The 61,140-nt window shown below is 39.5% G+C and overlaps 1 protein-coding gene across 4 annotated transcripts; it reads right to left on the bottom strand.

Annotated features, from left to right (window-relative positions):
* Positions 1-4,868: 4,868 nt before the first annotated feature.
* Positions 4,869-55,669, bottom strand: SCAF11 (SR-related CTD associated factor 11). Of its 4 annotated transcripts, none has more exons than XM_037388022.1 (15): positions 55,445-55,667; positions 39,022-39,102; positions 38,050-38,204; positions 28,944-29,021; positions 27,140-27,237; positions 25,993-26,060; positions 25,275-25,354; positions 23,079-23,185; positions 22,081-22,170; positions 20,661-20,767; positions 13,741-16,227; positions 11,398-11,744; positions 8,663-8,881; positions 8,109-8,228; positions 4,869-7,742 (listed from the first exon to the last, which is right to left on the bottom strand). In XM_037388022.1, exons 2-15 carry the CDS (start codon positions 39,080-39,082, stop codon positions 7,614-7,616), a joined length of 4,146 nt encoding a protein of 1,381 aa, XP_037243919.1. In that variant the 5' UTR covers positions 39,083-39,102; positions 55,445-55,667; the 3' UTR covers positions 4,869-7,613. The 4 variants fall into 4 exon arrangements, with proteins under 4 accessions (XP_037243919.1, XP_037243922.1, XP_037243921.1 ...); XM_037388025.1 differs by having other exon boundaries at positions 25,299-25,354; XM_037388024.1 differs by lacking the exon at positions 55,445-55,667 and adding an exon at positions 54,665-55,009.
* Positions 55,670-61,140: the final 5,471 nt, after the last annotated feature.

Here is a 61,140-nt window from a genome sequence, read left to right as displayed (position 1 = left end):
CCTTTCCTAGCAGGTAGTTATTAGGCTGTCAGGCGCTGCTCGCATGGGCGGCTGCAGAGAGCTTTGTGGCTGACGCCCTTTTGCTTGCTGGGCAAGGTGCTGCGCACGCAGACTGCAGAGCCCGGCCTGGGCAGTGAGTTGGAAGCTGTGAAGCCGAAAGGTTGCTGTGTCCTTCGTGTCACAGGGCGCACCTGTGGCAGGTGGGGCTGCAGCTTGAGGGGGTGGGTGGATCTGTCGGGTGAGGGGGGTTTCACACAGAGCGGTATGAGTTTGTGAATTGTTTTCAAGTGGCCGAGAATTCAAGGCTGATTATCATGAATTATAATTTATATTATAACTTATATTATAAAGTTATCCTCCGTTTGTTTGTGGCAAGATTGCAATGTGTTCTTAAGTTACTGCAACTTCAAAACCATCTTTGGTGGGTTTTAGTAGCCTGCTGGTCTTCCTGTGGTTGTATCGCAGCTTGCTGTTTCTCATGGCATCGTTGCCATTTGTGTCTTGGCTTTTCCCTATCTGTCAAAACCAGGGAGTAATCTGAGCAGATAGCTTTAGAAAAGGCTGATTGCTTTGTACCTTGGGTGAAAAGAAATGCAATATTAGAGTAACAAAAATCTCATGAAGATGAATCATGGTGAAGTTCATCTTCTGCTGTTATGTTGGATGGCTTTTGAACAGCTGTTTTGAGGCAGCCTTTGAATATCTTATAGGTGGATTTGCTGCAGACTGTTCTGGAAGGATTTGCTGGGTTTGGTGTTTGGGGGTTTTAAGGCTGCGTGTCCACAGGTAATTTGCTGTCCTGGCTAAGAGTAGATTTCTCTTTTTACCTGAATGTCTGCTTGTTCCTTACCTTCGGGCAGGGCTCTCGGTGTTTACATTGAGACGGAGTTACATAGTGAATTAATTGTAAAGTATGGAAAAGACCCTCCAGGACAGGGGCTTGTCCCTCATCCCGGTTCTGCTGCTGGCCTCGGCGGGCTCCTGGCTGGCGCTGGGGGAGGTTAGCCGGAGCCCAGCCGCTTTGCCAGTCGCCAGCGAGGGGAGCAGTAAGGGAGGAAGAAGGGCTCGTACTTCTTGCTTTTTCCTTTGGAGTAAGATCCATGGAACAGGGAGCCTGCACCATTACACAAGTTAGTAAGATTACATCGTTCCATTAGATGTCATTGGGGTAATGAAGAAATGGGGTGGGTGCTGTCCTGGGCGCATCTCCCTGCGTTGCTCCGGGGGGACGTGACCTGCACAACCCCAGTGAGTGTGCTGGCAGGGCTGTCCTACCTGCATCTCCTGGGGTCAGTAGGGTTTAGAAGGATCGCAACTTCAGACCTCTCCTCTGTTGTAACCCTCTGTGAAGTCCTGGCCAGCTGACCTACGGCTAACCCCCGGTGAAGCCCACAGTGCATCAGAAGTGTAATCCGCCTGCCACAACCCATGTAACACAAGGTGCCTACGCCGTGAGGGGGTGCGTGTGTGTTCTGTGTTTCCCCCAGTACCAAGTGTCGCTGGATGTTTATTAGAACTCTTTAAATAGTCGTTGAATTTCTCTCTGGGAACTGCCCTGGGATGCCAGGCTGGAGCTTAGGGCTTGACACATGGCCATGGATGTCCATCCTCTTGTGCCCTCTTTGGCTTGATGATGTGTCAGGGAGAGGGAGGTGGAGGCTGAACCCCCTGGTGAGGAGGGTCTCCCACACCCTGACATGGTTACTTAATCCCTTGGGGTTTGGGGATGCTGCGGTTACGTAGCAAAGCCACATGCTTTTGCACAGGGAGCAGCAGCTCTGTAGTGTATTGGCATTAGACAATTAAATCGGAGGCAGATCTTGTGCCTCCAAGATACATCATCATGTTTCAGGGGGCGTATCGCAAGAGTTCATCAGTCTGATACGGTCATTTATCGGGTACCATGCGGAGGTAGGTAATGACGATGGAGCAAGCCGAGCGTGTGACAGCCTTTTCTCCTAGATGCTCTCTAGTGACAGGTTTCCTTCTGGATGCATGTGTGCCCTGGGTCCCCGGTTCTCCTGCTGCCCACGGGGAGGAGCAGCTCTGCTCCCTCTCGGCTTTGGGCAGGGTGAGTCAGTGGCTGTGCTTCGGCCCTTCGTGTTCCTGACAGACCTCTGCACTGCAGATACCTGCACCTGAGGTACCCCTGTGTGACTCGCCGAGAGGAAAAAAAGGCAGCAATGTTCCCGTCCCATGTGAGAGGAGACTACCCGCCACGTGTAAGCTACCTTCCGGCTCCATGAGAGTCCTGAATTTCTGTAAAAGGCTCTGGAATTTATAGGTAGACTCTGACTTCCAAGTGTTACTTTCTTTCATCCCACCTGCTATTGCACTGAAGCATCTAGGCATCCTTGGCTATTTTTGATTGATGCTCCTCATTTAAAATTCAGTGGGTTTAGATTTAATTTCTGCAACACTTTAAGAGTAATTATATGACAACCTGCTGCCAAAATTCCTTGGGTTTGGCTTCTGCAGTAATTTTTCTCTGTGTTGGATTCCACTCTGGGCTTGTTTACTGTGTATAATGAGCATCTACTGCATTGCTGTAATCGCTGTATTTATTGCATGGTCTATGAAAATGAAGATCAGTTTGAAAGCTGACTGTTGGTGGGCGAGTCTCTGGGAGTTGTGATTGAATAACAATGGAAAAGTAAGAGTCAAGTTTAAGTTCCATATCCCAGCCTGTGCCTTCCCACAGCTTCCTCTTGTTATACACGGTTGTGCTTTTATTTTTTTAATCTCTCTGTTAGTGATTTTTTTAATTTAACCTTCATAGATGCTTCATTATTTTGAAAGGTGCTGCATCTGTTAAGTACTCTTTAATTACTGAAATTGGCTGTCTGTCTACTTTATTGTCCTTACTCTGGTCTCTGCTTTTTTATAAAGTATTGATTAATGTGACTGTTGTAGTAGTTAGTAGTAATAGTAATTAGTAGTAATAATAATAGAAATAATAATAGTAATGAAAAATGGGGCCAGCATAGTCTCATAACCATTTCAAAAGGTGTAAGTCCACCTTTGGAATCAACCTATTTGTTTTACACACTGGTGTGTTATGATGCTCGAGACATGGATTTTGGGGAAAAACCAGCCCTGTTTTCAGCAGGAGACTCCAGCACAGTGACCTCTACAGCAAAACTGAGTTAAGATTTCAAGACACTACCTGTAGAGGTGGGAGCCCGAAAGGCTTCAGCTGCATAAAGCAGACTGCGGTGACACTTGCTTAGCAGAAATTACAAGTCCTGACTAATGAGCCGCTCCTGCCCCTGCCGTCCGCCCCATGTGCCTCTCCTCTCTGTACGTTTGGGGCCTGCTCGTGCTCAGAAATGTTTCTGTCCTAGTGGTGTGGACACTGCTCCGACCCAGACCAAGGTATCCTTCCTGCCACCAGCTTGCCTGATGCAGTGATCGCCCCTTGAGGAGACCAGGCAGATGGTTCTCCTGAGGCACAGGCCATTTGAGTTTTAAATGCATGAAACCTAAGCTTGCTTAAGCTTGACTGCACATATTTGCAGGACGCAGATCAAGACCTTTGCATGTACAAAAAATCAACATCTGGGATGCCTGTGTGCAGCGTGCAGCAAACTGCAGGTGGAGGCTGAGGTGGGGGTGGTGGACACAGTCTACCGACTGTGGCGAAAAGCTCTTTGCAGCTGTAGATGAAGTGGCGATTTGTGCTGTTGGGATGCTTGAAAAGGTCCGTGCCCCCAAGCAGGTGTGTAGAAGCAAGACTGGCGTACAATTTAGGCAATAAATTATTAATTAACTGTGATCAGTTTGTTTAAATTACTTTCCTCTTCAGGACTCTCCCTTCTTCGAAATTACGTTTTTCAGCACGTCTTCCGTCAGCCTCCAACGCAGTGGTCTTAACTGTATCTCTGCCCGCTTGAGGTCACGAATTTGTCAAGACTGACAAATCCCTCCTTGGCTCGGTCTCGCTCGCCCAGCTGCACTAGATGGTCACAGCTGCCGGACGTGCCTCCGAGTGCTGCTCTTCCTGCTGGAGACTTGGCCTCAAGGAACGGACATCTCTGAGCCTGCCTCTCCCTGGTGAACACCCTCACCGAGCCCCTCAAGCCTTGACCTTAGTATGTACCCTCGCCCTTCAAAGCGCCGTGCTCTTTCCTGAGCCCACATGCCGATCGATCAGTAAATTTAGTAAACGCAGAGCCAGGAACACCACCCGGACAGTACCAGGATAGGAGCGATCCTTTCCCCCCTTGGATTTTACCACCCTGCCAAACCAACCCAAATTTAACAAAGCTTCTTCGCACGTCACCGAGCAGCCAGGCAGCCACCCCGAAGGACAGGGCCGCGCGGCTTGTGCCTGCGTTACTCTCCTCACAGTAAGTGGCAGCGGCACCTCCTCACAGTAGGTGGGGTTAACCCTGGGCAGTGAAGCGACGCCTGGCAGACAGCCCCCGGCCCGCAGGCTAGCACATGCTGAACTGCCACCGGCCTATTTTGTTGCAGCGCGCGCAGGACACAGCCTGGCTGGTTTGAGCTGTGCCCTTTTGGTCCACAGAGCAGGTTGTAGAACACACGCTGAGCCCCACAACTCTTGGCAGGAGGAGCCAGTCCCTGGAGTCACCAAGGCAGCGCCTGCAGTAAATGGACATACCGCTACACCCATTTGTTTTGTTTTGGGGGTCTTGGTTTTTTTAAGCCTAGAGCATCTGCAAACAGGCAAGGCAGGGTGAAGACACGCCAGGTGAATGCAAACACGATGTGCAGGAGTGGGAGCCCAGACAACACGGAACAAGATTAAATATGCAAATGCATAGAAGTCACAGCAATAACATTGCTGTCTGAATTAAACCACTTGAGCCATAATCATTTAAGACCAAACACGGACTACTGCCAGCTTAGTGAAAAGAATTTATTAGAAACTGTTAAGGACTACACAAAACTAGTTTTTAGAGTATTTTTCTCAGTAGATGGCACTCCAGCCTTTTGCTACAAACAGCGTATTGTGGACTTTGGACAGCCACTGTGCTCGTAAGAGACATCTTCAGGATGAGACATTCAAGCAGCATGCACAGTGAGACAGTGGAAGGAGTGCAAGGAAAACCCTCTTGATTTGCATAAGTTCACAGAAGGTATACAGTTTCGTAACTGTTTTCCTCAAGGCAATTTGGATCAAATGAATTACCAATATCCTAGAGGTACCAAGGGGGCTTGGCCTCCCCATCGCTTTGCCTTCAGTGCTAGCGCACGTTGGGACTTTCAGTACAAGGAGTTTCAATAAATAAAAATATAGCTTTCATACTATTTTAACAAAAACTTGACTATGAGGTTAAAGTACAGGCCTTCTGGGGCAGTCACCCCCACAGAGACCTTACTGCTTTTTGGGGAAAATAAGGAGGACAGTCTATGTTATTAAGGCAATTCATTTTTTTAATTCAACATAGAAATTGTAACAAACTGCATATTTTCTGGTAAGTTCTGAAGTAAAAAATCAAGTTACTGTTCACATGCTACTCTATCTGATATTCTTCATTATGTTTTGAAATACAGTGGAGCATCACTATAGTCACTGCCCCAACAACGTGGCAGCAAGTGACAGCTTATCTTCCAGCCAGGAGCTGCAAAACAAAAGATTAATGACCCCTCCCTCCCACCTTCCCAGTTTAAATCCTCCATTGTTCCTTCCCACCCAATTTCCACCTCTCCTCTAAAAGGGGAAAAAAACCCACAAAACATTTACCTGGCTCCTGAAAGGAGCTTTATAGCAAGGCTCAACTGTATAGAGTAAAAAGATATAAAAAGTTATTAAAATTCAGAGAAGGAAAATGTAATAAAAATAAGTACGCATGGCCTGATAGACATAGCAATTCGCTACAACGTTTTTCAAAAAGTGCTAACCAATTTTAGCTTAAAATAGTTCAAGAGAGCATACAAATGGCTACCACAGTGTAAAACTGAGTATTTACTTTGAAAAATCTAAAACCTGGCTTGAGTGTAGAAAATGTATTATATCTGTTTCTAATTTACATAGTCTTTTTATTTAGGCACACAAAAATAAATATAGACAGTCAAATGCTTCATTAAGTCTGAAGAAGGTTTAGTTAAACGAAGTGAGCATTTGTGACAAACACCACTTTTTTTTTTTTTTACCACATAACATCTCTATATATAATCATGTGTGTGTACAGGGGTGTACATCCCTGATTTCATCCACAAGCTTCTGCGAAAGTTACTTACAGGGTAAGACTGTTTTCTGCCAAGACCAGTTAATTTGAGAACTACTGGCTAGGAAGAGGTAATTGCTCAGAAAACTCGACTGATACTTCCTGTCAGAATGGTTTATTCATGCTTTTGGGCCAGGAGATTTTGGGCTGGAGCAGAAGCCAGGCTCAGCCAACACCAAAGGTTGTTACTGCAGGGCAGACCTGGAGGAGGAGTGCTTAAATTTTAACAGCGCTGAGAGTAAAGGAACAAATATTTCTATGTCAGAGCAAGGCTCCTTTTCCACTCACATCTGGAAGGATCCCAAGCTGTTCTTTCCGTAAGGAGCCCGTACATCCAGTAACCCTCTGTGCTGCAACCTCAGCGCTGTCCTAGTACAGCCACTGACCCCACATCTCGTTTTAAAATGCTTGTGGTACCTCTACTAACCTCTCCACATAGAAGTGCTCAGGGAAGTAGAAAAGCTTTTGCACGTGACTTCAGACTGCACACATTCAGTGACACCAGCCTGATGCTCCACGCTCCAGTCCCTAGTTAATGAAGTACTATGCAGCTCAGACTGGCACAACTGGTGGTCTCTGACCAACTGGGAGCCTACCAACCAATTCCAGCTTCCTTGATTTTACTTGAAGAATAAACTAGTTCATGTTTCTGAAGATCCAGCTCTAGCCTCTAACTCCATACTAGCTAAGGCAGGGTTAGACATGAACTGAGGTTGTCGGGTGTGTGGTGATTGAGGGCCTTCAGCACATAAAAATTATTCAAGTTCATCCCACTATCTTGAAACAAATTGAAAAACGTCACAAACAAACCCGAGCAGCATAATTTTTATTTGGTGTTACAACAGATGTGCAGCGCCCGTGGTTCTGAGCACTGCATTTTACTGTTTGTTTTTCTTTTTAAAAATCTAAACAGTTCTTCTGTTCAGACAAGTCCATGTGCTTTTTTTATATACACATTGTGACCCCTGCATTCAGCCTGTCCAGTTAACGCTAGAAATATTTGTCAATGCAATACTTTATCTTTGCTATAATTAGGGAGAAATCAAAAGAAAAAAAATTAATCTGGCTGATTACATGTACTGTACATACCTGTTCCAAAACCAATGTACTCAGAACTTTCTAATTTAACGCACTCTGTTATTCAAGTCAAAATGCTGTACATCTAAGTATCCACACAATCATACATTCCTAATGATTCTTCTTTACACCTTTATTTTTTTTAGACATCTGTTTTTAAAAAGGAATAAAGAAGTTGCCCTGTAGATCTATATTTCTTTAGAACAAAACATTATATACTACATTGAAAAATAATTTTATTAAACTCAGATTCAAATCACTGTCACGTACAATTTTCACTTAACTGGTCATGTTGAAATTGCACTTTGAAGATAGAATAAAATTAAAAACTGAAAACATATTCTACTTCTTTTCACAGGAGACTGCCTCTTCAGGATTTTTCTTCCGTGAATGTTTGTATTTGTCTACATACGCTTTCACTAGATTTGCCACTTTTGCAGAATTAACTTCTCCGCTCTTGCTATGACAAACCTACAGCAATTTTAAAGGAAAAAAAAAAGTGTTTGAAACATTTCTGTTGATTTGCCACTGTTTCACATTATTTATTTATTTTGCCAACACCCCCCCCCCAGGTTTCTCCATCTCGGGCAGAACAACTTTGGAAACTCCTAGTACTTCCCAATTGCTTACCAAATACTTCTGAATTCCAATTCAACTCTTTCAACAATGAGTTACGTTCTGAGGAGCTAAGAAGTCTCTTGTGGATGGATAAAGTTTTTTTATTTGTCCTGTTCCCCATTCCCAGCAGCTTCCAGTTGTTCCCACAAGATCAAGGAATCCACCCCAAACCCTACCGCAACTGCAATGTACGCATTTGAGATTACTAGATCAACTTACTTTATCTACAGCTTTCCGCACAATTTCTTTATATTCTTCCTTAGTGATGTCTTTATTTTGGTAGAAAGGTTTAATAGCCAGTTTGACCTCCTGTGCTGCTTTTTCTTGAATTAACAGTTTCTGATGAAAAAAAAACCAAACAAGTGTTATTTTTCACTGTCTGCATAGGTATCTTAATCAATCATAAATTAAAACTCTACAGAAAAAAGTCACTACAAAGACTAGAAAACAATAGTCCCCTCACATTTCAGCTCTCATGAGAGCTGTCTGTGTTTTACTAACAACAGAATGCTGTCCCACAGCAATTAAAGCAATATTCATCAGTGCTGCTTTAAAGACTACATTAAAAAAAGTCAGCTTGCTGTTCTGTCCTACAGCCGCCACGGAAGTATCACATACACATTGGTATCAACTATATTACACAGAAGGTGTACTGCCACAGTTTGCTATTTTTTAGTATATTGCATTTTATACGTATATAAAATGTATAAAAAAATTATATGTATTTTATATAAAAATATATGATAGTATATATAAATACACTTTGAACTTGCCTGGTCCTTCTTTGAGCTATCTGCACTGGCTTCCACTGTTACACTTGCTTTGTTTTCTCCCAATTTTACAGCTGCATTACAGCTCTTGACGTGACTTGATGACGTTGCATTACCCGAACTTGGTCCCTGAACTGTCCCCACACTTCCCAGGACTGCTGTTGAGGCAGGCAGGGCTGGAGCACTCATATTATTACTTACATGAGCAGCATTTGGAATACCCTGTTTTAAAAAGTTATCAGCAGTTAATACATTATCCTTCAGTATGACAGCGTGCCTTTCTAGAAGTCTCAGCAACTATAGAAAGAGCATGAACACCACATTCTTTGGTTCATTAGCTAATCTCCACGCTGGCAGTTATTATGGAAGGTACACACATTATATCAGATCTACTCAAAGGAGAAAAAAAACCACCCCCAAACCATAAAGCTCGAAAAGTAAAGCATCCTCCATGTCATCACTGTGGCTGCCAGATTCCTTCTCTGATCCCACTAACAAAGTAAACAAAGCACCCTGCTAATAGGCAGGGAGGGTGTTAGCACAAGGGGAAGGAAAGCGATGGCTGCAGAACACCTCTCTATTTGTCGCGGGAGTGTAGAGGAAGACCTGTTTTGTAAATCAGATTAACATTTTTTTTTACAAATCAGCGCCCAAGCAGACACGCATGAAGTTATTTTTAAACCACACTTGCATTCCTGCATCATAACAATATTGCTCTTAAAACATATATTTTCATGTTTCTTATCAGAAAATGTGAACTTGTGAATGAATTTCAAATGCAAACACAGCTACAAGTCTACTCGAGGCTAGAGGTGAAATGCTGGTTGAAGCACCAGGATCTGTTCTTCAGGAAAAGCCACGTTCTGTACATTTCCAAACACCACCAAAAGACCGCAGACACTGTTGATACTTTGGAATTGCGAAATTAAGTAGCTCTCAGACCCCAGATGGAGGTCATTTTTAGCAAAAGCCAAGAACGCATCCTCCCGGCATGCTTCTGGCAGGCTACCCTAAATGCTACTTTTTTTTGCAGGCCATCACCATTACTTTTTTCACATCTACATTTATCCAGATGGAAAATAATGAAACAGGAATTTGAATGTCTTGGAAATGACACGGATACTAAGCTGTTATAATCAGCATGCTAACCCTTGCCAATGCGCTCTCTTCCTTTCAATAGGAAGGACAGGTGGAGTCCTGCAGTATTCTGTCATTTCTGTTGTGCTGCCACCAAGGACTTGTTCAATGAAAGCTCAAAGAAAACGCAGCAGTAGCTCCAAAAAGCAGCTCCACAAAAGCAAGTAAGAAAACCAAATACACCAGGGGCTTTACTAATATGTAACTGTATTATTCAGCAATACACAGACTTCATAGGAACGTATTTACTGCTGCACTAGATACTGTACTTTACATAGGTTTTGTATCCCGTGTTCTGACTTTTTAGAGGTTAAACCCACTGACTTCCCAATTGCAAAAATATTTTATTACAGACAGCAGGCATTAATCAAATCAGCAAGCAATCTACCAGCATTTTACTTCCAATAGTACCTTACTGTTTTACCTTGCAGAGTATTCATATGGCCTGTAACCCCCCCCACAGTACCTAACTCCTTTTGTTCTAAGTTAACGAACATGAATGTGTAACAGCAGCTGAAAGTGAAAAGAATCTAGGCCGTTTATCACTTCAAATATTTAGAGATGATGCAAGAAAACAGTGTTAAAAATCATTGATGTTCTAGAACATCACTTTTTCAACCTGGAATGCAAGGGAAAGGTTTTTAGGTTAGAGCAGGCAGCCTGCAACAGAAGAAAAGCACAGACCTCAGTCAACCCCTAAAGAGCCCTTTCCGCCTCACAGAATGCAGTGTTACAGCTCCTTGCAGGATCATGCATCCTCCTGGAAGTTGTTCCTATTCCTTTTCCTGATATAAAAGCTCTTAATATTAACAGCTGGCTACAGGAGGAGCTTACGTACACAAAGATTATTTTAAAATATCATAAAACGCACAAAAAGATGGTCTGACCTGCCCCAAGCACAGCAAGTCTTTTTGAAACTGGAGAAATAAAGTGGGAGTTAGGTCTCAAACAGGGCATGCAAAAACAGGAAAATCACGCGAGGAGGAAGTAAAACACACCAAAGAAAGCTTGGAAATTATTAACAAAAAGGCTCAAAAGATTACACAGAATAGAAAAAAATGTGTGTGTGTGGGAAAGCGGCGAGATAGTGACAGCTGGAGAATGGAAGTATGGAACAAACAGGTGCCATGAAGTACTTGATAATTTTCCTCTGCTGATAACACCCCATGGGATGAGAACTGCAACAAGGACATTTAGGTCACTTCGTACACACTGCTGCAAGGGAATTCAAGCATTTCCTAATGCTTAAAAATCAGTTTTGAAGGGGAAACTTAGTTTTGGGAACAGGGCACTTCTACGGAGAAAAATGTAATGGGCAATATTGATAATTTTTCAGTGTTCCATTACCAGCTGGAACACCTCGTGACCACAAAAACCCAGTTACGGTATTGTGTATTATTATTTAAAAGCTATAGCCCCAGAACAACCCATATTGTCATGGATACTTCCACTCTAAATTTGGTGTGGCGTGGAAGACGACAGGCAAGAGAGAAAGAAACTGCAAGTATATATATTTATCAAGACGATGGTATTCAATGTAAGAGACCCTTAACTGATGTTACATCAATACTGCTCTTGCCACGGCTTCTGATAAAGCATACCTGCAATTGTTTTCCATCTTGCTGTGAAGCAATGTAGCTGACTTGTTGAGATGGTGGGGGTGGAGGTGGAGGCGGAGGTAATCCCTGAGACAAATTTGTGGGAGCAGCTACCTGTATGAGAGGCACTCCGGTAGGGAGGTGCATGGGCATCGGAGGGTGGATGTTGAAAGGATTTTGTGGCATATTCATCATGGGAGGATGGACACCCACTGGATACGGAAAGATATTCATAGGTTGGTGCTGTGCATTCACTTGTGGCATTACATTCATTTGTTGCTGCTGCATCATATTTTTTGGTAACTGAGAACCATTACTTTGCTGGTTGCCTTGGTCTTTGAGGTTTGGATCTATCAAAAGAAAAAGACAACAATATATTAAGTAGAAGATCCTTACTTCATAAAGCAGAAGTGAATCCACGTGTCTAAACCCTTCATGGACTATCAAAAAGCTTTCTATAATCAGAATATTTTAAAGCTATTGCATTACATTATTACACAGCACTCATCGCCAGACAGGTCATGGAGCCAAATGCTAGTTTCTGAGTTTAAGTAGTTCAGGTTACTATGGAAGCCTGCATTTTGAATTCCTATTTTCTTTACTTGTTCCCATAGCACAGCTAATAAATTATTTCATCACAATGAAACAGTAACTTTCCACCAAAGAACAGGAAGGCAACGTAACTTATCCAGCTTCTGCAATTGCAGAAGGTTAGTCGTGCATTATCACATATACAGTTCTCTGCTCCCCTTTGCCTGATTCACACATACTCATTGGAACATTTCTGTTAATTATAGAAATACTCTGCTGGTTTTTTTCCCCACTGAATATTAAAATCACCCTCAACCAATTTCACCAATGTTCATATTTGGAAAGAGTTGTTCAACAACCCTGTAATGGTACAACAGGTAAAGCCTAAAAGTAAAAATAACTTCTTGGGGTGGCACTTTAAAAAAATTACTTCAATATCTCATTCTATCGTCAACAGAAGCCAAAAAGTTAAAATCCAGATACAAGCAAAAGTCAAGAAACTCATTCTGAGAAATAGCTGTTGGGTTATAGTTCAGATGTCCTCCCTTAGAATTCCTTTCTTGAACAACCCTGTCACCTAATTCACAGTGATTGGTATTTAAACCCTTACGATTCACCCCAAATAACCTTTTATAAGATGACGGGATAACAGAATGACTGAGGTTGGAAGGGACCTACCAAGATGGCCCAGTCCAAACCCCCTGCTCAAGCAGGGTCAGCAAAAGCAGGTTACCCAGGAGGACCATGTGGCCCGGGACCATGTCATGGTGCCAACCTAGCCCATTTTATCCAGTTTTGAGAGATCGTTGTACTATTCTCAGCTGAATTCAGGTTCCAAAAGTAAATATAACAGCATGATTGCTCCTCAACAATGTGAAATAAAGCCTGCAAACACCACCATACCTTCAGTTAAAGGCTTGATAAATTTTGCCTGCAGCAGACTGAAGGTTGACAAAGTTGCCTCAAAAGACACTGATGCAGTTGTCTTTGAAAAAAGGGAGAAAACTGCTGGCACATAGGATGAAAATGGACAAAAATGAAAGACAGAACTAGGAGACAATGGTAAAGTACAAATGTGGTTGACTTCAGAACTGGATCTAATAGTTTTTAAATACAATTCGTGTCTGTCTTATAAGATTATTAATGTTTCAGGGCATTAATAGTCTGTATGACTTCTTAGCTACTCAGAATCAATCTCATCCATAGTTAACTCACTTTCTACCAAAAAGCTTACTTCTGTTAGGGCAGTTATCTTTTAGATATAAAATACTCAAAAAATATTAGACTTCTATTGAGGCACTAGAAGAATTTTAATGAAGTACAGTAAAAGTACCAATTTTGCATTTATGAATCTCCCTAGTTTTTGGGGTTTTTTTTAAGATTTAAAGAGGAAAATTCTTCTTTAGAAGCAAGATAAATGTCAACATAGTGATTTGTCATCTCTAGAATCTACCATGTGTCTTCACAGGCAAATGCAAGTCTCCTTGAAAAAAAAATAAAATTCATTTTAAAAGGTGTGCAGATGCTAAAGAGTATATGCTTTCTCTTCAGCCGAACAGATTCACTTGACTAGCACTTTTCAGATGCACAGTCCTTAAACCCTAACTTTGACTTCAAGCAAAACCAAAGAGCCATCAAAGCATAAGAAATTCCCGAACTCCACACTTAAACCCCTCCATATTCCAAAAAGAGTATGGATTCACCCCAAAAATCATTTTGAAGAACTAATCAGATTGAAGTAGGACAATGTGACTAGGATTTTACTCAGCTATTGCAGCCGTGACTAAGCTATTTATGTTTCAAAACTATAAATACCTTGTTCATGTGTCTCCTCTTCTTGTCTCATTCCCCATCCAGACTGTGGGCTTGATGAATTGCGTCCCCTCCTTGAATAATAATTCTGCACATCAGCAGGTAAAGTCTTTCTTACAGCCCAGCTGGATGCAGATGTCCACCCAGATCTGTCAGCAGGTGTATCAAAAGAATAATCTTGTTCATTCTTACGCTTGTATGGCTGATGTTCTGGGAACCTGGAAGTTTCATTCCCAGAACCATTTGAGTTCCCTGAGAGAGGTTTTCTATTTTGCCAGTGATTTTCACTCTGGTCTCTGTACATGAAACCACCTCTTCCACGCCCACCTCGGCCACGCTGACCTCTCCCTCGATTCGAAATCCAACCCGAACCAAAGTTTTTATTCCAAGAGTGTCCTGAATTATCATGCCTGCTGTCTTCCCAATGTGGTTTCTCTCTCTCTCTGATCCTGACTTCAGGAACGGAGTTTATCCTGTCCATTACCCAGTCTGGACAATCATTCCTGCGTTTCTCTGAAGAACACTGTTCATCATTGTTTTTTTCTGTATTGTCCTTTTCTTTTTTAAAACTTTCATTCTGTTTCTCTGGATCACTTCTTCTGTATCGATCATTTCCTCTGGGACTCCTCCAGCTGTCACTAGCCCACCTCTCTTTCCATCGAGGTGAGTGGCTGTCCCTCTCATTTCTAGAGAACGAAGAACCTTTATTTCTTGTCCTAGATCGTGATCTTGACCTAGATCGTGACCGTGACCTAGACCACCTCCTACTTCTTCTTTCTCTGTCACGATCTCTTCTTTGACTATCTCTATCACTGCTTCGAGATCTAGATTTTTGCCTTGGAGATGAATCCTTAGTTCTTGACTGAGAAGATGATCTCCTGCTTTCCCTGACAGTTTCCCTTTTGGGAGATCGAGATGGTGTTTTTTTCTCATCTTTGAGCGTGTCTCTCTTTGGAGAACGAGATAAGGATCTCCTTCCCTCCCTCACAGTTTCCTTTCTGGGTGATTGTAAGCTCCTGTCTCTGGCCATCTCCCTTTTAGGGGACGGTGACTGAGATTTCCTGCCCTCTCTCCTAGAAGGAGACCAAGTTGTCGACGGAGAGTGAAACCTAGATCTTCTAGTTCGAGTCTTTTTCTCTTTTTTGAGTTCTGACTGGCACTCTCTTTCTTGAAGAATAGTTTCACCTTTTTCATCAGAAAGTCCTGTAACTGGTGTACAGTTTCCCACATCACACTGTAAGTTCACTTCTCCTTGCTCTGTACTTTCAACTGGTGGTAACTGCTCAATCTGAGGCTCACTATGATCATTGCAAAATGAGTCACAATCCATCGGTATCATTTCATTGTTATCTTCACCAAAATGTTTATGCTCAGCATTCACCTGGGGTGACACTGAAGTTCTACCCTCTTCACTTTTTGGCATGGTGTTCTCGTTTAAAGATTGTTCTGATGTACTGTCCGTAGAAATACTGTGTATTAACGCATCTGGTTCTTCATCTTGAACAGTGTTTAAGTTTTGAATATTTGTACTTGCACAGTCTACCACTGTTTTTTCTTCAGCCTCTTCTGGATGCTCAGGCAATTCACTTCTGGGGCTTTCTAATGGCTGATCTTTTACCATAGTTTCTGGATATTCCAACGATTCATTTTCTAGACCAGATTGATCTATTTTTGTCAAAGTTTCTACATTCTCCATTAATTCATTTTGAGGACTACACAATGTCTGATCTACTTTTTCAAAAGTTGTGCGGTCACATACTTCATCTTTGGGACTAGCTACTGTTTCAATTTGTTCAACAGTATTTTCACAGATGTCCTGACCCTTAAGTTCCACATTTTTTTCAGTAACACCTTTGGCTTCGAATTCCTGACTTTCACCTCCTAAAGTTAGGCTTGGAGGTTCTTGGACAGGAAAACTTACATCCGCATTGCCTAGAGCATCTTCATCTTTGTCACGTTCTCCTCTAGTTTCCTCAGTTTCTACATGTTCGCTACAGCTTTCCAATCCATTAGCAGATTCTGTTCCTGTGTTATTCTTTTGTGGAAGGCTCGTGTTATTGCTTTCGTTATCTGACTGATGGTCTTTATCTAATGTTAGAACTGCTTCAGACTCAGCAATGTCATCATCTTCCACTGAATCACTGGGCGATTTTTCAGAACGTGCAGAACTTCTCAGTTTCTTTTTAACCACAGGTGTTTGTTGTTTAAGTGTTCTTTTAGACTTCCGTTTTGGAGGAGCCTTCTCTGATTCTGAAGACTTATTCAGAGATAGGTTATTGCCATCAGGGGCACCACATACAGAACTGCTTGATCGCGGTGAGCTCCGAGATTGACCCAGAGTCTCATTTTTGCTGTTTCGTGCAGATCTTCTTCTAGGAGTAGTATTAACTGATTTCCTTCTAGTTCCTCTAGTGCCCGATGAACCAGAAGCTTGCTTTTTCTCTTCTCCTTCTTGGGTACACGCAACCACGTATCCTTTGCCTAAAGATTCTTAATAAAAGCAAAACACATTAAAGTTTGATAACAACCATTTATCCAAACACAGTGAAGAACATTAAGATGACCTTCTCCCATTTAACAGATATCCTCAAATAATGCAACTTAAAATTTAGTATAAAATGCTGCTACAACATAATTTTTTTAATGCAGACTTTCTTTTTTATAAAAAAAAGAACAGCATCAAGCTCACAAGTGACTCATTTGACATCTGAACACACGTTTTGGCAGCACAGATATGGCTACCTGGCCAGTAATGGCATTCACAATTAAACTGCTATTGATATTGCTCTTCAAAGACAGTCAGCATTTAAGCTGTTAGAAAACAAGTAAGTTAACCACACAACACTGCTAACATATAGCAGATCCTGCCATTCTATAATGCAGGTCTACTGGCAGTGAAGCCTCAATACTACAGACGTGAGCCTCAATACTACAGAAAGTGACATTTTTGAACAGCCATCAGTGGATGACCACACGGGAATCAGGTGATCAGAAGCGGCAATGACAGCATACTTCTCTACAAAATTGAATTTCAGACAGTGCAAACTCATTCACCAGTTATAAGACAGATGCTGCATGTTCCATGGCAAGCTGGACTTAAACATTGTCACAATGCAGGAACCCAACCCACGGTGCCTGCAGCATCTAAGAAACTGAACAAGGACTGCAAGTTTTGGGGCAGCCTAGGATACATCAAAAACCTGAAGCTATAAGTATAATATACTAATTCATACATAGCAGCACAGGAGTTCTTGTGTTGATACTGCATTAATTTATTTCATGCTAGCCACAATCTGACAAAGTTTTTGTAGGGAAGCCAAGGATTATATTCGCTACAAAGGGAACAGACTGTACTCTTAATACCTATGAAAGCTTAAGAAGGACAACTCAGGAATTAAAGATTAATGATAATTAAGTAAACATACTTGAATGCAATGCTCACTTCAGACTAAAGTAATTTCTTGAGTTGTCCATTAATTTGTTTCATACTTTGTGTAGATTTCAGAAAGCATAAAAAAATGGGGTGTTTAAATAAATTCTTTTTACAGCTTCAATTTCATACACGAATAGTGGAAACTTGCTAAGAAAGATTAGTTGCTATGGATTTAACAATGGTTTTATCATATCACACTTAACACTTGATTCTAACTCTCTGTGCAGTGTTATTATTTCCCATGCTTTTACTGCACTAAAATATGTGTTTAATGTATTCTCAAACAAATCATATGAAAGTAAGATATGAATAAGACAAGTAACAGCACAAAAGCCTCTTTCTACCACTTGCTGCTTTGTTAGCAGAATGAGATACTATTAAATGCAAACATATAATCTGATAACCTTAGAGAATTAACTCTGCAAGCACCTTGCTAGCCTTAAAAAAAGCCAGAACAGAGCACAGAACTATAATCACATCCTCTGACCACTTTTGTAAACACACAATAATTTGCTTGAACATGAAAAAGATGTAGCTGTGGTGTTTGGGTGTCCACTGATCAAATTACCACTTAAGATAATGAAAACCAACAGTATCAGTTATAGAAGGTACCACATATTTAACAGAAAACAATGTGCATGGTGAAGAACTTCCAAAGAAGTTTTAGGTGACTAGCACTACTTAAGGTATCTACTGTTAACAGTCGCACCAATAATTGTGTTAGAAAGTGACTTCACAGTGCTTAATCAGCAGTTACTCAACCATATGTGGCTGTCCCAGACTACCTATGTCTTCAAACCTATTACAATAGCCAGAAAACCAAGTCAGATGCTACACATCATTACAGATTTTTAATATCCATGATTATTTTCCTCAAGTGGGAAGAAATCACTTTCCAATAAAAAAAAATAAATAAATCAGGATACCTGTGGAATGTGGAAATCCTGGCAGAATTAAAAGGCAAGTTATTTTTGTACAACTTTCAAAGTCTATTTGCAAAACACAAACCCCTTTTTAGCATTCTTTACTACCTGTAAAATATTAACAGACAAGCTTCACAAGCTTTGGACTTGAACCAAATACAAGGCATTTCAGCTCACTGAATCTTTATTTTAAAATATTTTAATGCCAGCCTAAATCATAATAGTACTGGTAGGTTCACTAATGCATTTTCAGGTCAAATTAGTAAAAAGACTGTTTAATGGTAAGAGAATCTAAAAAAACTGCAGCAGTTACAGGGAAGATTCAGGCAGTACAGTTACATGACTGTCACTGATATTCGTATACCTCCTTGCACAACTCTGGAAGCAACTGTCAACTACTACTCTGATAGAAAACTAGGTGTGGGCAGACGACAAAAAGATTGTAAAAAAATTACAATGCTTATGTTACCATCTTTCAGGCACAGTTTAGAAAGAATCACAAGACCTAGTCTGCTTTTTTCCCCCCTTTTTTTGTATGCATTTATTATCACTATTTTTATCTTCCTCCTGTTCTCCACCTTTGCATAAAGCCCCAGTGTCCCATTTCCTCCATCTTCTGCCTTTTCCTTCATTTCCCATATTTCCTGTAAGAGAAGGCCTTGCTCACTTCTTTATAGATATTTGCCCTGCATCTCTTAACAGTATTCAGGTTAGGTTTCTCCTTGCTTTTGTCCTAACTTTTTGTTATGCATGTCTGTCTTTTCCCCAGTTGCTATATAAAAACTGAATGGGGAAGGAATACTCACTCAACAGAATGTAATCAAAAACCTCAAGGGACATCTTCATCTCAAACATCCCCTAGTTTCACTAGGAAATTCGAAGACACTGTGTCTTACTTTCTGCATGCTCTTTATCAGCAGGAAGTCTTTAAGTCAAACTGAAGATGACTTAAAACTTCAGTGTCAACATACTACAGTGTTTTAAGATTCAATCTTGATGACCATCTTCAACTTTGTCTACAGTGTAAGCAATATATTATGTTCAACATCTGAACTTTAGTTCAGGTGTAGCAAGAACATATGGAAACATACAAAAATAACTTCAGAATTTATTTGCTGTGTCTTCTTAGCTTGATGATTTCACATTGCAAAGTCACACCTTTAAGTGATTACGTGGAATACTTATAAGTATCAAAGTTCTAATCAAGCAGCAGATGAGAGAAAATTTAGTTCTACATATAAATTTTAAAACAACAATATCTGGAAAAAATAATTTCCTTTTCTTTCCCTGCTAAAGACTCAAACTCAAAATCTGCAGTTTCTCCCCAAAAACAGTGTTAAGGGATTTAGCTGCATGTTCTGCCTTAGGAGTCCACAATGTCATCAATATTTGTAGATCAGTTGCTGATACTGTGAACAGCAGTTGCGCACATGTTCTAAATAGTCTAATGTTGAAAAGTAATCTGAGGTTTATTTAAATATTCTTCACTTTTCTGAGGAGATTTTTTTTTAATGCTTCTGGTGCATGCTAACAAAGAAGCCTGAATGTTAGAAATGTGAGTTAGAATGTAGAAAGGTGAGGGGAAGTCAAGAGATATGAGCTAGCATGTATACTCATGACTACCAGAAGCAGAAATGGTTACAGATCAGTTAAATTGCACTGCCAAATACCAGAGGCCTGAGGAAGCAACCTATCCATTTTTCACTGGGGAATGTGGAGGTGAAATACGCGTCATCAACAAGAATGAGGAATATGAATGAATAAAGCATCTTTTCCACAATCTTTCTACTGCTTAACTCTTCCCAGCAATTCACTTCCTCACAATTTTTGTAAGCCAAGAGACCCAAATCGTTATCAACTCTTTGCCTACTAGTCAAGTGAAAGTAGAGTAATTCCCAATTCAAGAAGGTATTAACTCTAGCCTTAAAAAACAGCATTCCTTTGTTTTCACTTCTTTGAACTTGTGCAGCCTGCTGGAAGGGAAACTACACTCTTGCTGAGTATGGAGAGGCTGTTAAAGTAACTGGAGGAAGGTCATTCCTTCCACGTCTTGTCTTCTGCTAAATTCCTGCCGGATCCTGGAGCTTGAGCACTTCTGCGAACTTTTGCCCTGTAGAGCCTACAGGCATACTGAAAGAGATCAATTTTTTTGTTTCCTGACTACTCTTCCGCGGTCAGGAAACAGTTTGTTTCTCATACTGCACAATACAGCACTGAACTATGTCAAGCCATTCATAATGTATCAAAATGAGACTTATCCTTGAACAACAGGAAAAGAAGCTGTAACGTGAAAGAAAGTGTTGAATTTAGAAATGGAATTAAGTTAAATAAAATATTATTTTGATCTTCAAGTGAAGAACAGTTATGCTGGTTTTAGGGTGGCTGGTTCATCTTCTATATTCTCATTTCAGAAATAAAACAGCTGGGTTTGAAATAGCACCAAAGTGCATCGAAACAGATTTATTTTCTGTTACCTGTTACTATATACTCCACTTGGATTTCAAAGAATCATATTTTAACAATATTCCACATGAGCTATAAATAAAACTTACAAAAAAAAAGTTTACCAAAGTTTTCCAAAGGCCTGATATTTATTGGAAGCGTTGTCCCTGCCACTGTGGCAGAAGTGAGAAGAAAGGTCTCAGCTTCAGCTCCATAAGACACTAAAGGAATTCTGGAAAAGTGAAAGCATTAACATCAGTTATTTCAGCTGTTTGTAGCGAGCTTTGGAAACAATGCACAAACCCAAAACATTAGGCCACCATGACACAACCTTATCACAGTTTGAGAGAAAGGCAAAGTTGACAACGAACAAAACTTTTCTTCTCACATTTAATTTCAGGCTTGTATTATTGCCTAGCTGGTAAAACAGTTTGAACAAGGTATGTTATGTTAAAGCAATAAACATTTGGCTTTCTTCAAAGCCAAACATAGCACTGTAACAAACAATCTAGTCCACATTTGTAGACTATACTACTGGAATACTGATTTAGTACTTCAGCAGAAGAATAATCTTTTCTGCAGAAAAATGATGAATTGTCTACACAGCAATTTAGTAAAGGCTTCTTTCCTTTTACCGAACTATTTATATACTTATTCAGACTCGCTCAGCAAACCTTGGGTGAAACCAAGAGTTTAGTTATAGATCTACAATTTCAATTTACCACCGAGTAGGAATGAAATCTTCCATAAGGAAAAGTACATGTAAAAAACCTAAAATTTATTATTTAAATCCTAGGTACAACTTTTAATTATAGTTAAAAATCTCTTTACTTGCTCTTTTGTCTTTAGCCTTTGTATACATACCTAGAGTACAGAGGTATGTATTGAAATTAAGATTACAGACAGAAACAAGTTCTTACTGTGTTATTTTAAAACCAGTTATTTTTTATGCTTCTGCTTTATATTCATGAAAACATCCTTAGGGTATGTTTTAACATGCATCTGCTCTCTGACAAAAACCATAAATATTTTATGCTGTTTTGTTTGATAGAACCCCTCTTAACTCTTTCTAGATGCACTTGTCTGTAAACAATTGCAGAAAGTGTTAGAACCAACCTGTGGAGAAGGGGGTTCAAGGTGGAAAATCAGAATCTGACTGATGTTAAAGCAAACAATCTGATTTCTAGTGATAGAAATTATTTAAAGAGCACATTGAACTAACTTCCAAATAGAATATATATTTGAAGTCACGTTTCTGTGAAAAAGTGACATATTATGATGCACAAGTCATGGAGTTACTAAGCTTGTCTCAAGTACCAAAAAAACATGAAGATATACAGAAAAGAATCTATTGTCATAAGAACAGCCTGCAGCAAATACACAAAAATTTAACAAGTTACATGCGAACACTATTTAGTTTTATGATGAAATGGTACCGTTTTATGAGCAAACAATATTCTATCCAAAAAGCAATTTGAATTAATTGAATTCCAAACCTGAAGTATTTCATTAAGTTCCTTTGCACTATGAACCCAAAGCACATACCTTTCAACTCTAGGAATCACAGATGAACAGGACAATTCCAATTCCTGTCTCTTCTGTCTGATCACTGTATTGACCTCCATGAATTGTGTACTGAAATAATGAAAAGTTAAAAAGAATAACTTTGTACTATGGCAATTTTGTATTTCGGTATTGCTTCTATCAATGACTTTTTAAAAAAAAATTAACTGTATTACAACTTTCAGCAGTCATGATGAAACGATGCACGGTTACTGTTTAAAGGGAAGAAGCAGTCACGGTAAATATAACACAAGTCCTAAATAAACGAGGCAGGCAGAATGGAAAACAGGAGGGTAGATGTGTCTTCTGGGGAGTTGAAAGATGAAGAAACTTTGCATCCTTGACAAATTAATAATCTTGCATGCAGACTGCTGAAAACATTCAGACACAATGATTTTTTTATTAGGCCATATTATCCAAATAATGTTTTTCTAGACTGTTCTTTTTCTTCCATCTTCTCAACCAAAAAAAATACCTTTTTTTGTTTTTATTACAGCCATTCTGAAGTATTAGGCTCATTAAGCAAAATTGCTTCATGTATGTTTAAAGTATGCCTCCTGGAGTTTGGAGTCAAGAAAGAACAGAAAAAGATTGTTTCTGATATGAAACAGAATATTTATTGTTAACTGTTCTGCTAACTCCTGTTGTAGGTCTAACCTCTTCCTACCCAAGGCTTCAATTCAGCAAGGAGTTTAAATATGAGCTAAAAATAAAACTTATTTACTCCTATTAAATCAGTGAGATTAAAAACACACACTTCAGTAATTTAGTGCTGAACACATGACAAAAATTGGGGTGTGCCCTTAAATATACTAATACAAAAATTTGTTTAAACCTTTAACTGCTCTTCATTAATGACTATAAACCCAGCCAAACTTCAAAATACTTTGAGGCAGAATATAAAGATAGAAACAGAAGGAACCACAGCATCTACAATAAAGCAACCCATCAGTTTATATTAAGCATTAGTATATACTAACCAGTCATTTCTACAGCTAAAAAAGGATTCTTCATTGCTACCACCAGCCAGAAGCATGCTGAAGAAATTAGTTCTGAAGCACTCATTCCAGCAGGTCTCTCTTCTGGGCTACAAAAAAAAAATAAAATAATTCTGAATTAAAGACATCCAAAATAAAACAATTAACATTTAATACATGAAGATGCACCAATGTGCATCTAATGTAAATAGCTGGGATTCTCCTTTGCCTTCAGGTAGGATTAAAAAATTGAAGACTCATTGGCACATATGTTTACTCGGCCCTCACATAAAGGCACAATACTCAGTCCACTTCATATTTCAACAAATACACCACCTTCTATTTCAATTGTTAACAATGTCTAGCCACCCGCTGTATGCTAGTATATTGCCTTTTGCATGGTGTGCAGTGAACTCTGTTGCTGTGTACTGGGCTGGCTGCCGGGGCAGGGTGTGTGTGTGTGTGTAAGATCTAAACAATGAACCTCCAGACACTCTTCCCAGACTACCAGACTGACACACTCATCTACACTGACCCATTTTTGCCATTTATATCCTTTCACCTAAAGGGTTTATGCCACCTCAAATCTGACTAAAACATTCCTGTTCATTCCCCATGGCTGGTATTTTAAGATGAGAACTTACAGAGTCTTTCCGTCATTTTCTTTTGTATGCTATCTATATGTATTTACTCTGATGAAAAATAAACTTCATAATGGTTGACAATATATAGATATGTGTCAAGTATGCAGCCATTATCCATATGCTCCATCAAACCTGGGCAGAGAGCTGCTTTTGATGGGAACATGCCCTATTTAATCAGTGTGCACATTCAAAGTTTCTCCTAAAAAGCTGTTCAGTTTTATTTTTAAAATACTGTAATTCTGAACATTAAGATTCTTTCTCCATCTACAAAAGCTATCCAGATGTTCCACAAATATCCTTATAAATTGGTTGTTAGTAAATCAGTGCTTTCTTTTAAATTCTTCTGAACTTTATTGGAAAATTGAGTCCTGTACCTCCTCCTGAATGTTTTTAATGTCTCTACTTCTGTTTTTGCACTTTTTTTTTTTTTTACAACTTGTACCATTTGAGACATTAATGCTATTAAATAGTGCACCATAAATCAGTGAAACTAGATATGAAAGCATTCACCAAGCTTGAGGTCAAACTAGAGGTTTATCTATCATTAAGCTCTATCCTTCCAGTTCAAAACCTCCTCAATTCCACGGAAAATACCTTTAACTTTATGTGGTAACAGAACCAAAATTTCTGAATACCTGACTCTGAAGGGAAGGCTGGAGCCAAAGACAGCCTTGAGAAATATGGTGTATAAGCACTCAAACAAAAGTGACAACTTGGGCCACCAGCAACTGAAAAGACACAGGATGTAGTACGTGTCCATATACTACATGAAGCAAGGCAGCAGGCAAGAGAGGAACCTGAAGACAGTTTTTCCTCCAAATGTTTAAACTTTAGGTAAGAGAGAAGGATGAATAATGACGATGACATTTACACTTCAGAATGAAATTTATGGCCTAAAACTATTTCATGCAAACACATTTACGTGTACAACTATAAGAAAGAAAGCACTGACCACAAACTTGTCTCCCAGAGACAAAAGTATTTTTGAAAGAAGGGAAGGCAGAAATCAAACAAAAGAGCCTTTATAGCTCCTTATAAATTCTGCATATTATAAGCCTATGTTACAGGCTAAAATTTATGAACTAAACAAGAAACCTGGAAACACAAAGATTATTGGGAGTAATCTCCCATTAAAAAATAACAACTTGATGCAAGCTGTAATATCCATGGCTTATTCATACAACAAATTGCTTGGCTGATTATAACGATGTATTTTCATGAAAATAATGAAGACCTTCATATCCTTCATATAATAGTACTTGGCTAACAGCTTGTAGCTGATATAATCTTCTTTTGGTGAAGAAACATGAAAACAGAGTAGGTACAGTACCTTATAATGTAAAATTCTAATCTAAACAAAAATATTCACCACCACAAAATGTCATTTAATCTGAGAGAGAAGCTAATATAACTGAGCACTATATTCTAGTTACTTCCTTCAAGACAAAGAGAGACAAAGTAACAGTTTGGATTATACTAAAATTAACAGAGAAGTTAAGCTTAAAAATAAGCAGAAAGGTAGTTTTAAAAATGCTTACGTGAAAAAAATGCTTACATATGTTTCATTCTCAAAACCAACCTTGTTTATCTTCACAGACAAAGCTTTCTTGTTTCGTTTGTCATACAAAATATTACCTGTATTGAATAAGAAAAAAGCCACTTTGATCTTAACTTTAGTAGCATATTAGTTTTTAATTGTTTGACAATATCATTAATGCAATGAGAGGTTAGTGAAAATGTCTCTCTCAAGTGTATTTACAACGTGTTTACATACAACCTGAGTAAAATTAAAATGCCTGCACCTTCACAATAGCAGTTTTCACCTCTTCAGGTATTTGCTTAGTTTTGTATGTTATGAACACACCTATTGAACAGTATCTATTAAACAAGCCTCTCAAAACAGCAGCCCCAAATACAACTAAGTGTGTCTTGTGTCTGAACTCTCACCAAAAAGCTTCCTGTAAATAAAAGCCAGTCATTAGCTGTGCACCGACTCTCTGATGCAGAGAATGACTTCAGGCTAAAACCAAATCCATTTCACTTGTGACTTGAAATTGAAGTGAAGAGGCAGTCTTTCTAGTAAAATAAGAACAGTAGTTTCACATACTGCTATTTTTCTCTGAACTTCCACGCCTCTATATTCCTTGCTATTTGGTTTTCATATGCAAATGTAAGCAATTAAAAAAAGAAAATACTGGCTCACCAAGAAAAATTCTAGAGTTCCTTAATAAAAAACTGCAATTCTAGCAAATGGAGGACAAATACCAACTTACTGTATTTTTTCTTCACAACTTTGCTTAATTTTGTTGTTAATGGCCCTCTGTCTGGACATACAGCTCTTCTGCAAGATTAAGAAAAGATATAAAAGTTATTTCTGGGCATATTTAAGTTAAGAGTACACACATCAAACAAAATCAGGTCTTATTTTAAGGAATTTTTATTTTGCACGTGTAAGTAACTTCTGACCACCACTAAAACTGAATTTGCAGCATGTGTATCATCTTCCATATACTAAAAGCCACAGTGCTTCAAAAAGCTTACAGATGTAAAAAAAAAAAAACCCAAAAAAAAAGAAATCAATTTACACAATTTGTGTAAATCTGAATGCTTGATTTCATGGCAAGATATGAAAGGTATTATAACCTGCTTCCATAAATACTTTCAAGAATATCAAAGTCAATGGCGATTCAGAACAGTGAGGCATGAAGATCAATTTATCTTACTTATTTTCTATTAAGAGCTAAAAAAGGTAATTTACATCCAGTTATCTTTTCTGTAGCGAGTATGTTTCAAATTCAGTCTGGAGAACTCTGTATATATTGTATATTCCATTAAACACTGACTTCAGATTATCACAATTTAGTGAAATTTGTCTGTAATTCTGAGCTTCCTCTCATACAATGCAGCAAATGTGACAAGATAAAGTTTCTCAAAACAGGAACAGTATTTTCGCAGTTCCATCTCAAACCAACTAGAATAAAATCAGTTCTTGACTACAACTGTGTTTTATAGTAAAACAGGAACACTACCAATGTTTATGATAACATGCAAGGAAGGGGATGTCTGTTTAGATAACCAAAGAAAAAGCTCTATATTGTTACAATATGATCTATCCATAAAATCTGAATTCAAATTAGTAAGAAATTGCTTGAAAAATGCAAATTTCAGAGCAAGATGCAAGAAATATGCTGTTCCTTACTTCTCACTTGCTGTTGTAAGTATTCAAGTGGTAATTACATCAGCGTTAAAAGTAAAGCTAAACTGCCACTGACAGAAAAAAGTTTTTTAGAATAAACTTGATTTTTTAAAGATTTTTCTAGGGTGTACACTTTAAAACAGTTCTTATATTTTTATATTTATATAAAATATATTTGATATTTATATAGTTTTAATATTCCATTAGAACAATGGACAACCAACCTCATAAAGCTTCTCATTTTTGCATGGCTATATTTTCCTTTGCTGCAGGCACAGTTTTCCTCCTCTTCCTTCCTCCTCAGTTGTTTTTTAATCTGAACCTGTATTGAAAAATAAAGTCAATCCAATCTAGAATCTCAATACATACGGGCTTTAAATTTGTTCAGGCTCTTAAGGTCTACAGAGAAAATAAATTCAGAAGGCCTTGAAACTGTTTCAAAGAATTACTTTGATGTCACAGTTTGAAGATTTTATTTTTTTTCATTTGTTTTTCATGAAATGGAAAAACCCCCACCTTGATGTGTATATTGGCTATACCAAAGACACATACTAATTCCACAAGACCAAAAATCCCTGAACATTCAGACTGCCATGGCAAGTACCTCAAACCTACGCACTGTCTTCCACTGAGAATTTGGAAGCCACATTTTTTTTTAGACTAAATTGGTTGATCTGAATACACAAGGTTTAGCTTGGGAAAATGCTTGACTACCACTCAATTTCAAACACTTCCTCATAATTAAAAACACCTCATTTTCCTCCAGAGTAAAATAACTCAAGGATTTTATGTAACTTTCCCGCCCCCCATCCATCTTCAAAATTCTAAGCAAGCAATACAATTTTTACTACATACTATGAAGTTACCTCAATGGCTACACTGCAATTGTTTGTGTTAAGATATCTTGTATTTCCTCATTCTAGAATCTTGGCTTTACATGCAATTCCTCAAGCTATTAGCATCATAATTATGAACATCACACAGGAATAATGCCAGTCTCCTGTTAATGCCACTGCAAGTACTGACCACTGTGTCAGCATTTCTAATGGTACACATTCCACCTACCCCTACTGCTCCAGCGGCTGCTTTGCAGAGCAGGGCCCTTGTTCTCTGCCCACCTGTTTACACTGCAGTTCTACAAAGAAACTTTCAAACGGTATCACAATACAGCCTTCACACTCTTCCAAATGAAATCTTCAGTTTACCTAGTTTCAGCTACAACTTCCTTGATTCTTTAGAAATAAAGAAGGTAAAATATGCTAGCATAGTTTTCTATGAGAAGGAAGTATCTGTGGCTGGTCAGTGCGTTTCCTTTGCAGGTGACTACCTGGGCCTCTAGAAGCACAAGAAACCGATACTGGGAACCTGTTCTCTAAACATCACAAAATGCAAACCTGACAGCTTCAGAATTACTTTTAACCATAATTTCACCAAAGAATTTCAAAATTGGATACAGAATTATCAGCATCTTTCTACATACATTTTCAAGATCGTTTATCAGAATCAAGTTTTATTTTCCTATTTCATAAACTACTCTCCACAGCAGTATTATTCAGAAAAACTGAAAAAAAAAAATATCAGAAATTTACATTGAACAAAGCTTAACGTTAACTAATTCCTCTTGCCTTCATGTGTTTTTGTCTGTGAATTAAGAGGCTGTTAACACACAAGATTCACCTTAGCTAAAATAAAATAAAACGCAAGATTGCATGCTAATTGATATAACACTTGTTTACAAAATCTAGTTAAAACCCACCATACTTCTGTTCTTGGATTTATTAGGAACATTCAAAGATAGTATAAAGTAGCAATAGTAGCTTTATCATTATTATTATTATTACTGTAAACGCTTGCTTTGAAAAAATAATTAAGAATAGTTCCTAGCTTCAAATATGTAATAGAAGCATCAAAGCAACAATTATTTTGTTAGGAAAGATTAATGACCGCAGACATATGAATAAAAGGCTGCAGCATAACTTGGGCATTCCTACAACTTAAGTTATTTAAGAAAATAAGTCTGGAACTTACCTTTATCTGCTTTTCTAATGCATCAAGCCTGCATACTGCTTGAAATGGTCTGCGATCAATAGGACATGAAGCCTGTGTCTGAAAAATTATTTTTCTTGTTACAAAATCTGTAGTAAGTTAGGAGCAGTCTTCTATACTTATATTTGCTACTACAGTAGCTTACAGAAACACACAAAATTACAACTTGTCCACAATAAGAATGTAATTGCACACATTATCCACACATTCAGTATTTTGTTTCATGTAAGTAGATTTCTTCTTAGGGGAAAATCTAAAGGAAACAAGAATGTAACTCTGAAGTTGTGTTCAAACAAATAAAAGCATTTTGCATCACATTAGCTACCTTTTTTTAATCCCTGTTAGGTAACTGATTTTATACCAATATGAAAATGTTCTTTTCATTTCTTGTTCTTCTAATGTTTTATTTCTTAATGTTGTTCTCAACAAAAAGTGTGCTGGGTCATGCCCACAAAACTGGTAAGAACAACAGGAAACAGGGTAATACTTTCCTTCATCTTGCATATGTATTTGACTATACATTATTTTTTTTTGCAGCTAGCAGAGAGAACAGATTCCTATGTGTAAGACAACTACAGTTTTACAAATCACTTTGCAAGAAAATGGAATTGAAGATTATTTTATGCTCAGTTTGATGGAAATACAGATTTATTGTTTTTTCCCCAATCACCTAAATGCATTCTTACTGAGGCTGCACTAAGTCAGATAACATTTTATTGCTCTGTGCATGTGTGTTATCCACCATAGAAGAGGGAAACTTCAACTGAAGCTACACCCAACTGGATCATGTAGTGTTAACTTTCAGGGAAATCCCTATTAGATATTAATTTTTGCTGTTAGAGAACTATTTATTAGTTTTAATTCCAGATATGTGTTGGGGAGGGTGTTGGTGGGTTCTTTTGTTTGTTTGTTTTGGTTTTTTGTCATCCTTCCCCTCCCTCCCCTTCATTCCATTGGCCTTCACAGGCTCAGTTCAGAACCCTTCCAAAAGAAAGAAAAAAGCCCCCACACTCAGCCTCCAGTCCTAATTCATCCACAGAACAAGTAGATTAATTGTATGCCCTTCAGAGGCATGCAGTTTCTGCCCTTAAAAGAATATTAGGGTTTTACACTTTATATTTATGCAAGCAAGATGCAGTATTACAATCGCATAAGCAGCTATGAGAAACCTGCATATGAACTCTGCCCTGAAATTCAGTGTTGAACTTCATTCCTGTCTTTCTATTGGGGCTTTTAATTTTCCAGTTCATTCCATTCTTTTCTCAATTTCAAATAGTGCTCAACTTCTTTTTCACCTACGCAGCCCTCAAACCTTGAGGATTCAGGAAGCTTTTGATTTCAATTGAAGTAGACAGAACAGAAGTTAGATGATTAAAAAAAAAAAACAAACCACCCAACAAAACCAAAAAACCCCAGGCGTAGTTTCATGAACAAGTTGTTGAACAAGAACATACGCTAAAGCCATTACCTCTCCTTTTGATGCTCTGGTATTTTATCCTAACTAAAAAACTTCCCCCTGTTGGGGGATACCATTGTTCCCTCCGGTGTCAGGGGCTTGTTTAAGAAAAGCATATTGGGTAATTAAGCCAGTTCCCTAAGGACTCTGATTATGAAGAGTTTTTGTCCTGTAGTCAACGTAAAGTTAACTCACAGTAACATAGCAGTGTATTATTCAGCTGGGATATTTGATAGCATGCAGTGCACTCTAACTGCTGAATCAGCTGCAAGCTTCAAGGTAAATACTTTGATTCTTAGATATACCAGACTTTCAAAGATAGGTAGGAGCAAGTTAGTTTTCTTAGTAGTTTTCAGTCTCATTTCAGGATTCACCTTAGCTGAAAAGTAAGCTTTTCCAAGAATACAATCTGTTTCTATGTTACATTTACACATGAATATTAAGTTATGTTCCCAAGTCTAAGTCACAGTAAGTTATGTGTATTTATTGCAATGAAGTATCATAGAGTACTAGCAGCAATCCACATGACAAGCGTTTTTGCTCCACTAGAAAAGTATTCGCTCTTATATGTTCAGTTCTTCTGGACAAATGTTCAACAATTACATACAGTTATACATAGTAGCAGAAAAAGAGGAAAACATTCTGGAAGCATCAAAAGCTACCGTTAGGTTCAGGTATGTTCAGAAAAAGCAGATGCTCTTTCCACTCCTACTCAGTTGCTTTTCATAGCCCTAGCACTATCTGATAGTTTGTAACATATCTCAAGCAAAATTCCAGTAAGGACAGGACAGTCCAATGTGCACCCCCAGGCCCCCTAGCACACTACAGTTGTTGGGTAGCCTGAGGAAAGCTAGAGGTTACTTCATCTATATAACACTTTTGTCTAAACATGCATCAGCTCTCATCTGTCTGCTAACATACAAGACCAAGCCTTTCAAATGGAAATGGAAGAAAAAAAGTTTCCCCTGTTGCTTTTTCTAATGACAAGACTGAATTTGCGCTGATACAGAAAGGAGTAAGGGTAAAAAAACCTGACTACATTTTTACAAGAAGCAGTCACGAGGAGTGGTGGCCTTTCACCATCTCTCTCATTTTTGAGACTATGGTTCAGTAACAAAGAAGGTGTTGAGTCTTTAATCCAAGGCAAGTTAGCAGTTCCTCCCTTCTGAGGCTTCTGTTCAGGCAGCATCATAAGTAATAATGAATGTACACTGTCCTTTTTGGGGAAAAATATTTGAAACAAGAAAAAAAGCCGCTGAGGTGGGGTGAGTCCAAGCAGCAGCTATCAATTTTACTATGCACAAGGGAGGACTGTGTGGGACTGGTCACAACTTAGAAAGACCTTCTAAGTCTGCAGTATCTTCCTTTAACATAGCTGTTTATTTACATAGCTGCATGTTTACTACATGCAGAACACGTAGTATTTAATGTAATCATCAAAATCATTAGAACCTCACAGCGGGTATTTGTGACTTGCTTTGCTTTTGTTCCCAACAGTGCTTTTCTTGGAAAATCAGAGTAGTAGCTTAACACACTTCAAAATGTCTTAGATTGCTTTACTCTCCACAAGAAATTACACAGTTTTCACGTTAAAACTGGTAACTCTGCAGTGATTCATTCTTTCACCTATCCTGTAATATCCAGAGAAATCGCATCATAAAATATGTAAAGCATTCATTACACCTGCAACCCCTGAAAAGCTATCCATGAGCACGTGTGTTTGTTCTGAAGTTTTCCAAAGTATCATTTTATAGTACTTGGTTTTGACTATCCTCTAGAAAAATCTTGCTTTAGCTCCACAGGCATAACCTAGCGTTCAATATTCTTGCAACTGCTACAGCACCACATAACTGTGATCTCTGAACTCAAGGAGAACTTATCCCTTATTTTAACTGCATCACTTCAGGCAGCACTTGACCAAAGTGAGGTAGACAAAAGGCTGAAGAGGTTACTATACACCAGCTGGGAATTTTCAGGAAGCTATACAAATAGGTGCAATCTAACCCCAAAACATATTTGGCTGGTAAAATAACTAGATATTCCCATCTCATCAAGTTCCATATTATGAGGTTTCATAACAAGTAGTAACAAGGTAGGAGTATGGAATTAAAGTTGCTGCAGTAAACCCGTTCCTCTGCATTTTTTTTTCCTTCAAGTGGCCCATAATATAGTCTGTTCAACTACTGTACTGAAAAGCTAATCCAAAAAGAAACATGATCCTGCACTCTTTACTGCTTTTTTATTAGAGAAGCTGTTAAACAACAGAAAAAATACCAGATTCTCCTAACTAAATTCAGGCTTAAAGGTGAGGTTTAGACTTTAAAGTAACATTTTCCTGTACATTTCACTCCACCTAGTAATAATAGTACACTAAAAAGCCCACAGTTTTACCTTCAACTTCAGTGAAAAGGGAGACTGTAACACACACAGTAGGAAATACCTGTCCACAGTTTGATGAAAGAAGAGAAGGAAGCATGTAAAAACAGTCTACTTAAGAAAAGCAAGTACATGTAAAGTTTTTTGAGTTATGCTTCAGGAAAGCACTGTTTCTGATAAGAGATGTTGGGTTTTTGGGTTTTTTGAAATATCATTCATGGGTAGTAAAGACACAGAATGCATAAGAATAGAGATTCTAGTCTCAACACCTAATCAACAGACTACCTAGTCACAATTCCAAACAGCTATCTTCTCTCTACCTACATCGTGTAGTTGGCTACCCCTTAACTTCCAATCCAAAATTGCCATAAAGCACTGACAAGTTGTGTCATTGTACGTACTTTGACACTGTATTATTGGAAGAATTATAGTCAAATGCAAAATCACTCATGCAGACATTTACACTACATTTCAGTGGCGTGAACATTGGTAGGATGCTGCATGAATGTACTTGATAAATCACAGCATCACAAAATGGTTAAGGTTGGAAGGGACCTCTGGAGGTCATCTTGTCCAACTGCCCACCTTAAGCAGGGGAACATGTCAAGAACAACTGTATACCACAAACATGTAATTTGAAAAAAGGTATCTAAAGCCTAAATTTTCTGAAAGAATTTGAGTAATACAATTTTTCAGTGTAGCAGTTCTCAGATGCATTGTCTACATACACATTTCCTTGGATGCACTTGAACAAGAAGGTTTTTTTATTGTTGTTTTGGTTGTTAGGTTTAGTGTTTCTTTAAAAACACTGCATATTTGGTTCGTGATTGTAATCTTAATCTTGCCCACAGTGCTCTGTACCACAGATCACCATGGAGCTTGTTGAAACATAAGCCAATTCCTTCCTATATACTTTAGGACAAAAGAAATCCAGATCAGAAAGAATACACATTAAGAATTCCAGTTACCATACAGGTTAAGTCTCTACCCTCAGGAGACTACACATGTGCAGTACACTCTACATAATCAATGATCCAAACCTTATACTAGCACAAAGGAAATTACTATTCTAATAACAGCACATCTGCTAGAAATGTAACACAAGACAGCCCTTTGTGCCAACTGCTTAGCTTTAAGTCAACAACTGATACTACACAGGGCCCTGCCTGAATATGCCCCAATGCTCTGGAGAACTTACAGCTGAACATACTCCACTTTCAAACCCTCCAGATGAGGCAAAATGAATGAGGGAAACTAGGTGCAGAGACAAAGAGATACAAGCTTAGTAAGGGAGGGTCACTGAAATCAAGGTCTCTTCCACAATCATTGTGTTAATGCAGATAGCACACAACCTTTTCTTTAGCACTCCTCTCTCATGATGGTTTATAAGAGGAATTAATAGATAGAGCAAGGATAGAAGTCTTCAGTATATTTATTAGCAGTCTGAAGAACAGAGGGGAAGTTAAAAAGCCTAGAGTAAAGCAGAGTATATTTAATCTCTAATTTAAGATGGTTTTCTTCGAATAGAACACAAAAAAAGTAGACAATTTTCCTCTAGTGCATACAGGCAAGATACTACTGCTGCTAAAGCAGTTGTCTTAGCTGAAGTGATTTTGGCTACTTGCCATTGATACCTAGGTTGACTTCCCTTCACATAAGCTTTACTGAAATGCTTCAGAACTGATTATTATAAAATAGAACATACGTGCTTACCAACTGCAATACAAAATACAAGCATACCAGAAAAAAAAGGGTAAAAAATTTAGTTTTGACCCAACTAGTTTTAATCTACTAGTGGTATTACAGACAAGAGAAACACATAATATAATTATTTCCCTTCATGTAACACAACAGGACCAATGTTTGAAGACTATCGGGGGGGGGGGGGGGGTGTTGGGTGTTCTGTCTCTGGTCCCCCTGCCCCCCTTTTTTTGTACACGCAGTAACAGCCAAAGCTCCCTCTGTTATGTGGGCAGAATAATGTTATGATGTACATGTTCTTTATACTGAAAGCAACCCTTCATGTAACTCTATCCTTCATCACTCCCATTGAAAGGTGTGCCCAACAACCTCAGCTCTAGATCTAGTGCCTTTTACTTTTTATGGTCTTCCAACATAGCCTCACTGAAATAGAAAGTCTCAAGCTTGAGAGTCTCCATTCATACATTCCACAACGTTGGTTTACAGAAGCAGTTGACAGCTAGCACAGGGCGAGTGACATTTATGTTAATCTTCACATGTCTACTGAAAACAGTCCCCAACAGTCTGCCTGTGCAGTGGTGCCCAGCAGTTCTTGGGGGAGCACTGGTTAGCATGGCCAAAGGCATGCAAGTTGACAGTCTAGTAGTACAGGAGAGTTTAGTAGTGTAGGCAACTGAATTTAGTGCACAGCAGTGCTCTCAGATGCTGCAATTAATTACAGTAAACATAGGCAAAGAGAGCAGAACGATTTAAGGGACATTTAGAAGTTAATCCAAAGACTAGTTTCTTAGTAAGGATTCTGCTCTCCCCTGCATTTTCCTTTTAGGAGTTGGACACCTTTGAGGAAAAGGGAAAGAAAATACAGCGTGGATTCAACTGCAATGCTACTGAATTCTGAAACTAAATGCTCAGATTTAGCCATCAAGATCTGGTATTTTAGATGCTCTGTGGTAAATTTCCTATCCATTTTCAGCCCTTCAAGGAATGAACCGGAAGACACTTAAAACCAACCTTTTTATATAGCTTTTAAGTGCACTTTATCTATACTCTCCCTTAAAAACTGAGATCTTAAAAGTGTTATTGCTGGTGCTTCTAGACAGAAAACCTACAGGTACAACACACTTAATTGCAGTTGCAATGTTGAAACTCTCCTGTAGATAGAAGAGGGAGCAGAAGAGTAAACAAACTCTTACCATCTGCCTAAACTACCCCAGTTTTAATTAGAATATCAGTTACATATAGAAGTCAGAAACTCTCAGAAGAGCAATGATTATGTATAATTTGAAAACAAAAGTTTAAAGAAGTAGTTCCCATTATATTTTGAGGTCCAGATGCAACAGAGAAAGATAGAGGAAATATCCAACTTGAACACAGACTGCTGGCAAAGCTTTTAGGTGTATGGAGCACAACTGTAGATAAACAGAAGTGCACTTCCAGTAATGTGAACATTGGCTTATTTTTTTTTTTTTAAACTCAATCTTAATTCTGAATTTTGTTATTCTACAGCACTTAAACAGGAAAACAATGGTTTTTAAGCCAATTTATTTATACCTAAAATACTTGATCTTCAAACAGAATCCAGCAGCATATTTTTTGAAAAGCAAATTAATTTTTGTATCTTCATTATTCAGAGTGCCTTAAATTTGACTACTTGTCAATTACTTAGTTTTTGTTAGTTCTGATCAATCAAGAACTAGCAGAGAAAGCTAAACCTTATGCTATACTTCTGAAAAAAGAACAAAATCATTTATTTACTAAATATTAATAGCAGACAAAACCCACATGGCATCAGCATGCTTCAGATGGCCACGTGCTTATAGTATGTTTCTATCATTCCAAACTATAAAACCTCATCTGCTTCTTACAGCTGAAGCCTCTGAACATCTGTCAGGCAGTTTCAACACTTCCCCCCCCCCTTTACTTTTAATTAAAACTAATAGATTAGGCAATAGAGTTTCATGAACTCAACTGTCAAGTAGCCTCAGAAAAGGAAGACTGGCTGGTTTTACTCATCAGATGTCACTAATGGAAAGAAGCAGTAGAAGCCTTACTTAGCTTTAAAAACAACCCCCAACCATTTTTACAGCGTCACATCTACTTTACTTGTAAACTGTTAAGAGTAGAAGTTGCTTTTATTCTATTTGGATAGTACTTTGTGGTAAAAAAAAAATAATCTGACATGACAAGAAAAAAATGTCATTCATTTCCCTCTTTAAAACAAGAAAATTTCCCTTCCTCATTGGGCTTAAAAGCATCTGTTAGATAATGTGAACAAACTGAAATCTAGCAGCAAGCCTTCCATCTACTGTACTGCTTCCCTGTGCTTGTCACTATTTATTGCCTTTCAGCTGCCATTATAATAACTAGCTAAGGAAGTCAGGATAAAATTGTGGATGAGAGTTTCCTGTTCCCTTATAAATAAAAGCACTGCAATTAGTCATTTGCAGACCACAGTATCTGGCAAAAAGAGACTCAGTTTATTATTCGGTTTGTGAATCTAAAGCAAGTTTTACCTAACAACCTTTTTTAAATACTCTTAAGTTCATACAAAATCTTCTGAAGTGATTTATGTTACTGTCTGCCTTCAGTAATAAATAACACAAAAATTAAGGTTAAAAATATAGCAAGTAAAAAATAATATAAGCATATTGTATATATGTGCGTATATATATATACACACACACACTGTATATATTCATACATATAAGTTATACCAACCTTCTAAAGGATATACTGAAACCAAAATAATAATTTACTTCAAAAGAAAGTTATTACAGAGAAACTAAGCAGTGGTCTCTACTACAATGAGCAACCAATTTAGGTGCACAGAAGTAGGACAAAAAGCCAGCATCTCATTTCAGCACCCCTCCAATACAACATAAAGCAATTCTAATTTGGTGTTTTATATTGGCAATTGAAAAAGTTACAGGAAAGGTACAGATACCAAAGACTTAATGCAATGATTACAGCACGTATGTGAGGACGAAGGGATTAAATAGAACAAATTAACAACAATTTGTTCAACAAGTCATTTTTCTTTAAGGTTCCAGAACAATCTACAAAAGGATTGACATAGAACAAGTAATAGCCATAATTAAAATGAAAATTTTACATTCAGAATAGCACTGAACCATTTAGCTAAATTCTCTTTAGAGTTAGAAAACTAAGGTTTTATCAGACTCATTTTGTAGACAAACATAAAAACATATTGGTCCCAGCCCTGAGCTGACAGTATGACAAACAGCATAACAGATAACAAAATAAGCAATATCAAACAGTATTATGTACATGTCATAATCTTCCAAACAGCCAACACCATTTTCTTTCTGATCCGTAATCTCTAGTAACCATTACTAAGTCAGGATGTCTAGTGAAAGTAAACACAAAGTATGTTACTGCACTAAGGAGAAAATTTCCAATCATCTATTTATAAACTGGTCATTGAAATACTTCTGTGCAAAGCCAAAATGCGTAACTTTATTTTTCAGTGAAATCTGCCATATCTAATACGGATTTTTTTTAAAAAAAACCACACCCCTTGGTTCTTGGTCTTACCTCAGCCCATTTAAGAATACAAGTCATGCAGAAGGTATGACTGCAGTTTTCAGGAAAACCAATCTCTTGTTCTAGAAGGCAGTTCAGACAGATGGGGCATGTGTCACCATCGTATGATAAAGCAGAACAGGAACAGCTTTCTTCATTTTCTTCACCTGGTATTATTAACATTGACATTTAGAGGTTATGACAGTTTTTGAAACAAAGTCTTTCTAGATTTGAATAATAAGGCAGTAAGATACAATTTTCTGTAGTTAAAAGCAAGTTAATCAAGTTTCCATGTGTAATGCAGTCAAAACACTGGCCAGAGGAGTAGCTAAAAGAATGCATTTCAGGTGAAAAACACTACACAACGTATTTCATAGACTACTGTACCAATATTTGCCATTAAAACAAAGGCAAGTTAGCTTTAGTGCTATTTAAAGAAAGCATCACACACCATTTCCTGTTGGCCATGTAGTCATTTAGACATTGTTCTCCCAAGTCCTTCCTCCTCAGAGTTTTGTACTGTCTCCACAAAATAAATATAGAATGTGCTGGTTAATTTATGATCTTGTGTACACAGTCTACCTTCACTTCACTTTTCCAGTCTTAGGAATATTTTAATCTGAACATCCTCAAATATTTACCTTATCATGCTCTCAATTTTAGAAATTGTTTTCAGGGTATAAAAATGCAAGAACTTTTCTTCAAGGAATTCTACTCTAAATCAATTGGTTTTTTCTGAATAATAATTGACATCTCCATTTTTGTTCTGCTACTAGAAGTCAACAAGTAAAAAACAGAAGAGACAAGAGAGGATTTGGGGACTCCATAAGCCAAAGAGAAATGTTATGCTGAGATAGTGCTTATGTTTACACAAACCCTCTCAAAACAAGCAGCACACTGATTGAGAGCGCAAATGTAAAATCTGACCCTCACAACTTGAACCTGAATAATATACTTGCCTATTTTCATACACACAGACTTTACCTTCCATGCCTTCATGCTTCTGACCCTCAGTGTCTTGAATACAGTGCTTTCTGTTCTTCATCTTCTTACAAAATGCAAAGTCTGGAAGACATAGAAACAGTTTACACAACTTGTTTAGACTGCAATTTGAAAATAAAAATGACCGCTATGGATTTAATGAGTGCTCTCCAGTGCTCTTCATTTCATTAGGACTTTGTAGAGTAGAAACACCTGACATTAAGATTTAGATACAGGTAATGTACAATCTATTTGCAATTTATGAGCATTGTGAATGCTGTCTAGCAACTGACACTTCCAACTTGAAAATGTTTTTGTTCAATAAATGCAAAGTTTTTGCAGTGTTTTAAAACTACCAATGGTGCTTCTATTTTTAAAAGTTAAATGTACTGCTAAGTTTCTATGCAAACCACCCCACACAACACTGCAGTAATTAACATCTGCAGATTGCCCTTCACAAATCGTTGAAGCAACAAAATTAAACACACAAGCACCAGAAGAGTTAGTTGCTTTCCACACCCACCATCACAGTAGTAGTGGCAAGCGAGAAAAGTTACATTTTTACTTTTGCTTGCATTTCGCTTTTGTCATCCAATGAGAACCATGAGCACTCTGAAAAAAATGCGGGGAAAGTTATATCATCAAAACAAGGGACAGGTCACAAGCACAGGTGCAGTTGGAGTATCATGAATGGGAAGGGTGCACCTTTTAATTTTAACTGTTCTGTAAAGCAGCAGTATGAGTAAGAACAACAAAGAAAGAGAATATCCTTGTGATCCACATCAAATAGTTCGAAAGAATTTGATCTCGCATAAGAAACAGCAAGCGTATGTTCTTTGGAGACTGTCCTACTACGTACAGAATGAAACACACTTGAAAAAACCAAAATGTTATCTACACCAAGGACTGAATCTTCTGTGTTGCAAACTCCTGCAATCACAGTAAAGATGGTGTAAGCACCTAAAGCTCCAACCCAACAGCCCTAGAAGGACCAGCAGTTTTCTTCAGAACTATATAAAGCTTTAAAAATTATTTAAATGTACAAATTACAACTCCACAAGAGACTGAAGAAACCAGAAATTACCAAGACCTACTACTTAAGCATTCAAACCTGAAGCAAACTGACTGAGGCTTCAAACCCCTTACTCTTTAATGCCTTTGCTAGACAAAGCAGCACAACAGAGCTGAGAATGCCACAATCGCACTCCTCAACTAAACATACTCCTATTTCACCTACAAACGACACTAGCTTCCCTTTACCACCTGCACATCCAAGAGAGGGGAAAGACAGAATTTGCCTCCCAAAACTTTTCTTCTAATCAAGTCTTTATTGCTTGATCTTGGCAGCAGGAAGTGTTTTAATGATAATTTCTTTTTTTCTGAGAAAAGAAACACTGCCACAGATACCCATCACATAACATACTTCCCACTTTCTTAAGCAATCCAAGAAAGCAGGACTGATCTGTGAGTCTGGAACACAGACAGTTCATTAAAGAAATGGTCAAAACTGTGAAACTAATTAGAAATCTGTAAATAGAATTCTAAATGGCTTCAATGTTCCCATTAGAAATTACTTTTTAATTCCCCAAAAAGAACATGTGAATCAAGTCAACTGAGCGTGGCAAAAAGGGAAAGGAGAAGGTAACAAAAACGTAGTTATAAGGGAATTTTTTCCCTACACAGCTATCTTACCTTGATACAAAAAAATTACTTAAGAAGATATTATTAGGATAAATACTACCAACTGTAGAGCATTTACTAGCACTAATATTAATATGGACTGTGTTGCAGTGAATGCTCTAAGTTGTATTCAAGTTCTGTTAGGAAAACAACTACTGACCAGACCACCTGTTACCTTTTGCAGGCTAGGCAAGAAGAAACCTTCAACAAAAGCCAAAGTGCTACTTTAAGATCTAATGCTTTGAACAAGCAATATCTGCATCAAATTAGGACAGGTAAGACCACCAAAGCCACATTTGAACGTAAAATATGAGTGTGAGGTCTGTTGCTTTCATTCTGCTTTGCAAGAGGACTTAAACCTCAGCAATGATTTACAGAAGCAGAAAAATCCACAAACTGTGCCCAAACTTGTCTCAACCCTAGAAGTCCCAGTACACTTCATAGTTGAGATAGTTTAAAGACAAGATCAAAAATTCTATACTCTGCATCCATTCACAGAAGAGGTGTTAAATAGACACAATCTAGATATCAAATTGTAGCTTAAGCAGCAGCTGTAGAGTTGACGCTTATTATAACAGAGGTCTTGAGTTCACTAAGACAGATTGCAGAGAACCCACAGGAGCTCTTTAGATGTGTTTCTCCCCAGAAAAAGGTGACCTTTTCTCCATTGTACTCTTTCTAGACACAACAACATCCCTGAAATTCTTGCACAGTTACAGTAAAATAGAGATCCTAAAATTTTGACAGACTATCAGTAAATCCAAGATGTGCAGCAACTGGAAAACATTTACGTAGTGTTACATCACTCATCTCACAAACCTATTAAACAGATACTGAGTGCTGCTAACACATTTCACTTTGCACAGCACAACTTTTTGTCAGTTTGACACCATGCATTTTAGCTGAGTCTAAAGAGACACAGAGAAATTTAATATTACTGAACTATAAATATTTATAAACAAAAGACATCATCAAAATTTACATATTATTTAACAAATTAACTTTTGAAAGACTAATTTCTCCACTGCATTAAAAGGGGCATCACAAGCACTGGAATAGCTGAAGAGTTAACACTGAAGACTGTCATTACATTTATAAAATTAAAACAGAGTTAGGAAAAAAGAACACAGTGGTTTAGGAGAAGCAGACAGCACAGAAAACAGAACTTCTTTTTGTCCCAAAATGTGACATATTCCTTTAGATATTTTTAAGCTTCAAGAAGATTTGGAAGTATTTATCAGACTTTGCCATTCCAACTACATGCCATACAAGAAATCTGTAGTCTTGTCTGGGGAGAGACAGTGAAAGAAGCGAGAATTATTTTTTTTTTGTCATTCTCACAGTTACCAAATCGTATCAGCTCTCATGAATACCATATTATCTCCATATCCATGACTAATCATGTCTGATTGGGCAAATATATATTTGAATGCTAATATCCAAAGAGTACTTCTACCAGATTCCAGTGACTCATGACCAATAAGCTTTAGTCATCATCATTTAGTTGTCAATGTGAAATATTAGAAAATACCTCAAGACACACACATGCAAGGCACTTGACAAGACAGCAACAAGCACTATACTATGCTAATACTGCTAAAAACAAAATCAATCCCCCTCCCAACTCTATAGATAAAATACTTTCTGAGAATGCCTAAAGACAGCATAGCACTGCAGCCAAGATGGTACTTTTCTAGTGCTTCTAAGTTTTCAATGGAATGACTTTGTAAAGATAAATACTTCATTTAATTTCATTTTTGAGATAAAGGCAAGAATAGTTTATTAGATGGAAAAGAGTGAACAAGGACATTACCACAAGTACACACCACCACTCCACCCCCCCATTATTTTTAAATGAGTTACATTTAAGTTTCTAGGTTTTTCTTCAAAGGAAATTCCTGTTCTTGTCTTCATAGGAGGCAGATGCCAAAGATATCTGCCAGCAAACGTGCTTAATCAGAGTTAACTGTAGAACATGGGAATAGACTTGTCACTGTCTGAGAAACATAATTTCATGATGTACTTAAGCAATTCCGTAAAGCAGACTTACACACTAAACAACTTTCTATACCACAAAAATAAAAGTATGATTTACCTTTTATATTAACACAAACTACTTCATACAATTCATAACCTAAAAATACAGATGTATTTCAACACTAATTCATTGTGTATGCAGAAAGAAAAAACTTGGTCTGTTCAAAGTCATGCTACTGAATTTCTTACTAAACTAAAATTTACTACATTAAAACCTTAAAATCAAATAAGCACAGAAAAATCATAGGATGAAAATTTATAGTAGCTTAATTACAAGTGACACATGAAATTAGCACATGCCTCCTTTTTTACTAACTACAAGACAAAGTCTTTACAAGCATTCCTTATGGCCTGTAAAAAAAATGCACCAGCTGAATACATTTTGTCCAATACAGCAATGGTCTAGACACCTGTCTGCACAGAAGTAGACTTGTTCAATTGTAAAGGGAAAATCAAGAACACAGGCAACAAGATCTCCAGTAAGCAAGTGCAGAAGTTTGTCCAAGACTGGCTTATTCTTGTTCCCTTACTGGACTTAAATTAACCTTTCAACTTCTTAAGATACATGTTGCATCAATACTCACAGAACAGTCAAAATAAGTCACTACTGTTTCTATTAAAAGCATTTTCTTTCAAAAAGGATTTGTGGCACTTTTAGCTGTGTTTTGATTTCTTTACTAAGTTAAGAAACGATCAGTTTCAAATATGAAACAACAGTCAGCCATACATTTAGCGTAGTTTGTTTGTTTAATAAAACAATAACAACACTTTTTAGTCCTATCAAAATTTTGGGCAGCAGTAAGCAGGACTATTTTGTTCTATGCATTTTGATGCTCTTTAAGAAACCTCTGAAGAAGGTTTAAGACTCTCCCTTAGCAAGCATGTTTTTAAGGAAAACAGATATCAATAATTAGCCACATTTACAAAAACGGAGATTTTTTTTTCAGTAATTAATGGCAAAACACTGAGTCCCCTGGAGTTACCCATATGGATTCACTATAACCTCTGACCACGACTGCACAAATGTCCAGCTACTGATAAAAATTTTGAAAACCTCTGCCAGATGTCCTGTGCCATCTTGGAGATGGGCTGAGGAAATACTTAGCATTTCCAATGGCAGCTGAACATCCAAAAAGCTTTTGACCTACTTGTATCACTAAGCCTAATGAAACACATTAAGAAAAGAAAAAACCCCAAACACTAGCGGGTATTTCCAAAAGTACATCAAGAACCTTCACAGTTGTTCTTATTTTCAAAAACTTTTAACTTGTCCCAAGAGCCTGGAAGGTTGACTTGTTTCAAGTGACAATTCAGTGATGATGTTTGCCCTCCAATAAATGAGGGCTAAACTGAGGATCTGGAAGCACTTACCCTGGATTTGCTCCTTTATGTAGTAAAATCTCATGGCCCAGAACATTAGTGAGAATAGAACCAAAAGGCAGACTCAAAAGAGGGCTTTTAAAGAGGATCTTTACTCTTTGTACACTCAAATTACACCTTGTCTGCATTGCCAAATGGAATGCCATAGAACCAACAAAGATTAAGAGAAAGAAAAGAGACCGGTGCTATGCTTTGGGGAATAGAAAGAGAAACCTTTTTTCTATAGGTGGTTTAAGCCTATTCATGTAGATTCAGTGACTTGGAAAGAATCAGTGCTATTCAGGCAAGGAGACACTGCTGATTTAAAGACTTTTTCCAGACCCTCTAAGGATGCAATTACCAAGAGAGCTAATCTAATCTAACAGCCTGCTGCCACCAAAAGCAGCAGCTCTGTTTCTCACCACTAGTAATGGTCAGCAGACTCAGCTAAAACCCACACATGTGGCAATGAAATTGCAAGTGACAGAATGGGGGAAGGAAGACATAAAACGGGATTGCCCCTTTTGGCAGTGGCAAGGTGCTAGAATAGCTAACTAAGACTTTGTTGTCAAACTGCCCCCCTTCAAGGACATAGCAGTACCTAGGTTACCTACCAAGTCCATGAAAATGCAAAGTAAAACCACAGGAGAAAACTGTCAAAAGCCAAATGACTAGAATTGTACTATTCTAAACAGTACACTGCCCCTTCTGCCAACCTTCCCCTTCCCTACACAAAAGAAAAAAACCCCTCCAAAACAATACTGTGGATATCCCCCTCAAGGTTTTTTTCCACAGCAAGATGCTGACAAGCACACTTACGTTGCAGATGCTGTGGCTACAGCTATGTCCCTGCTACATCCAATACTTTAGTTTTTGTGGCCACCTCAACAATAACAAACTGAACAGCAGTTGCAGACACTCCAACACTTATGTCCAGCCAGCACTCACACAAGCATACAGGACAACGTCGTAACTGCCTCCTATGTGAGGAAAGCATGCACAACTCAATGGAATTGTGCAAACACAGCTTGAGGAACCACAGCAGTGGCTCAGATGCAGCAATTATGGTCTACTAACCTGTCTGACCATACAAAGAGCCAGTAGTTCAAGGAAGATTTAGAAACTTACAGTGGACACACACACAAGGTAATCAATTTCCTTCCTGTATAAAGCTTATAATCGTAAATGACTCAAAACCTGCCATACAAACCTTTTCATGTGAAGTCAAGGGAGTAGGCAGTGTTCCTCACTGTAGTTTACCAAAAGAGCACTTGCAAGACACGGGCAAAACATCGGGGCAGTAAGAAAGATGTTATTTTGCAAGACCTCACATATCATATTATAAACTGTGGAGGAGACATCATCTCTTTTACAGGATGTTACGTGTTGAAGTGCTGTTACAAATCAGATTGAACTCTGGTCTAGCATTTAAAACATTTCCATTTACTAGACAGTATAAGAAGGTAGACAATGTCAGCAGTACCACTGCATAGCCAGTAGTTCAAGGAAGATTTAGAAACTTACAGTGGACACACACACAAGGTAATCAATTTCCTTCCTGTATAAAGCTTATAATCGTAAATGACTCAAAACCTGCCATACAAACCTTTTCATGTGAAGTCAAGGGAGTAGGCAGTGTTCCTCACTGTAGTTTAACAAAAGAGCACTTGCAAGACACGGGCAAAACATCGGGGCAGTAAGAAAGATGTTATTTTGCAAGACCTCACATATCATATTATAAACTGTGGAGGAGACATCATCTCTTTTACAGGATGTTACGTGTTGAAGTGCTGTTACAAATCAGATTGAACTCTGGTCTAGCATTTAAAACATTTCCATTTACTAGACAGTATAAGAAGGTAGACAATGTCAGCAGTACCACTGCATGTACCCATACCGTAACAAGTCAGGCTGATCCAGAAGTTTCTTTAGTGTTTTACAGTTATTAACATAGCTGAAGAACACTTTATTCATCATCGTTACTCAGACACGTAAGGGTGAATAACCATGTTCTAGCTCTACTTAGAAAAGTCACTATCCAAAAAACTTAGCCAAAAGAAACTCAAAACCCAACAGATTTATGCATGTGAGAGACTGAAGACAGTAACAAAGTTCGCATCACCAACAGGTATCTATTAAGGAACCTCCCACCTCTGTACTGGGAAACTCGTGCGAGGGACAAGCATCCCTACACGTCAGAATCCTAGTCATGCAGCTGGCCCCCTGATCTACCAGCCTTCAAGGTCCTTTCCTTCCCAAAGTAACCAGTTGTCATTGGTTTTTAGTAAAGTAGTAGTAAGAAAACTAATGATGTAGTTTACAGAAGAACCATTAGCACTGGAAAGCAACCAGTAACAAAACAGCAAACTCAAAAATCTTGTGCTAAAATTCAACTGATAAAGCTATCACAGTCTGCAGCAAAATTCCAAATCCTGTCCCAAGAAAACATCCAAAAGCGAGTCATTTTATCAGTCTTTAGTAGTAGATAACTTAAGACAACACAAAGCACCAAGGTTTGTGAAACACTGTTATATGGCCCCTCCTCCCTCGCAAAGGTGACACACGTGCAAGGGCCAATTTGCTCATCAGAATCAGGAGCGTCCACATAACTACTGGGATAATCCACAGAAAGACTGATACTTCCACAAGCCATAAAAGGTATGATGTTTGGCCAAAATAGTTAAAGCATCACAGGGATATTAATTCTCTTTGTCAAAAACACACTGAAGAAAGTTTCCCTGCATATATCAGTTCTCACCATGCTATCACACCAGGCTGAGCCCTGTTTTCTGAGAAAGCTCACGAAGAGGCGAAGGAAAGCTGATTACAAGCTTGCACAGCAGCTAGTAGCTTTTAGACATGACAAATTTGAATTCGTTGCTGAACTAGTTACCTTACTGGCACTGATGGGTAATTACCTACAGAAGGCCAATTTCATTTCTCATCTTTCTGCACTGTCAACCACAAAACACTTTGTTACACTAGAATAGGTGGCAAAAGTTTAGGATGTCTCCTGAACTCATTTTAAGGGCTCATCAGACCACATGACATTACATGCCACAGTAGAGCAAAATTAGCGAAATGACAGCTCTATACTATCAATACATTCAGGGTAACCACTGACAACCAAGATGGTCCAGTGCTTTGGCAAATTCAGTTTGAAGACTGAGAACCAGGTGAAACTAAACTTGCTAGTCACCAAGGGGGGGGAAAAAAAAAAAGCACTTTTCAGAGTTCATTGTCACAGTGCAGTCTCATTTGATTCAAAGTATATATTCACAGCTGATCAATCTAACCTGTAATTTAAAGTTATGCTTGCCTTCTTACCGGCTCTTTAGTGACATTTCTCAGATATCTGAGAAAACCCCTTTCTTCTCTGCCACAGGACAAACTAGGTTACTCAAGCTTCTGTCAGCTCTTGACAATGAGAAAGCACTGAAGACAAAGCCACATAGTTTCCCTGCACACTGAAGTAAGGTAATTTTGTAGAGTGGCTTCTCAGTAAAGCTGCCACTCGTAACACTGCTTTCCAAAGTGTTCTGAATTATATGAGTCAATCCTAGACCTATTCTTTACAGAAGTATAGTGGGGTTCATGATAGCCATAAGCAGGAACACTTATTGGAGCCATGGTTAACTCCCGCAGGAAAAATCAGCTTCATTTATACAGAAGACAGGGTGAATAGAACCTTCTAAAGACTGACACAAGGTGATGAAATGTATATTCACAGAAATTAAGAAACCACCCTATTTTGCTTTCCAGAACCAGTATTTTCAATAGAAGGCAATATGCACTGTGCTGCTGTTTCACGTATGCATGTGTTCGATAAGAATCCCAACAGAAGCAGCACTATACTACAACCACCCCCGCAGGGAGAACATGCATGTATGCCAGAGGCTGTCATGTCATTTCATACACTGCTGATAAAACACTGAAGTACCGTAGTGATTAACATATTACAAAGAAATATGGAACAGAAAACAATGTACATAACACTCTCACAAAATGTGTAATTCAGCACTTACTTGTTTCTTCTAAGTAGTCTGTGACTAAACTGGGTGAAATTGAGATTTACAAATAACAGGAACTAATTAGGGATTAGGTACTATTGTCGTGGTGCACATGGTTCAAGCAACTAAATTAAATCAGCATAAACGCATGACCTTGCCTTCCGCTGCTGAGGGTCCTTAGTCACATGCATACTTTTGCAGCTGGAAGGGATAGCATTACATACCTAAGTCAGCAAAAATGGCTCAGCCATTTCCAAGAACAGTTTTTTAAAAACAAACATACTTTTTTTCTAGCCACTTGGATGCACTAGTATTTTCATGCTCTCCACCAAAGAGCAGATATTTGGCAGTGGGTCACTGTGATCTAGAACACGCTTTCCACACAAGCAACCCTTTCAAATCTAGCCATCACAGATCTGGGAAAAGTTTGCATTTGCTCAAGAAATCTTTGCTAGACATTGCATTTATTCCGCCCCCCCCCCCCCAACTGGATCTGTGCTTAGCATACACTAATAATTTGAAGTTTCTATCCCACTGCTACACTATACATGCAACATTCCCACAAGATGAATGAGCATACTTCAGCCAGTGCTATGGCAACACAGCAGGACTTGTTGCAATCATTTCTCTGATGCTAAAGAAATCAGGAAGACCATCTTTATTTTCCTGAACATGTCCAAATAGCTGGACTTAATACCAGCGATGCAGGAGCTGAACCAAAAGACCTTGCAAAGACAGAAGTGGAAAAGCCAAGCCCTTTTAACAGAGGAAGGAAAAATGACGGACAAAACTGATGAAGCAAAACTGAACTCAAATGAAAAGCTCAGGGGCACTAGCAATGGCAAGAAGCACAGTTTAAGATGCAAAAAATTAATGGGGCAACAAAACTAGAGTGGTAGGTGATTAGAAAGCTATATTGAGCCAAAGAAGAAAGGGCTGAATCCAGCAAAGGAAGAAATAGCATACCATTGTCCGATTACAAACTACCACTATTTTTTTCTTTCACATACATCATGGTAGTGTTATTTCACAGTTTCTAAATGTTGAAGCCCTACAAACTGAAGGGCATCCCTCTGACAAAATTTATGTAATGTATAGGCTTCCCTATAATTTTATGGATTTACTTAAATGGAAAAAAATGCACTACAGAAGATTGCATAGAACTATACACACATGCTTGATAAAAATATACAGAATTTAAGCCCTCTATTAAAAGCATGCTGTTCATTTTGAGCATCAAGAGTTTAGCGATATGACAAGTTTTTTCAATATTAAAAAGGTTTCCACAAAAAGTAATTTCAGCTTACATGTAAAATAGACAGCGACTCAAAAACAAACAAAAAAAAGAAAATAACATAGCCATTTAAAAGTACATTTCGTCTCTCTGAGGCATATACTTGTAAATAAGCACTAGATAAAAGCTACAGTGTCAAAAATGTGGTCCTCAAGTTCCTTTTGACTGTGAATAACAGTATTTTATAAGCTCAGGTCAAAGACCTAGACTAACTTCTTACAAATCTTGGACAAAAAGAAATGCTTGTGTTTTTGGAAAATGGTAGAAACATAGAGAGTTTGCAAAGGCTTTATGACAACTGAAATAATTTTAAGTGCAACTGTATTGTGCACAAAATCTACAATATCTGTAGGATAGCACTGCATTACAGGACACTGCAGTAGTAGTAGACAGATAGGGAGTAAACATTTCAGTTACTGTTGATTTTGCTTTCACAGCTCTTACTCAGTGATAACTTTCAAGATAGCTAAAATAAAGCTGGAAAAACATGGCCAGGAACAGAAGACAGATATGTGAGAAGGTTTCCTTAACACCAACAGCAATACACAAAAGGTAACAGAAGCTATTAATCATGCAAGAGGGAAAAGCCAGATCTGAGCTTGCAAATACAATCTGAACTCCTTCACCTTTCCTTTAAACTTTATGAAGATAGCCTACTAATAGAAAAACATGCCAATCACCATTTTGGGTTACTTTCACCATATAGATGACATGAAGAAATCACCTACAGAAAACCAGTACTTTACTGTAAATTCTTAAGCAACCAACCTGGTTTTTGTGATAACTGATTATTTCATTGCAAAGCTTCAAGGACTTAACCTCCCACATCAACAATACTATAAGCTCCTTACAGTGATGAACCCCATTCTCTTGTAAAGTTTCTTGCCAGTATAACAACCACAGAATAAGCACTAGTACCAACTAACTTATCCAAGAGTCACATAAAGGTGCCCTTCTTGCTTGTGCTGATGAAATTACATCTAAAAACCACAACTGCATAGGTTTAGGAAGAAGAATATACTTTACCTTCATTGTTACAGGTATCTTTATTTGGTAATGTTTCTAAAACAAAACTCCAATGAGCTAAAGATAGTCCTAACAGGCTACTTTTCTTCAACTGTTTCACGGAACTACCGTGACTTTTCGTTACACCTATCTATCCACAGAGGGCACTACCTTTTACATCACAAGTAACAAACTAAGAATGTTTAAAAAAAGCAAAACTGCACTAAGAAGTGTGTATTCAGTGGCTGTATAGAAAGCAAAGAAGAATTTCGTTGTGCCTGCAATATCCAGAATTGCTGAAGTAATTTGCTGTGGGTATGAGCAGTCCAATTAAGACAGCCCATCTACCTCCAGATTCTACCTTAAAGCTCAAGTTTTGAGTATCAGTAGAGCTCAGTTTCATATAAGGGTCTCCACCTCTCCTGTGGCAACCAAGAAAGGTTAGAAGTCTTCACTGCTGCAGTTTTGGCCTGTGTTGCGATCTAAAGGTATGAACATACATAAAATTTCTATCAGACACTGATCTAATGGAATTTCATATTCCTTATTACTGCTGGCAGTCAAACAAAAGCCAGATAGTAAGCAGAGAGACAACAAATGTTAACTCACTTGATGTTTCCAAGCAATTTAATACTAGCTTGGAAAAGTTCCAAACATCATTAAATGCATCACTCAGGTTTACTCACAGATAGTACCTTTGAAGGCAGAGCAGAGTTAAGCAGTACTTACAGACACAATAAAAGAGGAACAAAGATTGCATTTTAATGGGAGTTCACCAATCCTTAAATAAAAACTGCATTAAGACAAACACTATTATTAGTGTTTATTAGAAAAAGTGATCAGATACTGCAATTTACCATGGTATTAGGCCTTAGAAAACTTCTGGAAGACATACTTCTTCTTCCCAATTCTCTTTACATATTTATTTATTTATTTTAATATTTATACACACAGACATACATGTGAAATCTGAAATAACCTCAGGAAGTTAAGATGAAATACCACAGGCCACAGAACCATAATATTAAAATGTTACTTTTTTCATATTTGCTGCGATGGAGTATTTTTGAGTTATTAAAATTTTATGTTCTTATGGAGAAAAAAAAAGTAATGCTACTTTTTCCATCAAGACAATTTGTGAGACAGCATTAATTGTTTAAAAAATGAATGGGTAAAAATTTTCATTTAGCACAACATACACAAATGTAAGGCACAGATGTACATATGCCTGCAGGGGTGTGTGCATGTGAATGTATTTGTTACCTAAATAAATGCATGCTATACAAAGTTTATTTCAATCTCGCCTACTTATACATAATTACATGCAGTACTTTGACCATCCTTTACCAAGTCAGTTAACAATTTCCCCAGCCTAGAAGTGACAACTTCCATATTTGGTTAAATTTAAGTTGTTTCTCCAACTAGAAGTCTTAATGAAAGCGATCTGATATGCTGTAAAAATAAGATGCAGGAAAGCTAAATGTTTCTAGAAGTAAGAGGCAACTTCCTTAGCTTTTTTTTTTCTTATTTTTTTTTCTTTCTAATTCCTGAGAGACAAAAACTACTTGTTGAAGCTGGTGTGGACCAGTGAAGTACAAATTGTACACATTCAACCTCCGGGACCCTTTCCAACGCAGTCACCATACCTTTGGCGCTCCACCAGACCCACATACAGAGGCGACTGACAACTGTTCAGGACAGCAGAGCCGCTGCTTTAGGGAACAGAAGGGCAGACACACATTCACCTTCCATCTTCCAGCAACTACAGTCCTCCATTTGTTATTTCCTAACTGCAGCTAACTTCCTACACAAGAGAATCATCCTACTCAAGTGTTTCAGGGTGCCGAAACTATGCACCTTTCAAACCCAAACCAGAAATGTTCACAGCTTTCTTCTTGCACACTGTGCTCATATCCTCAACTGTTGGGTAAAAAGAGATCAAACAAGTAGGGAAGAGAAGATACAGTGTCACTGCACTCATATCCTCACAGATCAAGGTCACTGCACTTCAGGGGAAGGTGGACTAGTACATACAGATGAAACAAAATGTGCCTACACTGCTGAAAAGCCATGAACTAGCCCTAGTTTCAAAGCACTAAAGCACGTGCTTTTTTTAGCACTTGCAAGAAAAGGCAAAAAAACTGGGAAAAGATGAGATTTATAAAATCTACTTCAACTTTAAATGCTTTCAGAATTCATTCAGACAGACTGATAACCTTGGTTGGCAGCACCAAATAATCAGTTCAGCTATCAAGAGTAACAAGAACATGCAGTCCAGTTCCTGCTAACTGGAAGGACATTTTTTCTCCCTCACCTTAAGACTGCTGGCAAAGAAAATCCCAATACTGAACAGCAGACAGACAGACAGGCTTCAAAAATTTTGGTGTAGGTATGGCAAGTCAGTCCATCAAACTTCTTCTAGCAGCGTACTTTCCCCCCGTCAATATCATATATGTTTAAATATAGCATTAATTGAAATAAAAACTACCCTATAATTACCCACTAAAGCCAACTTTAAATAACTTAAGTTTTTGCACAGGTTTCTTAGCATTCAGGACAGTGGAAAACTGAGAAGATTCTGCAAAGAATCCCTGCAACAGGGAAAAAAAAACAAACAAAAGAACAACAAATGTTTGTAACCAGAACAAAACCATCATGTACCATGAGCAGAATCATCCACAAGTTTTATAAAACCAGAGGCTAGAAGTCATACATCAACTGCATCAAACTACATTCAGTTGAGTGTACAAAAAAGCTCTTTATCATCTGGATGTTTCAAAAGCGACAGCTGTATAACTGGAGAGTAAGATAAACTTACATCTCCTTGCTGAGTCAAACTTAACCTTCACATACCATAAGCACTAAAAATTCATGATGAAAAAACTCACCAAATTCCTGGAGAAGTGTTCCCAGTGTTAATCTGAATACGAGATAAACTAGTGAACTCAGTTTACTGCTATTAAAGAAGCTCTGAAAAACACTCACTTTCAAGACCATTATCCACATACACCCCGCCTGCCACAAAGCTGTGGTCTATTCTGGCTATTCACAAGCAGACTTTAAGGCAAGTGGGATATGAAAGAAAATGGATGTAATTCTTATTTGGGCCATTTACCACTGTGGAAACTGACATATCGTCAAACTTAAACTACTGAAAAGGAAGCTGCAAAAGATTTAAAATTGTAACCAAAAGCCTAATTAATGCCCGCCTCTGCCTCCTCCTCTCCATTCCCCCCCCCTTCAAGGAGGACAACAAACATTGTATTCCTAGAAATTCTAAAGGGAACATTTGAAAAAGTACATGGGATCATTTCCAAGTCTTTTCCAAGTGACTGAAGAGGATGCTATCCAATTTTTTAAATCGTGTGAACCTCTAAATACAACTTTCAAATTAAAAAGACATGGATTACCATGTATAATCAACCAAATAATAGCAAATTTTTGTCACCCTGTCATTTCATTTAAGAAGCTTAATATTTATTTCTGTTAAGATCGAAAGAAACCATGACAAAACGACTAAAGACTTCCCCCATTCTTCTCTCGTGTAAGAGTCTGAATACCCGCACAGTAACACTCTTAATTAGATTGCATTTCATACCATGATCCACTGAAAGAAAATTAAAACCCCCCAACAGGTTAGCGATATATAAACATAACATCAGACACTAAGTTAGCTAGATCTCCCTTTAAGACTACCAAAGCTATAAAATTACAATCTTAAAATAGCTGTTCAATAATCAAGGACGTTCCAACCTAATTATTATTTAGATATTAACAGCCTTAACTGTCTCTCGACATTTTAAACACGATTCTTTGCCAACAGTACCTAGTTACTGATACTAAACAGACAGCGACTACCTGGCCTTTCTCTCCGTTATCTCATTCTTTGTAAAAATTTAAAATTAAATAGCAGTCTAAAATTAAAACATTGTGAGAGGAAGGGGACCAATTTCAGTCCTACCAAAACTGTTTTGCTTTAAAGTCATAAACGTGAAGATAGGTTGTCAAAGATGAGTTACATTTGGGGCTCAGGCTAATAATACACTTTTAAGACTCACCAAAGGGAAAAAAAAATAAATGGGACACAATGTACTCTAAAAGACAAGAAGAATTAGAAAGTCTCTCACTAGCTTGATAACCGTACCCCTTCCAGGCTCCAACATTACTATGCGTAACTTCACTGACGTTTAAGCCAGTCGCGACTCCACAACAGCACAAAACCAGAGCTGGGCTTTAAGCTGAGCCCCTCCGTGCGACTTACTCCACAACTGCCAAGTCTTCCAGCAACTCCTGCCGCTCCAAGCCGCTCCTCCAGCAAACGCTGCCGGCACGTACAGCCCCGGGGCGGGCAGGGGCAGAGGGACGGCCGCGCCGCCCCGGGCCGGGATCTTTGTTCAGGCCAGCGCCGCGGCCCCCGCTCACGGATCACCGGGCAGCGCTGCCGCTCCGCCGGGCGCGCCCTCACAAAAGCTGCCGGCGCGGAGGGGCCGGCGGTCTCCAGGGAACGGCGGCTCACGCCGCCCGCCCCCCTTTGTTTCCCCTATCGCCCCGGGAGACGAGGCGGGCGGTCGCGAGCCACCCCCCCCCCCCGCACCCCGCACCGGCCTGTCACGGCCGCCGAGCGCCAGCACCGGGCCGGGCCGGTCTCCCGGCCGGCGCCACGACGCGGGCGGCGAGAGAAGGGGAGGTCCGGAGGGGGGGGAACCCGAGGCCGGAGCCGGCAGCAAACCCCGCCCTCTGCCCGGCGGAGCGGAGGGAGGCAGGGACTCCGGCGGGCTGCGAGCGGAGGCGAAGGCCCCAGCCCGAGCGGGACGGCAGCACCGCCCGCCCGCCCGCCCCCCCCTCCCTCCGCCCGTCCCCTCTCCCTCCGCCCGTCCCCTCTCCCTCCGTCCGTCCCCTCTCCCTCCGTCCGTCCCTCCCGCCGGGCCCCCAGCCCCGGCCCGCGGCGGGCACGGCCCCGAGCACTTCCCCAGCCACACGGGAACTCCCAGGGGGGGCGCCCGCCGCCCCGCCATCCCCAGCTCCCGCCGCCCCCTCTCACCTGGCGCCGCGGCGTCCCCTCACACGGTCGCTGCTCCGCGGCCACTCGCACGAAACGCAGGCTCCGTTTCCCTCCGGCTCCCCGCGCCTCCCTCTGCCGCCTCGGGGCTTCCGGGAGCGGCGCCCGCCGCCCCGCTGCGGCCGAGTAGCGTCCGCCCGGGCGGGAGGCGCGGCGAGAGGGCGGGCTCGGCTGGGCTTGGTGGGGCCCCGCTCAGCGGCCGCCGGGCCACATGTCCGTGCGCCGCCGGGGGTGCGCAGCGCCGCCGGGGGCCGCTGGGGGGCGCTGCTCTGCCGCCTTCCGCCGCGGAGGGGCTGAGGGGCGGTGGCGTGGCAGCGAGCGGGCGGTGCAACCCTCCAGCGAGACGCCTCCAAACCGCCCCGCGCCGCCGCCGGGAGCATTGTGGGATAGGTCCTCCGGTGCCGCCTTGAAGGGGGGAGGGGCGGGAGGTCACGAGAGGGCGGGGGAGGCGGGAAGGGGAGGGCACGTGACCAGCTGCCGTGGACGGTCGGCGAGGAGCCAATGGGATGAGGGCGGGCGGGCACGCGGGGCGGGGCGGGGCCGCGCGTCGCGGGCGGGGGCGCCCCCTGGTGGCGGCGCGGCGGCAGGGCGCGGTCGAGGGGGGGCGCGGGCAGTGACGTCATGTGGCCGCGACGCGGGGCGCCTGGCGTGCCGACTTTTTTTTTTTTTTTTCTTTTCTTCCCAATTATTTTAATAAAATCAGACCAAGGGCGCTTTGGGCGGGGCCCCGTGGCCGCAGCAGCGCGATCCGCCTGAGCAGGCGGCGAGGGCCGGTGAGCCGGCCTAGGCCCAGCCCGGGCCCGCTGACCGCTGCCGGGGCCGTGGGGGCCGTGGGTCAGGAGGCCGGGGCAGGCCGGGCCCTGGCAGCCGCCGCTGCCGGGGCCCTGAGCTCGCAGGGCGGCGTGGGGCTCTCAGCTGCGTGCCGCTGTAGGGGTTCCTGGTACCGACCCTGCGGGTATGCGGCGCTGTGCAGGGCTTGCGGGGGCAGCCTGGGACCTGGCCCGTGCCCCTCGGCTGTGTGGAACCAGACAAGCACCTGAAGAGCCCTTCCAGATGCTGCTGGGGTCAGTGGCCATTGGTGCTGGCTGGCACGCCACAGAAGTAGCGAGATTTAATCCATATCTGTTTGTATAGCCATTTTTTTCAAAGCAGTTTGCCATATTGTCACACATTCTCACCACAGCAAACAGAAAAGTTCAGTGCAGCAGGTTGTTGCACACAGGCCTGTCACGCCACTGCCGGACTCTGTGAGTCTGCCCATAGCTGGCACACACAGGCTCAGGGCAGCAGGGAGCTGGGGGGAGCCAGGGAACACCAAAACCCTCAGCTGAACCCCCAGGGCAAGGCACCTGCCATACCAACAACCGACGGGGAAGGGGAACCAGTTACCCCAAATACACAGGCCTGGTTGCGTGTTGCCTTGTGTCCACAATTAAGTTGTTGCAGACTGAGTGGAGTAAAATAGGTATCAGCATCAGTCTGTCAAGAATGATGACACCTTATTAGTTGCCACGATGATTGATGGGGTATTAATTTAGGATTGACTAAAGAACTTGAATTAACTAAGAGCAGCCTGTGGGGACAGCATGTAAGAAGAATCACAGGAAGAAAGGAAAAGACTGGGTTCGTTAGCAGGCTGCAGGGAAATGTAATGAGAAACAAAACTATAGCCACAGGTTGGAAAGCACAGACTTAAGAATGGAGATGAAGTGTTTGAGTTAAGTCTGACTTTGAAGTTATTAAAGTTAATGAACTCCCCAAATCTTCAAGGGGATCATCTAAAGAAAGGAATAAACCGTTTCATCTAAAGAAAGGAATAACCTGTTTCAAAGTTTGGAATTAAAAGAAAGCCCTGTTATAAAGTAAGAAAGATGGGTTTCAGTGCTTTGTTTGTTTGAATAAACTGAAAATTTGAATGACCCTAGAACAAGACACTGAAGCAATTGAGAAGGGAGAACCATAGCAGAAAAACCTGTGTGCTTGACTAGCTGACCACAGGGGTAAGGTTTTTTTTGCAAGGAGTGCATACTATACAGAACTGCTGTATGTTATTATTTGTTAAATGTTGAGTCTTTTAATTAAAATGACTACTAAGTAACTTGGGACTCACAGATGGAGAGAAAACCTCGGTATTCGCTGTTTCTATTACAAGTCATGAAGACATTGCTGTCATCTACTCATGCTGCACAGATCATGTGGCGCAGGAGAGCCAGGCAAGCTGAAGAGAGGTGTCTGTGAAAGAGAGGAATGCAAAGAGAAACACTCATCACTTCTGAGGTGCTGTCTGCGCTTTTGTTTGATCCTCTGATTGAATATCTTGCATCCATTCCAGCACTGGCTTTTATAGCTACTCACACAGCTTCAAGATATGTAGTAACAGAAGAAGGGCATTGACCCTTTCTCATCCACCTTTTGAGATGGGCATGTACAGTACACTGTTTGCAGTGGAGAGAAAAATCTGGGACTTCATTGCTGTCAACTCTGGCAAATAAGTCTTGAGTTTTCCTGTGTGTACATGAAGTTCCAGCCCACAGAAGTTTCTAGTCTGACCAGGGCTGAAGGATAGTACTGTCCAGTCAGGTGTCTGCTCCCAGAACCAGACTGTCAAGGATGAGTGGTTGGTCAGTTCTGTCAAAGGGGGAGGAGAGCATGAGATGTAGCTCCTTTGTCTGCTCAGAGCCTGGTGAAAGGAAGAGCGAGGAGTTCAGGTTTTGTACAGGGGTATAGAAGCAGGGGTTCATGAACTCCAATTTTTCACTAATCTGTGCAACCCCTATGATATAGGCACTTTCATAAATTTATCGGACTCCACTCATTCATGTACCCATTAGTGTTTTTCTCAAAAATCAAGAACAAAGGGCAGTTTGGCCTGAAGGGATAGATGAAATTCATTGGTAATCGAGGTGAATTAGGAAAAGACATATTAGACTAGGACAAAGTTGTTATGAATGGTTACAGAAATAATCTGTTATGATTTCTGGATCAGTGGACAAGTTGGGAGCACCAGCCAGTTTCGCTGAAAGGAGAATCTTACTATCAAAATCTTATGATTTGGGAGCCAAGCTTGTGATTTTTGACATTTGATTATTTTTTTTAATGCTTTAGGATAGTAAACCCATAATTTCTTTAGTCTGTTTAATTTGCTCTAAAGTCTTTAGCTTCTTCTAGTGTTCTTAAAGTGACTGATGGCAGAGGTTGTCCTTAGTCAAGGTGGACACTACAACCCATAAATCCTTTGTAGGTGAAGGATAAGACTAGTGAAAACAATTACTATTGCCTGTTGTCTTTTGTAGCTAGGCATAAGTAGGACTGTTTCTTCATTTTCTAGCTAGCTTAGAATGTTCTACTCAAAGATCGGGAGTAAACCCCAAGCTGTAGAAGACACGGGATTTTTAGCAGTAATTTGGAGGCCCTCTGTGTGCGCCCTGTGTTTTGTTTGGGGGATTTACTCTGCCCACGTTTTCAGAGTTTTCCCTTCTGCCACAAGAGGTGAAAACTTCCCTGAAGGTGAGCTTCTTGCTGACTCATGTGTCTCTTGGGAGGACACTGCTGGGTCAAGCCAGAAGCAGAGCTGTATTCGTGGTGCAGCTGTGACGACAAGCAGAAGCCAGATGTTTCAGAGGAAAACTGGAAGACATGCAGAGTGAATGGTGTGAATAAGGGCATGGTCATTTTGAGAGGGGAGCAAGAGGGAGCGTCATACTAGAAATAAGAGTGGTATTAAGGGGATAGACAGAGCGAAATGATGGCAGAACAGACTTGAGATTTTGATCATAATATGGTACAGCGCAGAAGGGGATGTGGTGTGTGAAGAAAGCAGGGATGGGTCAGGACATGGTAAAGAGCGGGACTCCTGGAGGACAAAATGGTAGTTATCCACGAGTGCAGAAATCAGCATTGGCATAGAGCACGGCAGGGGAGATGTAGGTACTTGCGTATTTGTGCTGTGAATTTGAATTCTTAATTTGGAAGTATCCTGCACCATCCTAAGCCATTTACCATCTACACAACATTGCAGCAAAGGCGCAGGTAAGTAAGTGACTTTATTAGTAGTACTTTCTCAATGTAGTAAGCCTGAATGCACCTGAAGTGGTATTTTTGGAGTCTTGAAGCTGCCAATACTACATTCTGTCTCTGGAAAAGATAAGGTGAAAAAAAATTTAGTATAGTTGTGGTACTATGTGGAGTGATCAATTAAAGCCACCAAAATATCCTATGCCCAGGGAACAAAAGAACCATTGATCATATAATATTTTTGCTGTCTGGTTTCAGATGCTTGTTTGAGCAATGAACGGTTAATCTGTCTGGCTCTGGGATTCTGAGCTTCTGAAGATTGTAGAAATATTGAAATGACATAAAAGAAGTTTGGACTCTTGAGAGTTTATTCAGAGCTCATTCACCCTCTCTGCCCCCATACGGGGTCAGTCATGCATATATTGCTCCTTCATTTAGTCTGTTCTTCGAGCTCTCTGGTGATGGACTCTCTCTTCTAAAGCCTCCTCAACCAGTCTGTTTCTCTGGTTTAAAATTTATACTTCTGGAAAGCAGTTCTAATCCATAACTGGGATCCTTCCTGCTGCATCAGAAGCCAGTGCACTTGGTCCTGTCCACTGTGAGCACCGGAATCTGATTGTCATCTTTCTCCTTGCAACAGATTTTTATCTGCTTTTAACTTTTTTAATTCCTTCTCAATCTCCTTCTTAGGTTAAATAGCTTTGAAAGGCCAACTAAAATCAAATATACAGTAAGTGTTCTGTCTATCCTGTCCAAGGGGCCTGTCACTCTGCTATAAAAGGAAATGAGATTGGTTTGGCATCGGTTGTTCTTGCAAAATTAGTGTTGGACCTTATCTTCTTATCTTTGGAGTACTTACAAATTGGTTGCTTGATTGTTTTTTACAAATTTTTTTCTAAGGATCTCTCTCTCCCTCTTTCCAGCAATGAATTTTGATTATTGGTTTCATTTCAAGTTAAATTTTGGCTTGTGTTTATATATTATGCAAAAAATTAAAATAACTGGAAATAAAGTAGGTGGATTAGCTCATTGTTCCAATAATGTTGTGTTCTGAAGTCTCTGTCTTTGGTACTTGCATTCTCATTGCTTTTTAGGGAATTTTTGAAGTTCTGCCGTATGTATATGTATCCAAGTAAGTAGGTTGTGTAGTTTGTATCTCAAGATGCCTCAGATACTTGGCTGCACTGAGAACTTATTTTAGTGTTAGAGCTTTTCATTTTTCCCTGTTTTAAAAAATTGTTTGATTGAGATATTATGGTTTTTATTTACATACAGGATGTCTTTGCTTGCAGGCTTCATTGCTTGGAAATATAGCATGATATTCTATAAATAAAAGTAAGTGGGATGAGTTAAATCACACTAATGACGAATTCAAGACTTCTGTTTTTTAGCCAAAGGGAATGAAAAAGGTTGGTCTAACACCTAAAAAAAAAAATCTTTTTCGAGAGCATAGTCAGTTAGAGTATAGACAACTGGGGGTTTGTTTTGTTGGGGTTTTTTTGGGGGTGGGTGGGTGGGTGGAGTTTTTCCCTCCTTGTATTTGTTTAAATAAATGCTAGGGTTCATGTTGAAAACAAGGTTATCAAACTTCTGCTTTGTGTTTTTGGTTGCTTGCTTGCTTGGCTGGTTTATTTTGGTCTTCTAACTCATTAGAAGAGATTAAT

The sequence above is a fragment of the Falco rusticolus genome, chromosome 5 (genome assembly GCF_015220075.1).
Source record: "Falco rusticolus isolate bFalRus1 chromosome 5, bFalRus1.pri, whole genome shotgun sequence".
Lineage (NCBI taxonomy): Eukaryota > Metazoa > Chordata > Aves > Falconiformes > Falconidae > Falco > Falco rusticolus.
Note: the sequence above shows the minus strand (reverse complement) of the source record. Positions and strands in the feature narration are given on the sequence as shown.

Bases quoted from the DNA above. Each gene is read 5' to 3' on its own strand.
- SCAF11 (XM_037388022.1), bottom strand. From the start codon at position 39,082: ATGAAGAACAGAAAGCACTGTATTCAAGACACTGAGGGTCAGAAGCAT. The intron at 29,022-38,049 runs GTAAGACCAAGA...ATAATTTTTCAG, and splicing joins GTATTCTTAAATGGGCTGAG to ACACAGGCTTCATGTCCTAT. The intron at 25,355-25,992 runs GTAAGTTGGTAT...TATTCAATACAG, and splicing joins AGTTGTGAAGAAAAAATACA to GTAATATTTTGTATGACAAA.